Source organism: Simochromis diagramma, unplaced genomic scaffold (genome assembly GCF_900408965.1).
Source record: "Simochromis diagramma unplaced genomic scaffold, fSimDia1.1 OVJJ01000487.1, whole genome shotgun sequence".
NCBI lineage: Eukaryota > Metazoa > Chordata > Actinopteri > Cichliformes > Cichlidae > Simochromis > Simochromis diagramma.
The window spans coordinates 1486660-1544752 of record NW_024387305.1 but is presented as its reverse complement, the minus strand read 5'-3'; the positions used below and the strand labels follow the sequence as shown (position 1 = coordinate 1544752).

Below are 58093 nucleotides of genomic sequence, written 5' to 3'. Positions count from 1 at the left end.
TGTCATGACTGACATCTTTGGAGAAGCTTCTCGTGGCCAAACACAAGAGCCTCCCTTTTAATATGGAAGTCTACAGACTTACTTTTAGAAGCCAGCTTCAAGTGGCCACTCTAGGAACAGCAGTTATCTTCACTTCCAAGTCAGCTTCCTTTTTAAAGCCATGGAGGTTGCTGCTTTGTAAAACTGCACGCCCACATGTCTCCCCATCTTCCTGAAGATAAGGACAGTGGATATGCTATACTCATTTTGTCCATTTTTTTCCTTTACATTACAGTCCAAAATTAAGATAGCTAATCTCTGTTAAACCAAACTGAGCACAGTCTGATCTCTTTAACTTAAACCACCCTTTTTTGGGTATGGCCAGGTTGGCTCAGTCTGGTCCTCTCCCCCCTCTGTGCTTTGGCATTCCTCCCACCTTCCTATGTGACATATTGAGTGGCAAGGCTAGTGGGCCAGTGGTGAGTGGGCATTGGGGTGTTGAAGAGGAGGTGAGGTCAGGATCTCTAAAACCTTCTTGTTATAGGCAACCCCCCCCCCCCTCTGCTGTCTCTTTCAGTGGGGAACTGAAATGAACTCCATGGGAGGGCATGGAGCTCCATTGCGGGCGTCTGCTTGCACCACCCCACCCCAAAGCTGAGAAGGGCCAGCCATCTGCGCCTTTGTCTAAGAAGGGGGGATAGCTACCCATTTCTTCTCTGCACACCCCTTCACACACACGTATACAACCACAATTAGAACAGCCCGCAAAAGAGGGGCCGAATTAAAGATTTTCTTCAAGGTGGAGGCAATTCGACCCCTTTCTGTTTATCAGTCAATTCTACTCATCCTTTGCCATCTTACAGAAAGAAAGAAAGAAAGAAAGAAAGAAAGAAAGAAAGAAAGAAAGAAAGAAAGAAAGAAAGAAAGAATTAGAAACAGTCATTTCTTTTCCTCTGCAGCTGGCTCTGTTCAGCTCTGTCCCTCCTCTCAGTTACACAGTATGGCATATCAACTTTTCCCTCTTCTTTCTTCTCCGCAGTTTCTCCCATCACACTGGCACACAATGGCAGGCTGTGTTTGCCTGGGAGTTGCCGATTGACTTGCCGAAATTGTTCACATAGCTCATTGTCTCTGCCCAGACTTTTGAGAGAAAAAGACCAGACACCCCTCCTCAAAGATAATGTTTGAATTAATCAGTGGAGCAATAACTTTCCATTAAAGTCAATTTTCACCGAAAAGTGAATCAAGACTCACAAATTTAAACATCAAACGTAAAGGCAAAACGAAGAAAGTAAACTAAAACTTCCATATAGTGACAGCTGCACCTTAACCCATAATTCATTTTAATATCCAGCGAGAGGCAGAATGGGCAAAACAGAGGAAAAAACGTGACATCTGACATGTAATCAGCAATGGAAATGGGATACTAAAGGGCCCATTCAACTTTTTTTAAAACCTCTTTGGGAGTAAAATATCACAGAGCATGGTTCATGACCAGAGAGCTGAACAATACACATCAAATCACCATTCAGAAGCTATAAGAGTGGGAGAAGAATAGAGGCGAGCGGTTTGCTTTTGGTAAGGCGCAGATGTCCAATGGGGAGACATATTTAGACTGCTGAGGAGCCACAATGGGACTGCTAATCTATAAGGCCTCTTTCTGTCTGTGCTCTCTGTTTTGCTTATGTAGATGGGTTTGTCATTTAAAAATAAGCACAGCACATAAACACACACACCTTAAATATGCTTGCCTGGCACCAACAAGCTAAACATGGCCCTAAAGTTCTGACTCACTTCTCCCTCACCCCCACACGGCCCCATTGTCTGTGGACAACAACTCAGTGAATGGAAGACCTAGTTTTGGCTGTAGAGGTTGGAGGACCCCCTCCACTGCTCTTTCCCTTTGGCTCCTATTGTTTGGCTGGGCCTCTGCCTTGCTTGAGGCCCATCCTGGACCTACTTACCCAGAAACAACCAACTGCTAAGGTCACCCTATTTCCATTGCTGGTCAAAGGGAGAAAGGGGACTATTTTAGTGTCAGATTTCAGTTTTCCAATGAGTTATTGAGATAGTTCTGGGGGTTTACCCAAGTTTTGTGAAGAACTTGGCGAGATCATAGAAGTTCAATGCTAGTACAGAAGCTTTAACATTAGCAGACTTAAAAAACAATGTGTGATTTGCCAAACTAGAATGTGGAAGAACATATGTCATAGGCAGCACGAAGGATGGCTGAAGGTACTGATTTGTCTTGGGAAGTGAGGTCTCAAGATGAGTATTTTCACAGTCTCTTCTCTGTAGATCTGATTTGTAAACCGTTGGCTGATGACTTGGAAATCACAAGTAGCCAATGAGCATATTGGCTCATAATAATTTCCTCCTTTTTATATAATATAATCCTCCCTTTTCACATGTAGACCAAAATTGTATAAATGGACTTAATGTTTTGCACGGTATTGATACCACGAACTCAGTAGCAAAGTGTTTACACAGGACACAGGAAAGAGGAAGCTTTCCCATAGACTTCTGTAGGACAGAAAGTCTTTCTGCAACCACACCTATTGCACCCCGATGGCCTTGTTGACACTCTATTTCGCAAACATATGCATTTGAGAACCACAATGCTCAATACTGAGTCATTAGCAGCAGCACAGAAAAGTGAAGTTTTGCTTAGTGGGTGTAGTTGGAACAAACCTGCAACCTAAGAATGACGTATCTCCTCATGGCGCACTTGCCAAAATACACTGCTTAATTTACACCTGGCATTAAAATGCAATCTGTATCTGCATATGTTATCTGCTTAAGGAAAAACCTTGTTCGTGTCATGTGGAAATTACGCTGGGAATGTGAAAAAGCGATCACCTCAGAATGATCATGTTTAGAGGTGCTTTGCATTTTGGCTGAATCTCAGTCAGGTGTGAATATAATACAGTCTGGCACTGCAGGACAAATGTGAAAATGTGAATTAGCCTTTAACTTCTCAGTTCAACCAATCAGTACAATCAAACATGTAAAGCAGTGCCGAGTACTGCAAAAAAAATGTAAACAGACAACAGCATGTAAGTTGGCATTTGTCCTTAATGTAGCTTTCCCTGCTAATTTGAAGGCCTATCAGTATACAGGTACCTATGAGATAACAAAACATCTGTTGCTACCAAGTGAAAAAGCAAAGACTAAATAGATGTTGTCACCCAGCTAAAAGTTTTCAAACATTTTTTCTGAGACATTAAACCAAAACAGGGACCAAAAAGACTCTAAAATACACTCTAAACATGAGTGGTTCCAACTTTTTGAAGGCAAGGTTTTTTTGTTTGGTTTTTTTGTTTTAATCAAATTTAGCCGTTTTTCTAAAGTGATACTCAGACTGAGGAGCAAGCAATGATACATAGGACACTTTCATTTCTGAGTTTCAATTCTAAGTATAAAATTAAAATGTGTTAGTATATTAATCAAATGATTTGGAACATCTATAAAAGCTTTTTGATGTCAGGTCTTGCTGGGCAAAATTAAGTATCAGTTAAACACATTACCTAACCCTACGGGAATGAAAAAAAAAACCTCATGAGGATTGATGACTGTGGTTAGTAGTGACACTTGATCCCAATCTCTATGGTTACCAAAAACACAACAAAAAGCATGTTGCAGTCTTATGTCCAACTGCATTACTCCTCTTTCATCAGCTTGTTTTCAAGTCCATGCAATCGTAGGTTTTCTAAGGCTGGAGTAGCACAGCAATAATGGTAAATACATCTCTGATAACCTGCGTGATCCAGGTTTCGTTTAACACCAAATTTATGGCAAGAAGGTCATGTATTTTACTTAGAGTGACACTGAAATGTTAGACTTATTTTAGAATTTGGAAGCTGGAGTCATTCGTTCAAGGGTCTGTTTGTGCCAAAGGCCATTACAACTGATCTAACCAAGACTTGCAACATTTTATCTAGCTGTAAAGTCCCAGTGATCCTGTTTTGAGATTAGTGCATTGTGTGACCAGATTTTGTAAGATTATACAAACTACTTGAAGAATAATTCGTTTTTTTTGCACATCAAGCTAAAAAACTGTAAGAGCCACAGACTGTAATCAGTTGTTTCTAGACGCCTGGTAACAACTGTTAAATAATCCCAATAGGATTTGTGAAGTCAGCGTTTTAATTTACAATGTAGTAAGAAATCTTATGCATCAGCAGATCCAACTCACCACACCCCTTTGAAACCTGTGCAGTACTATGGAGTACAGTTATTCATTTCTACATTAAGTAGACTTTACAGTTAGGTTCATAAGTATTTGGACACCAAGTTTTTGTAACTGCTGTGAAACCCCAAAGTTTCTTACGGCAAAGAAATGGGTCCATGGTCAAGTCAGTCATCCTATTTCAACCCAGTAGAGCATGTCTTCACTTAGAAAAGACAAAATAATGCAGAAAGAGCCGTAAACTTGCAACAATGGGACGTGACTGCAGTAAAGGCCAGGCAGAGCATGGGCATGTAAAAATGGCTGTCTACTGTGGTAATGTTCTGTGAAAAAAACTGCAAATCTTGTGTCATTGTCCAAATGTTTGCAGACCTAGCTGTATGTTATTCAAACATGCACACTGTTTCTGAAACTAATTGGACAATAAGGCACATGATCAACTGGATTTCTACCATTAATTATATTTATAAACTAGAAATTAATAATCAAAGCAATAGAATAAAGCGGTTTCAGTCCAGATACAGTGCTACTGTATATAATATGGATTGATCATTATCAGAGGCCTTTTACTGATGTAGCAAGTTAACTGCAGCCATTGAGCCCTAAAAAATAATCGTTGTAGAAGTGGAGTAGTACTGGAGAGTTTTGGGGGACTCCTCCTGACTGTAGGCATCTGAGACATGGCAGGAAAATCATAGCCCTCACCTTTTGGTGTTACTCCAGGTGAAAGTTCACTGTGTTCATTGCGTTAGCCTTACACTTGGTCACATGTATTCAGACCATTCCTTAAGCCATATAAGTATGTGTGTTGTTTTCTGTCATCTTATGGTTCTTAAGGGCCTCATTTAGACTTAGAGATAGAGATGGAAGCACCGCTTCTTACAGAGATTGTAGCCAAGTGTCTGCAGTTTTCACAGAAGTATTAAAAACACTGAGCTACACCTCAGCTACTGTGCCAGCCAGGAGTAATTCAGTCATCCGCTAAAGAAAAAGCAAAACAAAAAGCTTTGCACTGAAGAGAAAACTCTGATTAGTGTTTCTTTAGGCATCATATTGAACAGACTGAGAGTTTTATCTAATCATTGGACTAAAACCCCTGTTGTCCCCCTCCAGTTCATGCCCAGATGATTGATGGATTTGTAAAACAAGTCTGAAATATGAACGGCTTAGTAAAAAGGCAAGGGAACAAAAGAGATGGCTGAACATTTCAGCAGTATTTTGCTTCCTTGTTCTTCCATTCCATTTAAATGCACAATAATAGTAGGAAGTGCAATCTATAGGATTCCAGTAACACATTTTTTGAATGTGCAAGTCTGTGTATCTCTGTGATTTACATAAGAATGCAGCGTGACAAAATCACTGGAGTTGTACGAGCTCTCACTCTCACTTGGTACCTTTATGTGTCATCTTTCAAAATCAAATACTGGATTTTATTGAGAGATGTTCCAGCAACTAAAATGTTTTGGCTCTGTATCCCTGTATCGGACTTCTGCATAGAATTGTTTCACAGATTTGTTTACATACAAATAAGTCACGTGCAGAGAAAACACAAAATTAAATCTGATGAATTTATGTATGTCGCACGTATATTAGGGCACAAAAAAGGCATAGTGAACAGACTGAAAAAAATATAATAAATAAATGAAATTTAAAAACTATATATATAATTAGCTATTACCATGAAATGACAGAACATAGAATGATGATTAAGAGCTTGATATAGTATATGCAGATATATATAAATATAGGTGTATTTTTATGATTATTTCATGTGAACAGAATTCAATGATAGCATCATCCCAACAGAGGGCTTTGCTTACAGGCTGACTTGTGGTTCTTTTAGAGTGTGTAAAAGCGGAGTAGGAGGCAGAGCCTTTGTCTATCAGGTCCCTCTCCTGTCTGGATATAGACCAATAAGGAAAAAGGTCCCAGCAATTTTTTTTTCTGTCAGCTGGTACTGCATATAAAACACTGGCACAGGATGACATGGTAATTAATACGTAATAAACCAGAAAAGCATAAATGTCATCACAGGTTACATTATAGGCTCTACGAAGATCTACAAAGAATTCTAAATCAGGCCTCAGTTTACACTGCAATAGACTAATAAGCACTTCTTTTCCACTCACCTCTTCATTCCCCAGCTCAGGCGTTTATACAGCATTACTGCAATTCAGTGAATTGCATCTTTTCTTAACTATAGCCTGTACTTTGTCCTATCTCCCTTTGCTCTCCTTTTTTCTCTTTTCTTTCTCCGCGCAGCAGATGGTTCTGGTGGAATTTTCTTCCTGTTAATGGGGAGTTTCTCCTTCCCACTGTCACCAAGTGCTTGGTCATAGCAAATCATCTGGTTGCTCTCTGATATTATAGGATTTTTACCTTACAATATAAAGCACCTTGAGGCAACTGTTGCTTTTAATTAATTCATATAGAACTGCATAGCAAATTCATGCAAACTGTCTGCATCACTTTTATAGTTCCAGCCTTACTTGGCCAGTTCAGTTTGAAAACATCATTTAACTGTTTGTGAGCTGACAGTATAACAAAATGACAGTAAATATAGTGATGCTCATTTATGTCAACTCACTGAAAATTGCCTGCTAACTTTGGGCTTCACCATGCCTGACTGAACTCAGTAATTCAAATCCTAAGTTATTACATATTTGTGTAGCTAATTTGAAAGAATAACAAAAGCAGTTTATCTTTTATACGAAGCAACTGAACTGACAAATTTCAAAACTAAAACATTTACCATTTTAAACCCCTGGCAATTTGGCTAAATACAGCCATGCTTAAGTGCTGTGTTTTATCCTGTGGGACACGCACAACACACACACACACAGACTGACACCCCCAGGCAGCGTGCCCTCTCCTGCTGGGCTCCGTCTTATCCTAATGGGATTGCCATGGTGGAAGTCTCCCAATAATGAAAATAATGAAATCAGCAAAGACCCAAAGTAAGGTTACTGCTCCTCTCGCAGGCAGCACACCCAGCCAGACTGCACCCCCTCCCCACCCTCCAACAGCCTCAAAAAACAGACGAGAGGGGAGGGAGTGGAGGAGATTCACAGACAGACCCCGGGGGGAGGAAGGTGGAGAAGTACGAAGAAAAGAAAGGAAAACACAAAAAATGAAAAATAAGGGTAAGTATGTGAAGAGAAGATATGCTGTGCTGATGCTATCAGACCAGTCACTTGTTCAAGCATGGACAGCTCATCTGATCAGTAAACGTGAGATGGATTTTATAAACAGAAAGGTCAGATTTAGCATACACATGTAATAATCAATGTCAACCCTTTCCCCTTTTTCTTTTCACCCCTACATTGGATATGCTTATATCTCTTCAGCTTCCCTGTTGGAAATGTGCTCAATAAATGAAGCTGGCTCGTCTGACACAGAACCTGAGAATGCCAGATATGAATTTAGACGAAACTACCACAGGTATTAAACCCAAAAGAAAGATGCATTTAGCAGACCAGGCAGGGAAATAAACACAACCGAAGATGAGAATTGTGGGTGTGCAAGAAGAGGAATCGAGGATTTCCTCTGGGACAGGACACAAGAGCTGTGACAACAGGAAATCAGTGTGAAAATGACAGAAAGAGGATTCCCACAGCATGCCTTCCCCTGCCTCCTTCACTGTTTTCTTCTCTCCTCTGGCTCCTTTTCTCACCTCTCCTTTAGCATCTTTGAGTGCGCGCCATCGTCTGGTTTCTCCAGGGATGTGAGGTCACTCATCTACAGCTGCAGGAAAGATGAGAGCAATGGTGTTAACTGCTCCTCCCGTTTTGGAGGAATTAGACAATGCGTGTGGCGTTCGTAGTGTTTTAATATATAAACTAATGACTTAAAACAACAACCGGGATAAAGGTTTCTGCTTGACATAATCTGCAGGCAACATTTTAGATAATCAACGATGCTAGAACGTTTTTCGTGGATGATAATTTACTTGCCATATGCAACAAAAACGCTTTTTCAATTACACATTGATAAAGAAACCGTAACAAAAAACACGTCATAATAAATGACCCAATTAAAGATCAGGGAGCGTTGAGTAAAACATCCCCCCTGAGCCAACAGGTGGATCTCAGAAGGAGACATAAGAACATTTTGGAGCTTAAATAAATCGCCAAAGTTGGAGGATCACTGGAAAGGAAAATTCTGTATTTAAAGGATAATGTGGGTGAGAAGTCACTGGTTACCACTGTGACAAAGAATCTGTAATCAACCTACTGTTTGAGTAACACGTAAAGAAACTAATAAACCAATACACAAAGAGTGGGCTTTGCATCGTCAGTAAAAGTATAATTATCAATTTAAACACTGTTAGGTTCATTTCTGGAATAAACTGAAATTTTTATGATTGTTTAAATTTGAACAAAAGTGGAAGAAAAAAATCTTTTTTTCTGTGTTAACTTTATATAACACAAAAGAAACAGAATGTAGTTGGCAGTCCCTAGAAACCCACGGATGTTTTCTAGGAAGTGACCAGGAGGGCGTCATCACTACTAAGATTCCAGTAGCACCTGCTGGAGAGCACAAATGAATGCTATTTTGCCATTTACTAGTATAATCAGGCTAAACAAGGAACATAGGATGAGGTCATGTCTCTTCCTGTTTCTCGTCCTGTTTTTCCATCGACTTGTTTTGCTCGAGTCCCATTATGTCCCCCCTCCTATGCAAGTCATTAGCTCTTTGATTCCGCAGTCTCTTTCTCATTCTCTCTCTGTCCCGCGCATACCCTCTTTTTCTGATCTTCCTTAGCTGTCTCTACTCTCTAATTTGCAGAGGAGACACACTGCTCCAAGGTCCCCCTGGATAATTTGGCAACATCCCACATCAGAGAAGCACTGTAAAGGCGGGTGGCTATAGGGAAGGTTGTTTTAATATCTTCAGGGGCGTATGATGCTGCACCTCCAGTGGAGTCGCAGAGACAGCAGTCTGAGGCCCCTGTGGATAAATGACAGCTTAGCATGTGAAGTATTTTCTCACTGGTCTTCATTCCTGTTCTCACTGACAGCAGAGAATGAACATGTTGGAAGTGTGTCTTTCCCCCCTCTCTGCCTCTTTGTCTATCTTTCTACTTAACTGGGTAAAAAGATCTGTGAGCATGTGTATGTACTCTCTGTGCAGGTTTTATGTGATTCCCTTAAACTCTTAATGAGCATTTACCATCAGACTTCTCTCTGCTATACTTTATAGGGCGTTGCACGGGACGGTTTGTAACAGTGTCTATGCCATTCTGTGTACCTCACCCCTCCCATCGCTTGAATTCATGTCTGTGCAGTGTTTTTCGTTGCTTCCTCATCTTTGCGTGTTTTTGCACACAACTCCGATTTTGCCCTTTGTTTCAGTTCTTCGTGCAGCCGAGTTTGTTTGTTTCACTCTCTTGTTATGCTGCCTGTAAAATGTGCAACAATGCATCTTTGGATGTATGCGTAAACTTGTTTTCTTGTATGCATTTTCTCATGTGGGCACTTGCTTTCCACTTTCCTGACTTTCCTGCTGTGGCTATTGTCACCGGTTGTCAGTGCCTGGGAACGGAGGCGAACAATGGTCATCAGGAGGTAAAGGGCAACTGCCCCTGGGAGGGGAGACACTAGTCTGTCGTCTTTTAGGTTTACGTTCCAGTTGTCAGTTCATCAGCATATTTGTGAGGGAATAGGTGCTGTTAATGCTGCAGGTGTGTTCTGGGAGTGGCATTTTAAGATGTGGTGAAAATGTGCCCAGGGAAGAGTGTTGAGACAGGAAGTGAGAATTGAGACTGAGAGGTGTAGTAGTAGCTGCATCAGCATTGCTGATTTGAGGAAGAGGTTAGGGTGGGGCTGTATAATGTGTTGTTTTGATACTGTATCACAAGGAAAAGCTGAAAATATCCTGAAATGGAGATTATACCCAGGAAGCTTTCCCCCAGTGGCTGTATGGTTTGAGCAAAACAAAGGAAAGGCCTGACTGCAATCTTGATGGAAGACTATAGTATCTTGGCTAGAAATCCCTGACAAAGCAGAGAACCCCGCGGCTTGTGGCCCTTTGGTAAATAAGCTCGCTGACAGTAGCATAGCCTGCAGTGTCAACATGAGGTCAGTAGAAGAAGCTCCTGAGAAAAAAAAATGCTTTGTCACCCACACCCAATCATTTTCCTTGAACAAGCACTTGCTCTATCTGATGGACCATGTTTTGTGCAGGCAGCAATTATAAACGGGCACCTGTGCTAGCTGGCTTTCTGTTTGCACAGTGAGTTTTGTAAATAGATGTAACTGAAGCACAGAGATAGCTATTTGTTATGTAACTACGACAATTCAGCCCGGGATTTGCTGACTTGTGTGTGCGCGCGCGTTATTGTAAAGATCCACCATAGCTGTTTCACGTGGAGCCCATAAATTACAGTAATTGATCTCTGAAGGGGGAAAAGACAGCAAGGCACGACATGTATTTAGTGTTTGTGTGATCAGGCTTGGCCTCCCATGGAGAACAAACATGGGTGATGAGGAGGAGACACAAAGGTTAAGAATGAGGGGCTCTGTCAGAGGTCTTGTTAACCACAGCAACAGGCCAAAACGACAGAAAAAAGACTGATTTAGATTAGTGTTACACTTCCGCTCACACTCACGTTGTCGCCTACCACTCTCAGAAAATACCATGTTTTTTTATTGTTAGTATTTCATATGTACCTTTACATTAGACATTCCTACAGCACTCTGCATTTTAGCCATGCACGAGTACTGTGTGTCTTCTGAGAACCTTCACAGACACGTCTTCTAAAGCAGTTTTCTTTTGCTTTACACTTTTACTCGTGTGGAAACAGCATAGGTTGAGGTCAAATGGCTTCCCTTTGGTGAATGGGAAGCAAAAGGGTGCTTCTGGTGTTTGGGAAAACTAACCAGACAAGAACACAAAGCTGTAAAAAGGTCAGCAGTATGAATAGCCACTCTTTAAATCTCTCAGCCCCAACGCTAGAACAAAAGTGTCACTCAGGAGGGCCGTGCATGTTCATTGTGAGGAGCTTCGTTTATATTCTCTCCACTCTCACATTGTCATTTTAACAATTTTCTTCCTCCTTATATTACTCTATGTTGGTTTTTTTCCCTCTTCTCCACCAACTCTTCCCTCCTGAGTGCGGAGGTGCACATAGTGGATGTTGTATAATTACCCATGAACACCACTAGCAGAAGTGGTCCTCCGAGAATGATGTAAATTGGTGACATTTATGAAAATGTCAGTGAGTTTTCATGGGAGCAATAAGGGGTGAGAGAGACCATTATGGTGCATCTTTATTGTGGCAATCCATTTAGCTTCCTTGTGTTGTGCGCTTGAAAGATTTGAGAGTTTCATTCGGTCGTGTTCTAATATCACTTCAGTCCACCGAGACTCGGCGGATGACGTTGATTCGGAGATGATGCATAATGACTGCTGCAAAATCAAACTCTGAAATTTGCCCCAAGGCGAAACAGGATTACGTCAGTGTTCAATATGCCTCAAAGTGTTTTCACATCCTTTGAAAACGTAGTTACTTGTCATAAATTTTAATCATGGATTGTCATCATTGCCTTTACTTTATCATCATCATCATATCACTGTAGCTCCTCTACATTTAAATTCAGAATGCTAGTCCTGAATCATTCAACTAACTAAAGTCAGCAGTTCACACTTCTTCATAAGTAATTTCTCAGGTAAAACTTAGCTAGCAGCTCCTTGAGGCTCACAGTGGCACTTTAAGCTTTTAATGCTAACGTCAGCATGCTAACATGCTCCCTGAATTTGCCATCTTAAGGCCTTTTAAGACCTCGAATGTGTAATATTGCTGGCTTCATCAATCTGTTAAAGTGATAGCTTTCTGTCATTGAAGCAAAGGTCGGGATACCGCACTATCTCATGCTGCTGTCTCATCAGTGTATGGCGATGGTGGGATAGGGAAAGAAAAAACCAAAGGAGACACTGAAGAAGTTGTTTTGATCCTTGGGCACATTGCCAGAATGCTCTCTTCCTGTCTCAGCCTTTTAAAATGTGTTATTTTGTCATTCTGTGAAAGATGAAAAAAAAAAAAAAGAATAATTGTTCCAGTATTGAGTTGTCTAACTTAGTATATTTCAGTCAATTTGCATTCCTACACTAGCAGAAGTTTCAAACTAGGCGATGGAGCAGAGCTATCTTCTAAAGGTTACAGATTTAACAGCATTTTCGCACCTGGTAAACAAGCTGTGCACCGTAGAGTCATTTCAGAGCACTTTCCTGTTCTGAGGAGGAAGATACTATTGAATGTCTCGTACTGAAAGACGTTCTTGTACACCGACATGCCCACCCACCTGCTCTGGCCGGTCGCAGGCCACGGCAGACTCATGTTGCTTGGAGAAATGCACTCTTGACTGGCAGAGGCAGTTCACATTCAAGTGGAAAGCAACAAAATGAGTATTTTATTCAATAAGCCTTTTACCATGCAGAATATAATGGCATCTTATCATTTTGTAATCACTAACATTTTGACAATTCTGTTTTTTCCATTTAACTTTGTTTATATATATGTAGCTATATATATATATATATCTTTATCTTGTAAGATAACGACCCTAAAATAGGAGAAAGAAAATACCAATGATGAGATAATGCCCTATCTTTAAATGCTTTCTCGGGGGGGTTCTATGTAACTAAGTAACTGTAATTTCATTACATATTTTTTCTTAGTAACTTTATCTCCATTATATGAAACTAGTAACTTCCTATCACAGTCCCTTGCCTCTCCTAATGCCCCTAATTTATGAGCTGTGGTTTGTTCCTTAGGCTCATAAAAATGAACGTGTCTCCTTGAAAATGTCTGACCTCTGTTCCTGTCTCTTCTCTTGATGTTTATAGTTCACTACGTCTTGTTTGGTCATAGGTTTTACCTTTAAAGTAAAGATCACGGGGTAGCCTTTAATCAGAATAATAGCCAGAAGATGAGTGGTTTGAGTGTCTGTGTGTGGGGAGCTTCAAACAGTATGTCACAGGACATACGTACCCCTAAGCAATAGTCTCTTTCAGTCTGTACCTTCTCACTGTTACCAGTGTTTCCTGCTGGGACACATGACTCCCTTCTGCTTTGCAGCTCTTATCCCTCCCTAGTGCACGTGACCTGAATGGCCCAAACCTTCCAGAGGAGGAAAATATTATTATTGCGTCTAGAGCTTTTCATGCTATACTTTTCATGTCTATTGCTATATAAACACTTTGCTCACTGACAAAAAAGTTGCCCTGGAGCTATGCACTTCAGGAAGCAAAGACAGCATGAAAAGCAGAGCCTACAAAAGTAGGCCCAGTAACCCATAATGTTCAACTCTGTCCTGAAATCCCAAAGAGGTTTTGCCAAGCCCTTTTGAAAATCCACGCATTTTGTCATGTGCTGGCGCTGGCACCTTTCAAAGTCCAATCGGGATCCCTCTCAAATGGCTTTCCTTCGTCCATAGCTACCCCTCACAGAGGGTAAAGAGGTGGTGGGGCAGGGGAAGGAGGGACCTTCAGAGATTCCCCCTTGTGTCAGACTTTAAAGTTTCTGCTTCTGTGAACTTTACATCAAACGATCACGGGCTGCTGCTGGCTCTTTGAAGTGGCAAAGTGAGGGGGTGTATCAGGGCTTCATACAGGCTTCTGCCTCGACATGTTCTGGTTCAAAATGGACTCTGCGGCAGTATAAAAACATCTTAACTAAAGGTCTACTGAAAATGGCACAAGATCAAGGCTAAGAACTTATCTCTCAGTTACCCTTTCTGTCATTTCAGTGGGATCAGTGTTATACTAACACAGTTCTTCAAGCTCCTCTTTCTCACCTCTCTTTAAAGCTCAGATTTGGGAATTTGTGTGTGTTTTTATAGTAAATTCATCTTAGGCTTGTCTTCTTGCAGGCCTACAATGCTGCAAACATATGCAGTGAGGGACCCAAATGCAAACTTTAGAAGCAAACTTGTAAGAACAAAGGGCACAGAACACTACAGATTTCAGGAATGACTACAATAGCCACACAGCGAATATGCTAAGGAAACTGAGCAAGTAAACAGTATGATGCAACAAAGAACTGAGTCAAACTGAAGCCTTAAATACACATGAGGTAATCAAGAAACGTGGACATGTGAGGGTGTGGGGACACAGCTGAAGCTAATTAAAACAAGACCAGAAAGTAAAACTAAATATAAAAGCTATTTTACTGTCTAAGTAAAACAGGAAGTGAGTTACTGAAAAGAATATAGAAAACTTGATATAAAAGGGAAAACAAGAGCTTATAGAAAACAAACTGTAATCAAGACTCAAAACCTAATGGGAACAGAAGAGGCAAAATACAAGAAAATACTGAAACAATTGACACCTAGAGCTAAGATACCATAGAGACTAATGAATAAGAGGAAATTAAACCTGGAGATACAACTAAATTAACTAAACTCAACTACAAAAAGCAACTGCAGCTAAACAACACGATTGATTATAAAAGAAACAAGCATGCAAAGGAATAAATAATAACATATTTAATAAAAAGTCTGAGTTCTGAAATTCTAGGCCATTGACCCAGGAACATGACTAGACATGTTTGTAGCCCAGTAATCTCCAGTACTGATCTTTGTTTGGATTTACAGATGGTAACTTTCAGTGGGAGGTTCAGTTTGGAGTATACTATGGCATAAAGATCTGGAAAAAATGCTGGTGAGAAAACAGTATAGGCATGATAAACATGCACAGAGCCTCGTTTATTTTATTTTTTTTAACCTTTTTATTTGCTCAAATAGCGTGGTCAGCGAAGAAAATAATAATTTCCTACTTCTTTGTAACAAATTAAAACAACAAAAACTATTTTTACCTTCAAATCAAGTTTTAAATGCCTTTCTCATAGCTTGACTTCTGTAAACAGCAGTAGAATACAATAAAAGCTGTTAGTCCCACACCTGCCACTGCTGTTTAAACTCAAGTTATGCTTCTTTTTGTTTAATGTGATGCCATGTAAAACAGAATTATGAAACTCTTATGCAATGTTAACATGTAAATATGATTCATTGGTATAGTGTCCATGCATGCACGATTCTGTATTCTCTTCAAGGGCGGGCACAGGGACCATGCGGAATCCTTAGACTCTAAGGGGCCGGGCTCCCTGTTTTCCCATGCACCATCATCTACTGACATTGGCCACTGCTCCACATTAAACACCCTGCATTCATAAAAAAAAGAAAAGAAAGAAAGAAAAGAGACACCATCTGACAAGAGCAGCGTCCCCCAGAAGCTGCCTCACTGCGAATTGCGCTCAGCCCGTCGCCAGAAAGCTCGGAAACTAAGAGGGGGGGAAATGGCCAAAAGTGAGAGGCAAAGAAGAAGTTTGAAGAGTGAGGAGTTCTTTTTTGATTCCGATGCGTCTCTCTTGGATCAGCAAGATTTCGAGATGTCTAGTTGTCCTTTCAATGACGTCTTCAACTCCAAAGACTCCCACATGGAGCAGATCAACACTTTTCTGAAAAATGTACAAGTTTTGCTGGAGGCTGCTAGGTTTCTTGAGAGCGCCGAGAGGAAGGACGGAAGTGAGTTTTATTTGTGTGCTGCGTTTGATCTTTTTTCCCCTTTGCATCTGAATTTCAGGAAGGAAAAAAAGACTTCACTGTCAACAGATTCAGACAACAAAGGGTTGAGTTCATTCAACTAAGCACCGCTGCCTGCAGTAAACACAGAATATGAAAGAGCACCAGACTGATTTAGGTGACCTTACTTATTGCAGTTACGGGAGGGGAGAAAAATATAAGCTTTCGTAATTTTCCGGACTATTTTTACCTGCATTATCCGCATTATCTTCGTGTAGAGCTATGTCACTCTCCACAACTCCCAACACAGGGATCTATAATTTTTGTACCTCCCTGCTGCATAGACAAAGCAATATGACATAATGATTAGGTGTGTGGGTGTGAATGTTGGCTACGATTCCGTTATAATAAATCTGACCACATTGCAGCGCCCTCCAACTCAGTTTAGGATGATGTCATTGTGCCCCCGCAGACTCGATCGGTGAAACAAACTGAAACTTTATAGATAAACGCCACGGCTATAGCTCGCGGCGTTGACTCGACCTTTTAGAAAATATCCGACCTTGCATGATTTGCTTGTTTATCACGTTATAAGAAATGATGTAATTATAGATAAGTTGGCTGATTGCAGAAAGCACGATCATTCAGATGGATATTGGATTGGCACGTATCCAATGTAATGACATGTTATCTGGGCAATGCACTACTAAAAACGACTCTTTATGATCATTTTCATGGCTTCGCTTTCATCTAACTCGTGACTTTAAAAGACCGAAAAGACGAATTTATATATGCATTTTTCGTGCAGAAAGGTCGGTCACGTTGGATGAAACGCGCTGCGAAAGCCTTTGAAGTGATATCGACTATAATAATGCAACGTGGGAAATTTTCTACAGAAAGCAGTCCTCTCGATTGTTTGCTTCCTGCTATTTTGGGGGGCGTGTCGCACTGGCTTCCACATGGCGCAAGGTTCCTGCGGTTGGCTAGAAGCGAGCTCAACCCTCGCCGCCTGTCAAAGCCTTTCGCCAATCGAAGTTACGCTCGATAGCAACGTCACGTGTTGCTGGGCCTGGCTACAGCCGACCAAGACACGCCTACTGTCCCAGTGAAGGATGGGATTTGTAGGGCTTTTCTATAGGACGCGTAGTCTGGCAAGAATATGGAATTACATGGATATTTAGTAATTGAAATATGAAAAGCAGCCCTAATTAATGATTTATTATTTTTTGTCATACATTTATGACGTTGTCATGAAAAGAAGCAACAACGTTCCTAAACTTTGCAAGAACAATAGTAAACACACCATTTTTAAAATAATTTCTGCTGATCTGTGCACTGGAACTTTGCCAGATGTATGTATTAATTTACACTGACCTGTTGTAGTTGCAGTTGTAACATTATTACAATCGTGAATGATTTTCCAATCGATATATATCTCAGCAAAGGTGGGCTAAAGTGTGAACTTAATGGAATGTTTACGTTTGAGGTAAAATGGACCATATTCACCAAAATACTCGATTTCCCAGAATGCATTGCACTTAGGCCGGCCTCTCCCGCCGCTGGATCCCCGCCTCTCAGCTGAGCAGCTAAGTAAACAAACAGGAAAGGAGAGGAAACGAGCTGCAGCACGCGCATTGCTGGTTCAGGGTTCCCTCGGGGACGTTTTATATTGTTTTTATCCAGTTTTTGTAAAAAATTTGATATCGTGTTTCGTAGAAACTTTTAAATATTTTGATACGCTTTCTTTTTCTAACAGTGAATTCTGGCGAGGATTTGCTGTAGCTTGCTAGCTTGCGAACACTGGATTTTTTTTTCTTTCCTTCCCTTTTGGCGAAGGCTGCTCATGAGCCAGCAAAGGCACGGAACAAGGATATAACACGTCAGTTTTAATAATAACCAATGCACTGTCTTCCCTGTAATTAAAAAAGCGGTCGTTGCTGCTGCTTGCAAAGCTAGATTGCAACGTCCAACACAGCCAGCCTCAGGAAAGAATGACGGCTGTTCAGCTAATAAATATCCAGCGGTTACTGGAAGCAGCAGAATACATAGAAAGGAGAGAAAGAGGTAATAACATTTCCAAATGTCTCAGTTGGCAGTGACAACCCTGCACTGGTTGTCGGCTCAAAAAGGGTGATTTTCGAAGTAGAAAGTGTCCCCCAAAATAAAAAAGTGGCTAGTCAGTTAACCACCAGTTTTTTTTTTTCCAACAGAGTGTGAACATGGATATGCCTCGACGTTTCCATCAAATCAGAACACAAACTACCAGAGGCAAAGGAAATTCCGAAATAAGAAGTTCAGCAGTAACCACAATAGGTAAGACACTATTCTCAGTCATTTTTGTGATTGCTGGGGAAAAGTGTCTGTTTTCTTCTTTGTCTTGCTATTTATATGCCAGTAATGAAAGTGAAGTTCTGGGATGGATGACACTGCTGCAGATAGCATGTGATCCTAAACTGCTGCCAGCTGGTTATTGCAGCGTTTACGCTTTTCAGATAAAGGGGCTTTCTATGTAAAGAGACACTGACATTTGAATAACAAAAGATCGATCCTCGAACTTGTAGAGACATCTATAGTAGCTACGTGCACGTTTGACCGTCAACACCGCTGGTTCGGTGGATTTGACGGGGGGGTGGCAGCAACAGGGGCTCTGCTGGCTTTTCATCAGCTGATTGTCAAACGGACTGCAGTGGTCAAGGTTAGGGATCATGGTGAAAGTAAAGACTTTAAAACGAAAAATGTTGCTTAAGAAAAAAAATGTTGCAGCGACATCTTCTACTTCTTCTATTTATTGGCTAAACAATGCAGAAACATTTTCCCGTGATTTTTAAATTTAGTAATTTCTTTTTTTGTGGTTGACTTTCTGTATTTCCCCCTAGTATGCATTCTCCACTTCACTGTGGGAGAAAGGGACATTTAGTCTTATCCCCTAAAGAGGAAACGCTGCTATTTATGGCATGTTTTGTTTGCAGACACCAAAAGACGAATATGTGGAGCCATTTATAGGACTTATGTTTTGTATAATCACTGACTTGCTGTTTCATCTTTACCTTCATATTCTATAAAAAAAAAAACATGGGTTCACAGTTTGCATAATTACAAAGCTACTGGTGATTGTTATGGAACATATGCTTAGTAACACTCGCTGATAATGACTGCCACATAGATTAAGGCCCTTGTCAAACACATTACTTTCACTGATGGCAGACACTTGTATTTAGTAACAGGAGTTGGGAGGATCTCCTAAGTTAAGACCCACTGGATTTGTGTGGGTTTTTTTGTTTGTTTGTTTTTTTTAAGTTAGGCTGCTTACATTAATCTTTCCATCGACAGTCATACATCAAACACAAAGCCCACTCGTACTCTTGAAGAGCTTTTTAATATTAATGTAAGAGAAGGCCACCAAACAGGAACTGCGCATTACTCATCATGAGCTGCCTAGTTCTGCATGGCAACAGTCACGATCAGATATATTGTTAGTCTGACACCGTATTCATAACTCTTCATAACATTTAGTCTTGTGAGAATATCCATAAGGACACATTAATGATGCTTAATGTAAAGTTAAATGCTAGAAAAGCTGTCAGCTTTCACAATGCATGCTTTTTCTGAAATCTGCTTCTAAAGTGGGACAACTTTGAGAGTCTGTAATCAAACTGTTTACGTATGCAGGAGAGAAAATGGAAGCAAGTGGCAAAGAGAAAAGATTTGGTTTTTAAATGCTTCGAGATGTGAAGAAGCACTACCAATAAAACTGTGCAGTGATAATGCTTGTTGTTTCTATTCATAGAGCTATGTTTACAACTCGCCTATTGCGTTAACACATTTTGTATTAAACACCCATTCACAGCTTCATATTGTGATGTGGTTTCGTTTACTCCCATGGGGAGATGGGCATCTGGCAAACTAAAAAAATAAGATCATTCGATGGGCCTTTTTCATTCAGAGATCCTGTGTATGACAGAAGCCGAGTGAGCAAATTAAAGGCATGGTGCATTAGCCACAGAGATCTACAACGCAGCCATCTTCTGTGTCTGCATTTTTAATAACAAAAAGAACATCATATATACCTAAGCTTCAGTCTCAAACATGTTCTTGTTTATTCCTTACTTATAAACACTCCAAGGACCCTTTTAAAATTAATGTTAAGCTGACATCTTAGAGAATATGCTAATTTATTCATTATAATATTTACATTAATATTACATTTTATTTTAACACACTCTTAGTTGCTTGCTCCAGTTATATCTGCCTTCTCGGTAGCGTGTTGAGGCTTAAAGTGATGGGCTTATCTGAATCTGTCCTCTCTTGCCTACCGTTTATAGCAGGGCAGCTTTATCTCGCTGACCCACTCCCTGCATGCATATACATGCACACACATACGCGTACACATACATGCATGCCTGCCTGCAGAAGGAAGCATGCTGCTGTTCTGTGTGGCCTTGCTGTCACTGTCCAGACATGCAGATATGGGTTTCAGGAGGCAGGGAAAAACGATTGTGATGATAAAACCCACGTAAGTTGACTTAGGCCAAATGAAAGGCCATGCTGAGATACAGTGTGACTGTGTGTGCTTGTATCAGGGCTGACCTGAAGCTTACCTCATTTTTCAGTATAGTGAAATAGAGCAGCTGAAGAGATTTCCCAAATGTAAAAAAAGAAGTTTGGTTTCACACAAGTTCCTTGGAATCTTGAATTTTAACATTGTTCCCTAAATGCGCTTTTAAAGGGAACCAAATGAAGGTTCACATTTTGGTAAAACATTCAGAGTTTGGAAAGGTTACAAAGCAGGATGTTGGTTACCAAGCAACACAGACTCAGTGAAACCACTGTGACAGCAGATGACGCAAATTATGCACTCCAAAGTATTGATCTGACTTTACAGATCAGACAGTTACAGAAATAAGCGGAGTTGGAGACAATGAAAATAATTACATGTGTGCAAAGAAGTCAGCGTTCAACACAAGACTGTGGCTATTCATTTTCCCAATAAAGAACTAATTGTGTGGCTGTTAGCTTCTTTTTTATGACATTTATGGAGATCACCATTAAACAAAAAGAGATTATGCTGTTTTAAATGCACCATTCATATGATTTTAGTTTGTGTGGCTGGCCTGGTGAAGAGCACAGCCATGCATGATTTCAGTGCTTATATACCGTAGTGTATATAAAAGATGAAGGCATGCACGTGAGCATGTAGGCTCCTTCAGGTTTTAAGCAAATGGCCTGCAGTGTCTGAAACGTGGGTTTTGTGGCCTGGGTTTTGTTGTAATAGTAGCTACTCAGCCTGGTCATAGACCTTGTCATGTCAAATCAAATATACTGCCACAGTTGACTTACCATACTGTCTAGCATATCCAACTAAATAAACAGTAATCTATTCATTAAAAAAATGAATTCCTCTGAGTCTGGGCCAATTTTTACAGATGGAACCGCAGCATTCCCTCTGTTCTGTTCTTACCTCTTGCTTCATCCATATTTCCTGCATGCTTATTACCAAGATGGCAAGAAAAAAAGCATACTGCAGTATTGATAACCCACGCTATAGAAAAGTGCTTGACCAGGTTGCATCCAGCAGCACTCCCCTACCCCCATTTTGCCCCCTGGGAGGAGGTAGAGTGCAGTTTGTGTGAAAGGGAACTTGGCCATTTAAAAAATCTGGGGGAGGCCTTGTCTCCTTTCAGTATGTTTCCACACACAGACACTCTTAGGGACGAGCTGATTCACTTTAGATTATTAACAGAGCACTGAATCCTGGCTGCTTTTGTGTATTTGTGTGCGCACGTTCCTACTTTACCAGTCGCACACACATGCACAGTGTGAATGGAAGTGTCTGCAGTGTCACATCGTCCCTTGCATTATTGAGGAAGAGGCACTGTGCCACAGTGCATTCCTGGATGTCACGTTGACATTTGTTTGTGTAAAGGCTTCAGTGCACTGAGCCTAGAATTGGTCTAGTTTGAGATTAATTAATAAATCTGTTAATCAAATTTGACACTCCAATTCACCATTCACGTCTCAGCCCGTGGTTTTCTAGCTCATACATACTTAGTATTCTAATACTACCCATGTAAAGTACATTGTTTTTTTTCTGATAAAGACGCCCTGTACCTTTATTTTGCTTGCTCATTAAGGCAAAATTGTACATTTGTTCTCTTTTCTTTTCTTTTTTTTTAACAGCTTCTGCTTTTTGTTTTTTGTTTGCAGGTCGACACATAACGAGCTGGAAAAGAATAGGTGAGTTGGCAGTGCATCTTTAAAACACATTTCGGATTTAATCAGACCACAGACCACAGACTGCAGGCTCATACATGCCCTACCCACATATATCAAGTCTGTTATGACCTACTTCTTCATTTCCCCTACAAGGTTATGGCCTTTTAAGTAAACGCTTATTTTTCAACAGGTCTTTAAAGATAAAAGTACTTGGGTGGCCCAGTTGGGTTCATGAATTCCTCCTTTTCGTTTCACCTTACCCATTTCCACCTCTAATATGCATAATCCTTCCACCTTTTTGTGTAACAGTGAATCATACGCAGTTTCCTTCTCCACGTTTTTGCATATAACTCTGTGGGTATGTGTGACATAAACTTCTGTCTGAGCTCGTAGTTGATATTCAGTAATGGTTGACCAGTCTAGCAGTCAGAAAAGGGTTAAAATCTAATGAATGAAGTTGCCGTATAACGATATTGGGCATGTTTGAGCCACATTCTTTTGTGGTAAGTTACATCTTACTGAGGTTGTAACATAAGCATTTGTTAGTACTGGCAGGCTTTTTTTCCTTGCACGTTTATGTCTACACCCTCGTCCCGATTGTGGATACGTACTGCTCCGTTCAAGTGATTATATGCCATTTTACTCTGGCACAGCATAGATCCATTCATTTTCCAGATCAAAGTATAGCAGAACTGCACTGGTTAGCAGGGTTATGATTTTACTTTCCAACTTGTTTGTTACTAACAGAGAGGCGTGATTTTTGAAGCTGCATCTCTGGCTAGGCTTAGATCTTTGGACTATCATGTTAATTATTTTAAGCCTATTTTGTTCAGTCAAATAAAATACGGGTGCTTTTCTGTTTGCAGTCCAATGGTTGTGTCCAGTTTGTGTACACGCCTGCAATTTTAGTGTGTAGCAGACATACGTTTGTCCTAGGGTATGATTTAAAAACTTAAAGTGAAATGACATTAAATCAATGTAGTATGTAGAAGCAGCATAAATTTCAGCACTGTATCTGCATCTAAAGTTCCTTATGTTTCTGTACTGAATTACATGTCTGCATTCAAGTTGGTATCTGCAGTGTAGGAAGTGGTGCATTTAACCAGACTTTGGTTTGGGATGGTTTTATTGCTAAGAGCAACAGGACCTTGGAAGCCCTTATCAGACTGAGTTCACTACTAGGGTACTTGCTGGTGTTTATGCTCTTTATTCCATGCAGAGTCAAGCACTAGAGCCTTTTCTTTGACACCATAAATAAGAATGGCCCGACTTGCAGGATTTATGGTAAATATATGAAAAAACGCATGCCTTCCATTTCATTATCTCTGAGCGTGTGGGTACAATGAAAGGATGCGAGAGGCTGGATCCATTCAGTGTAATTACATATCACCTCAGCCTGTTTTTTCTCGCCATTCTCCCTGGCAGCCTTTTCTGAAAGGATGGGAACATTGGAAGGAGAGCCGTCCAGTGATCTAAATATAGACAAGAGTTGATGTCTCATCTTGGTGCTCATATACAAAGCCACACAAGGCCGGCTGGTCGACTAAATGGCCTCAGCAGATTGCAGCACCCATGCGGAGTTGCATTTTTTTCTTTTCTTTCAGCGTTCCACCCCAACAAATACATTTCAAAGGGGAAAAAAAATGTGCCAACTCAGTTGTTTGTTCCTAAAACACAGTGTGAAGGATGGATTTGTTCATTCTTTGGGCTGATCTTGTAGTAAGGCTTGTTTTTATGGCCATGGTCATTCAGAGTAGATTTGTATAAAGCCTATATGTGGGAATCACTGCTAACTATAACAGGAGATGCAGAATAGGTGTACTTTCCTATCCTTTTTGCTCTAATGCTTTTTTTTAAAAGTTTGAATTAGATTTGGTGATCTATTTCTGTGTGAGTTTTGTTTGTCCATTTGCTCCGATGTTTTATACTCCATGCTATCTTCTGTTTGCATCATATATTACTCCTCCAAAAAATGATTACTTCATAAAGTAAGCATCCTAATTGTGTCACAATAATGCTTAGTTTGTATGAACAGGAATCTTCTGACTGTGCTGTTTTTGCTTCCTTTAATTAAATTGCACAGTCTGTAGAATCCCCTGAAAAACAGCCTACTTTCTGCAAAGCACTAAATCACTAGAGATGGTTTGAAGAAGTGCAGAAATAAGCTAACTTGTTTAAATGTTAAAAACGACCGACCATTCATTTGTGCATTAGTTTAGCGTCAGTGTGTTTTCATTCGCAATACGTGCATAATGTCCAGTGAAACTTTCTATCCCATCCCTCCTCTTTTTCCTGGCTGCACTTTGCAGTCTTAGAGAGACATGCAGCAGCAGAGCAGGCCAGGAATAAGCTGTCCTGTACCAAGTCTGGATACTGACACCACTCTTCTCTTCACTCTTGTCTTTGTTTTCAGCTTGACACAGTTAGCTTGGTGTTGCAGCTTAGTAGCAGGCGAATAAGAGACTAATTCACATTTCCATTTGCAAAGAAAGAGAGTAAAAATTGAAATGGTAATCAATCCTTTTAGAGCACACTCAAAGTCAGAATCATTTATAATCCCTCTTTTTGCCAGAAGCTAATCCAATTCCCTTTAAGCACATGCCCCAATGTAAGTCATATGTTTCGAGCATAGTTGTTCATCCAAGTGTGTCAGGCTTATACCATGATCGTGCAACAGAAGCAGCTTTCGTTCCATGTCAGCAGACTTCCAAGTCCTGTAAATTGGAAGCAGCTCCTTTCTGGTCCAGCCTGGGTGGAGCTTTTTCCAACACTTATCAAACTTGTGTATCTACTGCAGGCAAGATGATTTGCATTGCATGGCTACCGCAGCTCTTGATAACCTCTGAGGCTTGTAGACTCAGTGTGACAGCAGAGACGTTAGGACACGGATAAAAGGCACCGAAAGGGGGGGAAAAAATCCCCACACACATTCCAGATGCTTACCGTGGGACCAGATAACGTAGTCATCTGCCGCTTTGATCATGTACCTTCTAACAGCCTTATTTCACCTCCACATGTCACTGCTAAATTACACTCCCTTAGTAGGATTTAACAGTAAAAGGCTTGTATGACTGCATGTTGTGGTTCGACTGCTTTGATCTCACGGCCTTATGGTTATTAGTCATTTTCTTTAAAACGTGTTGATTATAAAGTCAGAGTGCTCAGGTTAGTTGGTGATTTATTGTTGTGCGTTGTGTAAAGCATGTGCATAACATTAAACAATTAAGATGTTTTTTTATGGCTCGGAGTTGAATCTGTAGGGGCTCGAGCAGTTGTGGATTTATTATAGCTAGTAAAAGCTTGTTTTATTGATTAATAATAAAGCCATCAATCAAAAGGTAACAAAACAAGAACCATTGCTTATCATCTGAGTTCCTCCTGAACTGCCACTCATCCATTTTTAATATAGTTCGTTGAGGCCAGGTCTGTAATGCAGTCAGAAAATTTTCCCAGGTAGTAAAACCAATGTTAGCTTTTCTTTTTGATTTGACACGGAGGAGCTGCCTAAGTCCGTTTTTATGCTCGCCATGTGGCTCGTGTCGCGGGTCTCTGGTGACAAGTTTCACATCACATCCTGTGTTGCAAGACACAATCTTTGTGGAACAGTCTTGCACTAATCATGTCGGTTTTTACGGCCATTATAATGGTAATCCTGCACAGAAGCTCGGACACATGCAAATACAAATGTTGGAGTAATTTGAAAAACTTGAGTTTTTGGAAAGAACTTTGCAAAAAAACACTTGCCAACTCTTGGCTTCCGGTTTTGACATCTCCTCCTCCTTATCAGTGTGTATGACGTGATATTGTCTGAGTGGAGAAACCTATCGTTTTGGAGAATACTGCAACGGCTTCTTACAACTTAATTGCAGTTATAAATGGCTCCATCTGTGCAATGATGGCACAGCGGTGAGCAAAGCGACCACTGCACAGGGTATTTTAGCACCTCAAAGAATGAGCTAAACACCTCTGAGAGTGATTCTGTGGATATGTTTATCAGAAACACCCTTAGCCATTAGAGGTTGGCCTGCCTGGCATGTAAGGAGTGTTTGTGAAGTCCTGATTTTTTTTTTTTTTTTTTTTTTTTTTTTGTCTAAACATGTAATGCCTCATTTGCAGTCACCTTTTGTTTGTGTATGTGTGAAGTGTATGAACTTGACATGAACTTGGTCGGATTTACCTTTAGCTGTTATATAAACAACACCTATTATGACAATTTTCAGGCCAATATATAGTCTCCAGCTGATTGGGATCACATATTTCAGAGTTCAAAGAAGGTTTTTATTAATGCAGTTACCTAGTTTAGTCCCTGCTTTTAAAGCCCACTTTCTTTTCAGAATATGCAGACAGTTACTGGCCAACAAAAAAAACTGCTTGATCGATGACAGTCATGTGAAAAAACACCTTTGCTATCTCTGCTGTAAATTTTATCAGGAGGACACCACTGACATTGAAGGTCTTAAAGCAAACTGCAAACATACCAAATCATATTCATCTGCTCATGTCTGGGCATAAATCCAGTCCAAAATGTAAAAAGTGGATAACACGCAATAACACGCATGCATGCGTGACACAAAATTAACTGTGATTCAGCTAGTCACAACAACCCATACAGCAATATTTTTCTTTATGTGTTCAAACTTTTGAAAGCTTTTCTTAATTTTCCAGTAAGTCTAAGCTAAATATCACTATAGAAGGGTGGCACATTTTTTTTTAAATGGCACATTACTTTGTTGCCACTGACTGCCCTCATTCATTTCTGCTCTTTTTAACCAGTGGGCTTAAAACACTGCACTGCTGTTCCAGCCTTTGGGTTGAATGAGCAGTCGAACATGAATAAGCCTGGGTTACTCTGACTGTGTTGATGTTTCTTGAAGAAAGCAATACTGCTTCTCGAGTCCAGGGAGTGCTGCCCATTCTCAGGCCCTGCTGCAGGGTCTAAGACTGGGACCATTTGTTCTGACCAACGTGACGACTTGTAAGCTTTTCTTGGCTCAGAAAAGCAGCTTAAGAGACTTGATCTTTGGTCTGGTGAGCCCAGCTAGAGCATGCACATGTGCTGAGGCATGTCACCTACCCTCTCTCTGAAACCACTCAGACCCAGTTCTGAATAGTCGAGCTAAGCTTTGATTTAGCCAACGATGGTATCTCAGTACAAGGAAGTTATTGAGATGCTGATGGGATGAGTAGAGAGATTGGTCAAACACACCTAATTAAGGGAGCCTTAAGAAGCACGCAAGCCTTATATAAACTCCCAGTGTGTGTACAATGAGCATTTCTGCCCTGTCAGTAGGACATAAGCCTGTACTCAGTTGGCAAACAGTCAATTTGTAGCTCTGGCTAGAAGTCTACCTGCTCTACCGACTAGTGTGGAGGGTTCCCAGCTGCAATGAAGACGTTATTTTCTCTTTTTAAAATTATAGTTCACTCATAACATGGTGAAAGAATCTTCACACTTAAATCGTGCGTTCTGGAATGTGTGTATTGTTTTCAGCCAACTATAAGACAGGCTGAGACGTTTGCATTTCACTTGTGCCACATTGGTAGCATAAGTGAACTATTCTGAGTCAAGTGGAGGGAGACTGGATTAGCCTTTTCTGATTTGCATATCAATCGCACCTGCTGCTGGGTTTCTGAGGGTTCTGACAGTAACGCCTTTTTGTAGTTTGGCGTTCTTAGCAGGCCAGTCACATACATCTTTTCGGGGAGCACTTACCTTTTAACATCAAAAATGTGAAAAATCCACATAAGCCTCCAGATTGTGTTTTTGTTTTTTTTAAATAGACAAATAGAACCTTTTTACTGAGAAGGAAACAACAATGGAACAAAGTACTGTTAAAATCTGAAAAAAAGTTTGCAAACGTTTTTTATCACTGGCGTGCTGCCAATGTAAGCTCAATAACTGTTGTAACTGCTTCTTTAAAAGACTTCCTGGTCAAATGAATGATCAGTTTGAATCATCTTATTACATGGGGTGCTATAATTATCTCACACCTTTATTACTATCTGTAATTTCAGTATCAAATACTGCTTGATTGAAAACAGGTCTGTAAGGTGTCATGGACATAGCATGTTCTGGCAATCCTCACTGGTTTGCCGTCAGATAAGACCGTAGATCTTTGTTTCGTCCCGACACAAATGTTCTGTAGACAGGTGTAAAGAAGACCCATACAGAGGATTAATATGTAGGCACTTGAAGGCTTCCTCATCACTCACATCTTGTCTCGGCTCTTCTGACCCTTAACCCCTTGTCTGGGCTTCTTCTTGTTGTGCCTTTATCCTGCAAGAGTACATCTACACAGCACTCTGTGGAAGGATGGTGTGACCAAAAGGAATAAAGCTGAATGGATATAGAAGCTTAGTCAGCAGGTTTAAGCCATCAAACAGTCCCCTCTCTGACTCAAAACCTGGTTTAATTTTCACTGATTAAAATAGAAACATTTTCTTTTTATTAGTTTGTAGGTGTTCGGTCTTGTTAGAGTACAGGCTGTTCACACAGTCTGTACCATAATACTCTGCAAAATGTTCCTCCTACACATTGGGTTTTTTGACCTGTGCCATTAACAAAACTGTGTGGGGCTGCTTGATTAGGCCACTTTGGAGAAAATGGGTGAAGCTGGGGTTACATAATGTTCCAGGAAGAAATGTTCCTGCGTCCCTTCCTTTTTCCTGAAGAAGCTTGTTAAATGATCTGTCTGGTGACTTAGGATAGAAAGAGGTAAAAGGGGATGCTAGCTGAAAGTGCAAGACACTCAGTTAGGCTAAATCTGACTATTGCTTCTATTTTTAGCCTCACAGCTGGGGAAAAAGGGGGAAAACACCGCTGTCTTCTGACCAATCACAGAGGTTAATTTTTCACCAATGAGAGCAGTGTGATGGAGATGCGTAGGGGAAAAAAAAGTCTCCACCCTTTACTGCCTCGTGTACTTTCTCATCATCAAACCTGCACTGAAAGTCATATGAGATGCACATGTTTAAAACTAATGCATAACTTCTGTAGAATTGCATGCCACTAGCTGGATTGAGTGACTTTAAGTAAATTTAGAGAGAGAATCGTGTACATTTTGCGCATTAAAGGTCGATGTAGAGCATTTGGCTGACATGCCTTCCCCCACTCTCTATTGGATGTATTAAAGCACATGAACAACTAAGGGGGTTGTTGTTTGACAGGACCCAACCTGCCCCCAGAGCCAACATCTGGTTGGATGTCCCTGACTTTACACTAGGCCCATTTTTGGAGAAAAGCCATACTGGAGTTTTAATCCAAAGCTTTTGCCCTCACCCCTTCACTGACAGAAGGCTGAAGGGAAACTGAGGGTTGCCGATGGGTCAGTGACCGTGTGTGCCATTGTGTCCGCAAGCTGAAGAGCAGACAAATGGAAAAAGAGGTTGCTCCCTAAAAGAAGAAATGAATGTGTTTTGAGTAGTGTAGGTATACAGTCACATGATCTGATCTGTGGGATTTAGGCCATTTGCCAAAGACACATGTATTGGTAGTATTTTAGATCAGGTGGTATCACTCTTTTAAAGTGCCCTGCCCTCCATCTCTCGTCACCTCCGACCCGTCAATTACAACCCCCATTCCTCCTTTGCCCTCCAACTCTGGCTCTGTTTCTGTGGCCATCTTTTTTTGTTCAGGCCATCTATTTGTCAGTTTCCTTCTTTCTGTTTCTCTCTCTCTCGTCCAACCTTTGTCAGTGGACCAGATTAAAAGGCAGTGTGCACGTGTGAACTAATCCGTGCGTTAGTGATGGGTTTCAGCCCCAGAGTCTCTTGGCCCAGCCACACAAAGAGCGCATCGCCCTCTCTCTATTCCAGCACGCTCTGCACGTGTGTGTATTTGTGCGTGAGCACGTGTTTATGTCTGTGGTTGCTGCTCGAAAAGGGTAAATTGACGCATTTTTGCTTTCATCCCAGTTCTCTCAAAGTGATTTGTTTTGTATCATCTGTTTTCATTCGTTTCAGCCTGTCCTCCATCTCTCCTTTGCCATGTGTCATGAATGTGTTTCAGCAAGTTTAGCATGACACCAGCTGTGGCCTGGTCAACTGGGTTCTATTTTATTTACCAGTTGTGTCCTTTAGATTTGTGGCAGGGATTCTGCAGGTCTACAGTGATTTCTTTCTTTATTTTATTTTTTTTAAACTTCCATTTGCATTTTATTGCCCTCGGTTTCCAGTCTCGTTTTAGCTCCGAATTCATATCCATATATACATTTTTATTGTGAGCTTACTGCCATTGGAAAAAATGGTCTCTCTTTTCCACACACTGAATCTCTTTTTTGGGATTGAGGTCAAAACTGCCTGAATGCTCAGTAGTTTCATTCCCACCCACCCACATGTGGCAATGCATTTTCACACCCTTTGCATTTTTTATTTTTTATTTTTTTGTTTTGTTGTGTTCCCTGTCATCTAACCAGACTGTCCTCATTTGGCATAGTTTGTGTAGCGTACCAATACTTTTTAATTATTATTTAACTCCTTAGCCAAGAAGGATCCTGCTGTATGTGGAAATGTGACGCAATCCCTTTCTGTTTATCAAATGCAGTAAAAATCTGTGAAAAATCACATTTGCGCGTAAGGCACTGACCATGTAAGAAACTTTTCTAGTTAGATATATATCAGTACACTCAAAATTCTGTTCCTTGTGGCAGCTGTGCTTTTTTTATATATTCCCTGTCTTGTGAAAAAGAAACTCCTCCAGATTTTCCTGCTATTAAAACTTAAAGTGACTTTATGAGCCCTCACCTACTGTCACTGTCCAACTGGGCAAACAAACTTTTCTAATACTAACGGGCTAAGATCAGTTAGAGTTACTTCATATTTTTCTAATGATTTTGGCTGTCATAATGCGTCAGAGATTATTGGCATGCTGTGATTTATTTATTTATTTTTGTCTACATTTACATAACAATAATGATCACCCAGAGAGAAAGTTGGAAGCAACATAGACGGTGTGCACCCTCCTGGATAACAGACCACAAGAACAACATAGCTCCTTTCCCAACAGCTTATTCGCTGGTTAACAGAAAAATAACTTACAAATCCAAATATTAATTCAGTTAACTAATATTCAGGTTCAGCTCTTGATGCCACATGTGCATGCAATATGTATGTTCATGATGAATTTTGGGCTAAGGATGTGGTTTTTTTTTTTTTTTTTTTTTTTTTTTAAAGAACTTCTGCCATCACTAAGCGCAGTTGAATTCCACGTAGACCGCCGCTCGTTTGTGCCCATGGCCAGTTTCTGGGCAGATTACACAGGCAGAACCCTCCCCTTCCCCCCTCACTCTTTATATCCCTCACCCTTGCTATCTCACTCTGACTCTCTACATTCATCCCATCTGTCCATGTTTCATAGAGGAGATGAGGAAGGCATCAGGCTTTCAGAAAGAAAGAAAGGAGAAAAAAAGCCTACAGTTGCTTCAGAGCAAGGATTGCTCTAATCTTGTGCGTGCCATGTTCGTGTAGAAATGTGGCGAACAAGCGCACGCATCAGCGATGGATAAAATATAACTTTCACGGATCTTAATTTGTCAGTTGTGCAGCTTTTTAGCTTTGTTATAATCTCACAATCATATAGCTTTCAAAAATTAGTGGCACCCGTGCATTGTCAGTAGCTGTTAATGACTTCGTAGCACGTCATGGACGAGCCATGGGCAAATGTTTGAACCATCTGTAAAATCATGAATCAACACAAGTTTTTTATTTTAGTTGTTTTACATTTAAGTAAAACCTTAAATGTAAGCTCATCTCCATCTGCACTTCTCATTTCCTTAACTTGCCATTTATAGCTCAGATAATAAACCTGTAATTGGCTAAAGCACATACAGCAGGCTCCAGTTTTGCAGCCAGGCTGGTGCCTCTTTGATTACTGTTCCAGTAGTTAAACTAGTAAATACTGGTATTTCGTAAGGTGCCCTGTTCTGTAGGGTCAGACATCTGACCTTGGCTTCAGCTTGACAGCAGCCATGTGAGAGGGACAGATGATCCCACCTGAACAAACAAAAAAAAGAGAGAAAGCCATAGATGGCATAATAGACAGAGAGTACTAGAAGAGGTAACTTTAGCAGAAAACACAACCGTGGCCTTTGTAGTAAAACCCAACAAAGAAAGGTGGTGAACAAACACGGAGAACAGCAGAGAACTGTTGTTCCCTTTCTGTTTTGTGTGTATCTGTTTGTATAACATTAGAAATGCTCGTGCTGTTGAGCTACGCAGGACACAGTTATTAATGTACTTGTTAATGTGATATATTGTTTATATCTATTCATTTTTAAGGTAAACTCCAATATATCAGTAACATATACAGGTGACCGTAGTGTCAATAATCGACCTAACTGACTGCTCCAGTGGTGGTGATGACATTTACCACTGTTTGGACACCTTGTTCCTCTGCTGTGTAACATCAGTTAAGCACTGGGCAAATGTTCAAAACTAGTAAAATGAAGGGCTAAAAGACAGTTAATTATTGATAATGAAAAGTTATTTGTTTCTTTTACACAAAGAAAGGAATAAATTACAAAAAACCTAAATGAACAGACAGGAAAATGATCTGTACCTGCATCAGGCTTTGGCTAAAGTGTTACAATCTTTGCATTAGTTGTTTAAAACTGTTCAGGTCTTATAGTTACACCAAAAGTATCATGGGACAAATGTAGGTACTTCCATTTGATTAGCGCCCTGTTCATTTATATTACATGTCACCATCTGTGGTGTGGACCACGGTGCCACATGTGGTTTCACTCTGTATCCTCTGTGAGAAGGAGCCTTGCGTGTGATTTGCCGTAGTGGCTGGGCTGGGTGGCTTAAGCAGTAAGCATCTCACATTTGCTATTTTTAACCACGAAGTAATGGATTTGGAATGTTCTGGAAAATAATGTCCAAAGCACAGGAAGGAAAAAAAAACATCTATGGCTACATTTTTTTTTGTTTGTTTGTTTCGATTTAATTGCACTCCCCCTCAAAATAGATCATTTACTGTTGAAGTTGATGTAGCTCCTCAATGAACATGGCTTAGTCTACTTTAAATGAGGCTTTGCATTATAAAATACTGTAATCACTTCAGTAATCGTTGACATCATGTGAATCACGATTTGCTTTAAATGAGTCTTGACACCGCAGATGGAGGAAGGAACAAAAGAATTGCCTCTAAGTCATATTCTTCCCCCTCCCTAATAGGGTGTTTAATGATGTCTTAATTTCCTTTCTTATGTCACGTTAAAAGATTTGCCACTGAGACAGTCAGTGGTGACGTGTAATTAGTGTAATAACTGAGCGAAGGGTCACATCCTCTCCCTCCACATGCACTAGAACTAGGTCAGATTTTGTGTGTGTGTCTGTCTCTGTATGTGTGTTAAATGGGTTTCAGAGAGTGGGGAATTTGCAAAAGAGAAGTGCATTGACTGGTATCTGGGCTGGAAATCTGAGACTTCCTTTAAAAGCATGTACAATAATTATGTCAGACAACGTAGATGGCCCGAGAAGTGATCCATTATTTACGTATTCACAAGTTTAGAATCTAGGGCAGCTACATTTTCCCCTCCATAAGTCACACTTTGAGTAACTGTGTTGGTTCCAGAGGACTTTAAATGAGAAATAATCAAAACCAAAAGTGTGCCTTTGAGATGTCATATTATAACTCTTTGCATTCAGGTGTTCAGTCCTTGAAGATCCTAGTTAAAGATGTGAACATTTAAGGTTTCATTAAAGATTCCTGTGTTTATTGAGGAATCCATGTGGTTAATACAAAGCCTGTTATTTAATTCACATGCCAGTCTCTGCTGGAACTGAGGATGTGTTTAAATGAGAATTTTTACTTGCAGATCATAGTCATAATATCTTCACACTTCTCTCATACATTGTTGAAGACACTGCAGTTCTGATTTCCTCACATTTCACTTGTCGTGTTAATCGTGTGGGAATAACAGCAACATGTCAGAATACGTAGGAAAGCATGGATGCGCTGCAGTGTTTGTGCCCTTCATTGCTGTTCCAAAGGCAAGCCTTTTCTGCACGTGTGTTCCTGCATGGATGATACAAGAAAAAGGGAGGCGAGTGCTGAGCTGCTGTACATAGGATGTGCGTAGGTTCTGTCAGAGTAATGGTGGGCAGCTCTTCCATACCAACGGGGAGCGCTTCAAAGTGGTTCTTTAAAAAGAACTCTGCTTCAGTCACATTGGAGGCAGTTTGACGCATTTTGACAACATGCGAAACAGCTAGAGGCATATAAGGAGAGCAGTGCAGAATTTTAAAGTATAAATTCTCATCTTATCAATCATGAATTTAATTGTTCATTTGCAACGATGAGAAGCATTTAAATTACACTCGGAAGTGTTGTTAGCCCTTATACATAAAAGGGAAGTCTGTATTAAACTGAACTAAAGAAAGTACCAAAAAAAGAAATGTGATTATTAGAATAAAAAGGCAATGTTGTGCACGTGACTCACAGAGAACAGATTTTGAGGGGTGCATATGAAAGAAAGGTGCAGTGCAGTGACCCAGGGCTGCCGGGCGGCTCGGTCACATGCCAAAGCCAAAAGGCAGAGCTCGTGCTTGCCTGCTTACCCATCTGGGGTCCTTCAGGAACACAAGACACAGTTCATACACCCAGACTTCCAAGCATGACAAACTTGCATGCATACATTCCATGGAAGTGCATCAGTGTCTCCTGAGGAAAAGGAAAGGCTGGCTTTCTAAGTGTTTAACCTGTAAGCTTTGTCTTTTAGGATTCATCATGGGAGTGCATTCATATAAATGTGCATATGCATTAGAGGATATATATTTCTTGTTGTTGTTGATGATTTTTATGAGAGAGTGTGGGGGGGAAAACTCACTACCTAACTGTCAGTTCTCAGAAATTTCCCTCTACTGAACAGAACTAGGCTGTTTTGCTTACTGTCACTGAGTGATCTGTCCTCTGCGTGACAGTTGGTAGCACAGGTCCTGGTAGCCACGGGTAGCCATCTAATCCGCCACAGATGGAGAACTCTTCATTCAACCTACATCGCCATGCCATTCATTAAACTCTGGAAGTGCAAAGTAGGGAATTATTTTCTTCACTGGTTTTAGTCTACTTAGACATTTTGTCACTTAACAGATATCTGGAAAGATTCCCAGTCACACAGTAGATCTTGTTAGTCATTGTTCATCTGTTGTTTGATGAATGAGATGATTATTTTTTGTTCAATTGGATTTATTAATATCATAGCTTGATTAGTCCATGTAACAAAAACAAGCACTCACTCAGTCTTCTGTACAGATATGGAAGCCTTGACTTTATGTTCATCTCACCTTAACATTATAAAATCTTCTTTAAAAATATTACTCACACATACAAAAAAATGAACTCAACAAGTGGTCATTCCTCTCAGGAGAGCTATTTAAACCCCATGATCTTTGACCAGTGATTGCATATTAATGATCAAGTAACTGACCTCACAGCCAATTATAAGGTTGGGGAAACCTGCAGTCAGCTGAGACTGAAGAAGTCACTTGGATGAGTGACGAAACATTTCTCTCACAGAAAACGCTACGTCCAGATGAACAGAATCAACTTCTTGTTATTTAACTCCACTGAAATTGACTCCACATCAGTCACCACTGAATCAGCCTGTGATCCTGTGATGTCATATCCTTTAACCAAATACGGTATGTTTAAGCAGTCCTTAGCATTAGCAGCAGAGGACATGAAGTTATGGGGCTACACAGTAAATCCATAGCTGTTTATGTAACTGGCACTGGCCTTTTCTAAGAACTCTGGAAACAGAAGGCTCTATTGCTGGTTACATAGCTACAACAGGGTGGAGGTGATACTGCCTGCAGCAAGCAGGTATTTATGGTCACAAGCCTGCACTCATATTGTAAGCTGTAAATGGCCTAAGCTCTTTGGCTGCTGGTCTACATGATAAACAAGCCTTTTTTAGGGATTAGAGACCTGCTCTGTTAGGCATCAACAGTAGCCAGGAACTTATGACCTTTTAGCCTCTAAGTAAGACAGTTATACTTTATCTAGATTGACACAGTGATGTAGAGGTCTTTCTGTGTGGCTCAAGCCACATTATTGTACCCTTCTTCAAGACCAGCCTCTTCAACAGGGCTGGTCATTGCAATCAGGATTGGAAATAAGTTGATGACACTGACATTCAAAGGTCATTTAGCTGCGAATTGAACACCTTGTGCAGGGACTGCACCATATGTACATCTGCTGCCTGGTGTTCGAGTTAATGCTGGTGACTAACATGGTGAATGTGTCTGACATTATCTTTGCTTGCCTGTAGCTTTAGGGACATACTGCACAATCATTTTTGACACACTGCCCTGTTGAGGATAACACCTCCAGTTTGGCTTCCTATTACCAGCCTGTCCAATGTGATAGTGAAGAATTACACAATAATAACCCTTCTCAGTTTTGATTTTCACAGTTACATACTGCTCTTCTGACGCTCCTTGTTATGCTTTTTGGACTTCTTTGCCATTTATAGTTATCGGAGTGCTACACAGTAAAGCATGTCATCCACCCAGAGATAAGAACGCATGCCACACAGGCGTTTCACATGCCTGTCTATCAAGAAGAGGCACAGAGAGGGTTTTGAACGCTACTAGCGATTACTGTAGCTCGTGTTGAGTACATTACCAAAGGTGGTTATAAAAAGGTCAGAAGCAGGAAAGGACAGTGATAAAATAGGTGACAAACTGTTTATCATCATCATAATCTCTTCCTTTGGTGTTTGAGGTTTTATGCTGTTTAAGAAAAAAATTGATTTAGCAGCCAGACCAGTGACAAACTGGTTTACATGCCGAGAAGCACAAGTTCAGTAATATCCAGTGATAGAAATGTGGTGATAGTGGTCAACAGAACAGTTCATGGTTTGTTTTGGTTTTTTGTTTTTTTTGGGGGGGGGTCCATGTCAGTGGGTCAGGATGAGAGAAGGATGGAAGGAGTAGAGGAGTGGTTTTAAGTGGAGGGTTATCTGGGGTTGTCTGCTAAGATATTTACATTTATCTCTCTGGGACTGGAGGAGAAAGCTGTGGTGTCCGATGTCTGGAGTTTGTTAACTAAATGCCTAACAAGCCAGACAGACAGACCCACACATCAGCACTGTGTCCCACTCTGCCCTCACCGCTTCTTTACCAGACAGCCGATGGCCATCTGTGGAAAAAAATGCTTGCATATAGACTAGGAAAAAGCAGTGAATGAGACGTCCTTACAAGTGGAAAAAGAGATAAGGTTTTAGAATGAGACTTGTGTGTACATGCATGAGGTTGGTGTAACGCAAATTAATATTTGTGCCAGCTCTTCAGCAACAGCTCCCTGATAAATAATATATTGGCATATCAGCAGAGCTGAAAACACACTACGTGCATAGCTCAGTTGATTTCAAAATGGTTGGACTGCAAACATGGCAAATTACGCTTAATGCCTTATTTCCACATAATCCAGTAATAATCCTGATTATAGCTTTTAACAAAATACACTGAACTCTAATCACTCTCAGAAATATTCGGCCATGTTGTGCTTTGTTGTACGTCCTCGACGTCTCCCTGGTGCAGCTGCGTGTATCGCTCAAGGCTGCTGTAAACGAGTAGCATGTGAATAAGTGACAACTGATGTATGTGCAGACGAGGGTTTGAGATGAGACACGCAGATATACATTACGCAGATAAAGAGAAAAGGGGGGGGCTCTGCTTTGTCCTGTGAATAGAACTGATTAAATGGACAGATGTCCTGATAGTCATCATGCAAACTCCCAGAATAAAAGGCTGTGTGTGTCTGTGTGTTGTGACTTCCTAACTTTTACTCACGCAGCCTGAATCAGGGCTCCTCCTAGTTCCCTCCCCAAACATGCAGTGTTTGTTGAAGCACACACTCACGCACACATTACTGGCATAATGGCTGTAATGGCTTGCTCTTATGTTCTTATCAACACCATCCACACTGACCCCCACCCCTACACATATCCACACAGACAGATATACTCTATGCAGCACTTACATGTATCCAACAGTCTTAAAGAGCATAGCAGAGAGCTGTCTAGCCCATCTTGCAACTTGGTGCAGTGAAGCCCTGCTCTGGTCCCTTGAGTTTGCCTCCTGTAAGCGTCCCAAGAGATCGTTTCTGAGTCTTGGTTGCTCCACTACGTCTACTGCCTCCTAATGTCTCTCCACCTTTCCCTCCAGGCTAGCTGAAAGACAGCCCCTGCTAATGGAGCAGTGATTGTGTTATAGCCACAATTATCTCTTTTTACCTCTCAACTCGGGTCCATTAGCAGGATAGATAGTACCTGGGGCTTGTCTTCAGTCACAGAATAAGGTACTGTCAGGATGATGGACTACATGAGCTGAGAGAGGTCCTGGAAATGCCATTATACCACCACCATGCCTTTTATCGCCAGATGAAACTTATTGTAATGTAGACGAGACAAGTATCCATACCTAGATATATTAAATACATGCAGATGATAAACCTCCTCGTTGTTGACCCATAATTTTGAGATGATCAAGACTCAAGCCAAATCTGTCACGGGTGGAGGCCAGCACCCCAAAGACAACAGAATACTGCCTACATCTAGCTACTGAAGCAAGGGTGTTACAGACGAAATAATAATTTAAATCGAATAATTTAAATAGCTTGACATCACAAGTAAAGAGAGATGCCATATTTTATTTGTTAGGGTGCACTGCTCCTCTAAGAGCCTTTAGACCTTTGATACATAGTTACAATGGACTACACATTCAATGCTTTGTTTAAAGAACTCTCCCAATCTGCATGAACTTGCCTGAGGCTATTGAACAAGACAAACAACTACCACACTGTATTTCATGTTTTGCTGTACACACAGCCGCCCTGCCCTATTGTTCCTTTTTTATTTATCTAATTATGCTTTTGTTTCCTCTTTGTTACTTTTTCCTTTGTAGACGAGCTCACCTGCGGCTGTGTCTGGAGCGATTGAAGGCCCTCATACCCCTAGGACCTGACTGCAGCCGTCACACTACCTTGGGCCTGCTCAACAAAGCCAAAGCACACATAAAGGTACATATGATTACCCAGCTCTTAGCTAAAGCTGGTCCTGTTTTTTTTTTTGTTTTTTTTTTTTTTGTTTTTTTTTGTTTTTTTGATAAACACAACAAAGAAACTGCAAGCTTTAATGATAATGATATTAATGAAGATGCCTTTCTGAAGGTTTTTAAACTGAGTGGTTACCAGCTGACTATGAAAACCTTATTATTCATTTGGTCAGAAAAAAAATGAGGAAAAGAAAGGGTGCAAATTACCAAAGACTCACAAGTTGGTGCCTCATGATTGGGTTAAAAATATGCAAAGAGAGATTTTTCAAAGGTTAATGAGCATCAGTGCTCATGCAGAGCCAGTCCTGTTGGTGTCCTCTGAGAACCAGCCCCCATTTAGACAGATTTCTGAATGAGATGTTAGATAGTGTTGTGTGGCAAAGGATTTCAGTTGAACTTGCCTGAGAACGGTCAGTCCGTTAAGTATTTGGCCCCAGTAATTTGATGTTGTCTTGGGTTCAACATCAGGCTTCTTGTGGTGTAACTGGTTCTAGACTGGGCACTCAATTACGGATCAGTGGGAAAAAGGTATTCAAAGCAGGTGCCAGAAAGGACCTTTTTCCATTTGGAGATGCACTTAAAATTAAGCCTGAAACCCACTGCTATTTTCTGGGACATATTTTCTTTAAGCATTGGCTCAGAAAGACGTCTGCTGTTTGAAGAATGCCACGATCATGAAGGAAAATACACCATCACACACTTTCACCTGCAAAGGGCCTCAGAAAATGACCGAATATTCACCTGATGCAAAATTCTGTTCAGAACTTGTGGACTGGAGAACTTCTCCCCCCCCAAAGAAAACAAGGCTTTGTGCCAGTTATTCAAATGAAGGGTTGTTAGATAGATCACTGAATAATTTGAAAGGTGAAAGTATTAGGACATGGTGTGTCATGTCATTCGTCACACATGAAAAAATATTTTGCTTGGAAAGACCAAACTCGTGTTTACCTTTATGATAAAATGAATCCACAGTAATTGTGCAGGCAGTGTAACACTTCACACTTTGTTATCCACTTTAAAAGCAGGCATGTGACTGCCTGAGAGTGAGCAGTCTGTAAGGGGAAAGCGAGGCATAGCATGCACTCACGTAACAGACAGGACATGTACAAAGGCGATATTGTTGTTGAGGTGGGCCTCCGCCAGCTCTGCCGCTCGCACTTCTGCTGCTGCTGTCAACTTGAGTCTCTTCATCGCTTATTGATGGCCTATTGTTTTGGTCTGTCGCTGGGAGTCACGCTCATTAATGTTGGCACCCATGACATAAGGCTGCAAGGTTACATCACAATGTGGCTGTATCGGGCCCTGCCACGGCCTTCATTTGTATCATAATGGTGCAAGGCGTAAACAAGCCGACACGGTGTAAACAAGACAGGTGAGGAAAATCATTTAGGGGTGTCGTCGCTGACAGCAGGAAAATCCGAGGGGACAAACTTGTTTAATTTGCTGAATACTAAAGAGCTTCTGGGGCATTGTCCATGTGTTTGTAGTTTCACACCCTTTTATGGAGGCTCGATGGCTGTGAATTCTCTGGACAATTACCTTTTCTGTTCTCACATGGGCTCAATCTGACACCAGAGTTTGTGGGGAGCTGGCGGAGTAAAGCCCGTTTAATCTGAGCCCATTGATTCAGACATTTGTGTTCTCACATGAATGTATGAAAAAGGCCTGTTTCTTTGCTGGCTATTCATTTGTCTAACCTCTTTTCTCAGCATTATTTTTATGAGGCTTTCCTCTTGCTTACACACTTAACCCCCCTGTGCGTTCTCCAGGATACTGGCAAGCCTTGAAAAGCAATGAATTCATTTACAAGCTAGTAAGACTTCAGAAAGTATTAACAAGGATCGAGTTTCTTTTGCAAAGCAGCTGAATGTCTTTCTTCCTCCCCGTCATAGACAGTAAAGTTTTTTTATAACTAATGATCCCTACAAGTCATGAATATGATTATTTAGCACAACACAATGTCTATAATGTCTTTTGGTGAAGACTCCTCTCCTCTTCTCTTTCACCTGACCAGAAACTTGAAGAGGCAGACAGGAAGAGCCAGTACCAGCTGGAGTCTCTGGAGCGCGAGCAGAGGCACCTTCAGCGTCAGCTGGAGTTGCTGAGTGGAGGCAGTGGTGCTGCAGCCCAGAACAGCCCAGGGGAGGGAGAGAGGATACGCATGGACAGTGTGGGCTCCACCCTCTGCTCCGACCGCTCTGACTCTGATCAAGGTATGTAAGGTGGCATGCATGATTTTTAATTAAGCATCTACACGGCCATCAAAACATGTTTTCACACATGGACTTGGTACAATCTCAGGAGAATTTATTTTTTCTTTACATGTAGCACGCAGCAGAACCTACTCTGTGGTTTAAGCAAAGGAGCCTGGATAAAATGTGCACCATGCGTGACGCCCGTTTGTTAGGGATAAATTCACAAGGGTATTAGCTGCGCTCCGCTATCTGCCATCACAAGGACTTTACAATAGGGGGCCAGCAGGTTAAAAAACAGCTCATTTCTAGTATGAGTACACTGGACATTTGTGCTCTCACATGCACCTCTGTCATGACTGCAGTGCATGTGTGAAAACAGCTAGAGCCTCCAGCTGCTGTCGGTCTAATTTTATAGCACTGAGGTTGGGTTGGTCAGAGCTCCTCTGAGACTGCATGTCGAGGTGCTGATGAAGGACATCAGATTTAAAATGCAAAATGTTTCCTGAACTGAAGCAAAACCAACATGGTGTCTGTTTGTTTGTAATGATGTCAAGTATGAGGGACATGTTTTCCTTTGTATTTTATGTTAAAATGACTCTAACCTAACAGAGAAGCATTAAAGCCATCATTAGTGTATACTGTGTCATCCTGGTTGTGAGATGACAATTTTAACCACTGAAAATGAAACTGACTACAATCTCCTTTCTTTTCATATTCCGTATTTTTGTTTTCATAAAGTGCTGTGGCACAAGCCAGATACTGTGTAAGATACTGTGTCATCATACAGTACAGCATGTTGCTGTATAAGTAAGGCTTTTCTCTAAGATATTGTATCTTTAAAAAACCCCAAAACAAACAAATTTCTGGCACCGCTTTTATCCAAAGGAGAAAACAACATAGCAAACAATATAAAATGTAGGAAGTTTCTTAAAATATCCAGAAATAAAGTATCAGCAGAGAATAGTTTTCTTAATAATCCTCAATAAAAGTGGAAATATGTTAAATTGATCTGTTCTTCTCCCCTTTCATCATTTTTCCATCCTACAGAGGAGATTGAGGTGGACGTGGAAAGCACGGAGTTCTCCCATGGAGAGCTGGACAGTGTGAGCACAGCCAGCACCAGCGACCTGGACGACCACAGCAGCCTCCAGAGCATGGCCAGTGATGAGGGCTACTCCTCCTGCAGCGTCAAACTTGCCTTCTCCTCCTAGAGCCCCGCCCCACCGACGTGACCATCACATTCCTGCCAAACTCGCCTGCCCTCCCATCTGTTATATCCATCCAGCCATGCCTATGAAACACACACATCCAGTCTCATCTCCGATGACTGGCACGCACCCAGCTAATAGTGTTCCCCCTTTGCTCCCAGCCTTTTTTTTTTTTTTTTTTTTTTTGCCCCACGCTTCCCCTCCACGCTGCTCAACCCACTTTCGGAGGCGTTCCAGTGAGAGCTCTTTCTCGCCTCTGAACTTTGAACCGCTCCGACCAACACTGACACCAGGGACCCAGACACAGACTGCCAATTGGTTCAAATCTTATTTTAAAAGGAGGAGCAGAGACGTAGACATCATCTTGAAGTTTGAAGCCACAACATAAAATTAACTGTTGATTTTTATCTGCTATTTCCACATACCTTTAAAATCCCCAAATGTTTCAAATTACGCAGCCCCAAATATGACTAAAATGCTCTTTAATTAATATAATTGTCTGTTTGGTTCTGTCTAATGTGGGTGTTTGCCTATATTTTATTATTCTGGTGTTGGGTCTGGCTAAATCTGGACTGGATTGAGGCTGAACTTCGCCATATCTACACAGCTCGTCCCCGCACCCCTTAATTTCTTCCTCGTCTTATCGAGGTTTTTCTTTTCTTTTCATATTACCTGTGCTCTACACCACAGAAGCTCTGACCCTTGAATTGGTGCTATTGTGAAATAAACCCACCAACCAACCAATGGGGGAAGCAGATCAGATCCACCACTAAGCTTTTAAAGCGAACAAAGCGCATCTGTCGTGATTGTTTCCGACCACACACGGAGGAAAACAAGCCACAAAAATGGAGGGAAAAAAATAAGAAAACATTCCTGTCGGATGTGGGTGCTCAGTGCATTTTCAAAGAGTGGAAATTGTAACTTTATGTGTGTATGTGTGTGCGTGTGTTTTGTTTTGGTTTCTTTCCCCTCGACAAGCAGCTACTACAAGCTATCCTGCACTTATCTACTTTAGAGCTGTCCATAGAAATGGCACAAACCAAGAAGGAAGAAACACACACACACAAAAACAACAGCAACAAGGGAAAAAAAATCCAAACTACAAGCTTTGGAACAGATGTCCAACTTCTCTCCAGCAGTAACAAGCAATAACTCGTGTAGTTTTTTGTTTCGTCAGTTTCAACTCCTTCCCGTTTTTTGTTTGTTTTTTTCTCCCTCAAGACTCATGTGACCGTCCACATGTTTTTTTTTTTTTTTTTTTTGTACATACAGATAGCTTAATAAATAAAACTTTAAAAATGAGTTCAAAAAAAGTAGTGCTTACAGATAGAACTATTGCCTCTGTTGCTGTTTGACCTGTGTTTATTGTGCATTTTTAAATTGAAAGTTTAGAACAATTTTTATCCTCCGATAAAATTTGCTGATGGAAACGTTCAAACGCTACCCTCTCTATCCCCGCTCCCCGCCCCGAGGAGGTAAAAGGAACGATATCCTCGATAGAAACAGTAGAACCACTTTCCATCCAGTTGTAAACAGCGATCTAAAATGGCATTTGTTGGAAAATGCAGACTTTGTTTGTCACTGTTTTGTTTTGTTTTTGTTTTTTTTTTAATCAATTAGACAGTTTTTATTCTCTTGTTTGTGAATGGCGGTTTAAGTAAAAAGAAAAAAAAAATATTATATGGCATTCCAATGGTGGTCAGGTGATCTGTGGAGGGGAAGTTTGAAGTGTTGGAAAAAGAAAACGGGTTGCATGATGTCAATGTACTCCATCCCTACTCCACCGGCATTAAGAATTGCACTTCGGCTGCAGTTCGCTTTGTTTTTCTTTACCACTGTCGTGTTGCGCTGCCAACCATTATTTTGTGTGTGAGAGAAAAAAAACTCAGAATATGATGAATATTTATTCTGCAATCCCTCAAAGAACACGCAATGGGGAGAAGGTTAACTTATTTTGTTTCTGTCTTATTTTACTCTTCTCTTTGATGTTTATTCCTCACTCCTTATTTTAAAAAAAATGTATATTTTATGGATTATTGTTAAGGTTTTTTTTTTTCTTTCTATTTTTTGCCGGGTGGGTGGGAGAGGGGTTAAGAAAATGTAGCCATTTTTTTTTTTTTTTTGTTTTCATTTTTTTGCTGTTTTATTCAATGGACACTTGAAATGTAATTGGCCCTAAGCTGCTCCTAGTGCTGAGCCTCGCCTGTTTAGAGTCACCAGCCTTGTTCAGGGCTGACTCCCCAGCCACACACCAGGCCTGTGAGGAGCATCACAGACCTGAAACAGCAGCACAGGCTGAACCTTTATACCCATTCTGCTGTCGCAAGGTGAAATGCTCTCGACTTTGTTTCCGGGTCTGTGCTGAGGGGAGCTAATTCTGCACAAGACTCACCCATAGCCAAGACTTTACTGGCAAATATTGAGCCGGCTGCTATGAAATAAAAGGGGTCTAAAACTCCGCTTTCCTCTATTAGGAGGATTGTAGTCTCTATTAGACTTGTTTTAGTTGACAAAATGTGTCTTACATTTACAACTCCTCCGACTGAGGATTTAAAGAAATAAAAACACAAAAGAACAAAACCTTCGGTTTCTCTGATGGACATCGTTACGGTGTAGAGTTCGACATGTACGCTCTTTGCGGAGCTCTGTTGAGGTTGTTGGACTTGGCACTAAATCAGAAAGTCACCACTTTTGGTGCTCAGATATTTAAAAAAAAAAAAAAAAGCCAAAACCACCTCAGAACACCTCAGTGTCCTCTCTCTTTATCTCTTTCTCTCTCTCTGTGGAGGACAGTTTACATTTATTCTGCCCCGTTTTAAGTTATTACCTTTATCTGATCTTTGTTTCTGCTTTCTTCTTATGTTGGTTTTATGAAACTGCACTGCTGACACGACAAAGGTCTCAGTGTTCTGCGACAAATGAATTTCTCTTCTTGTTCAGACCTCGATCAGTTCTTTGCAGTGTTTTAACCTGCTCACACAGTACACAATGTTGTGTTTTACTATGATGGGACAAACTGAGTGTTTATCACAAAATGTGTGTCATTTTGTCCCACGTTGTAAAATGCTGAGATGCGAGATGATTCCAGGACGGGTTAAAAACAAAAACAACACTAAAAGAACTGGTTTTACTGAGGCCAGGTCTGTCCTCACTCATGTGAGTCTACTATGTGTGTGTGCATGGGTGTATGTATGTGTGTGATCTCTGTGTTCTTACTAAAGCTGAGCTTTAGAAAGGCACCTAGTCCATGACTAGTCTGCACAGATGTCAGAGGCCTGTTTGCCACTTTGATACTCAGTAAATATCACACTTCTGAAGGCTGTTTGTCATTTTAAAAAAAAGACAAGCTCTCCAGCGTAAGATGCAAAAACAAAAGATGTTCAGTCCAGTGCAGAATAGTCCTGGATCAGCTGATTGAGAGGTCTGACAAAACATTTCTGGCCATGCTGCAAAATTCATTAGCATATCCTCATCACAAAGTTGTATTTTTACCTCTGTGTTTAAGGTTTCAGTGGTGGTTAGGGGACAGCTTGGCCAGAAGTGCACCAGCCCCGTGAAGTGGAAGTTGCAGTGTCCTTTGTAAAACCCCACTCCACTCTGGTGTCAGTCTCTCTCAGGGGGTTGATTTGAGCAAACGGGTCCACGAAGTCAAGTTAGCCCAACCAAACAAGCAGTCCCAAGTGCAGTAGGGAGCCCTCCTGTTGTTCTGAACCTGTGGCCATCCTTTGTAAAACATGCACTCTGATGACGATTCTAGCTGTGTAAGTTGATGATGCAATACTTAAAATAAAAACACCAAGATTTTCAAACCTGAAGGACTGAACCGAGCTTTTAATACCGTGAAGTGTGTCACTGCTGAATGTATTGTAAAGCAAATGGCTTACGCCAAGTTAAATACAAGTTAAATACAAGTCACCTGTTAATCACATGATTCCCATTTACCAAATGTGCACAAATCTTGACAAAGCAGCAATTTTTTTTTCCACAAGTGATGTGTCATTTTCATAATGAAAGAGTGTCTCTTAGATGTGACTAAGAACATAAATGTCTGAAGCCCTTTATTGGGTGGCTCGATGAATCACAGGAGTCAGAAGATAATTGTAGCAGCTCATAAAAACGAAAAGGTCTTCTACTAAAAAGCATTTCTTTTAGATTTCTCTAATTTTTATCTCTCTTCCATTAATTTAAATATTAATCAAACATCATAAGAAGCAATGATAACTCGGCTCGAACTGTTTATAGCTGACAGGCAAACAGGAATCCTTTGGGAAAAGGTTGCAAGAAGATTAGTCTACAGTTTAATGAGTCACAAGCCGAAACTGACACAGCTCATTCATCTGCTTTGAGACCAGCTGAACCCTGAGTACTTCTGTTAAGCCGAACTAGATTATGTTGTCTCATAATCATCCAAATCAAAATCAAAGGCCTCCCACCCCCCACCTGAAATTTCCCACCTTCAGGTTGATTATTTTCCTTGATAAATAGTCTAATTTGTAACTTGACTGCTTCTGTTTATACACATCCTTCATAAAGCCTTTTATAAACCACGTCAAACTGGATGTCTTGAAATGTGCGACAATATTAATATGAACTCTCATCATGCAAAGTGATTTTTAACAATAACTGTCAGAAAGTGATCCAGTTCAGTGATGCTGCTCAGCATCTCTTTTAGGGGCCGTGTTTTTCTAAACTGTAGAGCCAGCAGCGTACATGTGTTATAAATCTGTGACGCGATGTCCATGGTTTCACAGGACTCTGGCAGGGAGAAATAGATTATGCCCCCCATCTGTAACACACTGCACTAACATCTGCTGCATGTATTATTATTCTTAGGAGATTAGAGCCTGTAAGAAACTATTCCGAAGCACGACTTCCCAAGATGTACAAAAGCACTGTGTAAGTGTGATAAGAAGATGTTCTCATGAGAAAGTCTCTGTAGCTACAGATAATCTGGGTTTTGATTAGAACTCCACATCAGCGTTTACTCCCATCGGCAGCGATGACTGTGTTATAAACTATAAAAGATATTTTAAAGTCAAACAACAACCTGGAAACTGTTGATGATGAAAGGACAAGCTTGTCTTTATATGTATTTGACAAAGTAGTAAAATACAAACTCTTCGCTTGCAGGTTTACTCTCATTTTTTTTAAATGGCTTTTGTGAATGCATGTTGAAAATATAATGAATATAATGCCTTTCAGCTGGTCTTGCATCGCAGTAAATCTCACAGTTATCGGGCACAGCGTGTGTCACAAGAATGAAATTGCAAAAAAAAGAGAAGACTCGTGTTTCTGCCCACCTTTTGAAAGACAGAACGTCCTTTCTGTCCTCCTTTTGAACTAATCTGGAACATTATGATAAAGCCATTTTGTTGTCAGTGTGTTATCTAATAGGGAGCTCTTATCAGTTTCATACTGTGCAAAATGCTGCCACCTAGAGGATAAAAGCTCAAAAATAAAGAAAATTTCAAGTTCAGCTTTCTGATCCTTTCATTACACGCACCGATTGAATATATAATTTTGTGAGACAGCGCCAGTGCTACATATTTATATGACATTACATATCAGCACGTACACTAAAAACATACAACATCCAATGAACAGTATTATCTACTAACCAAGACTTTTTTTTTACATTTAAACTTCTTTTCTTTTTTAAATAATTAGACGTGCGTACACAGTGGATTTGAAACCACACAGTCAAGATGTGACTGAAGTGAAGACTTTCAGCTTTCATTCAGGGTGTTTTGCTTTAAATGTTTACAACATATTAAAGAAAAATAGGCTGATAATGCCCGACAGACACTATGGGCAAATCAGGTAAAAAAATAAACAAAAAACACCCCCACAATTCTCTAAATCTAAGCATTTATCTCATGTACGCATTACAGAGGTTACAGTGATAAATGAAGTCAGCCTAGAGATCACAGTGAGACATAATCTTGGGCTATACAGACTCTTCAGGCACTATTTTCTAATCTTGGATATTTATGATGCTGTTTAAACTCCGTGTTTGTGAGGGGCAGCCAATCAGAAGAAAGAAGACCCAGATGTTGTTTATTATATTATGGTCAAATAGAAGCATGGAAAAAAAACAGCGATTTTGAATTCAGTGAAGTCTAGCATAGCACCAACCACCTGGTGGCACAAGAGGCTTGAAAATAAGCAAAAACATGGAAGGGGTGAAATTGCAGCACTGTAACCTGTGGTTGCAGAGTTGATTTAATATGTGTGCTAATAAATGTGCATTGGCCCTTCTTTTAACAAATAAATGTATCAAAGAAAGAAATATTTTATATCCTGTTACGCTACTTTCTGGCTTTTGTTATTTCTCTGGACCCTGATATGGCCTGAATCTGCCTCTGCTGCTCTCTGTTTGATTTCCTGCCTGTGACTTCAATGAAATAAACCTTGGTTCTTTTTTTGCACCACCGTGCATTTACCCTTGCTTTTAGGTTAATAAAATAGCCAATTTTTAATAACCTTTAGCTACTAAGTCATTAGCTGTCATTATTAGAATATTAGTGAGGCTTTTGCAAGTCTTCTGGTATAAATGTTCTTAACTTTCCCAGCTTCTTAAACACCATCCACTAAGGTTAAAGGTCACCTTTACTTAACTATTGTCTCTTGTGCTCTTATTGTCCTTTTATTTTTATTGTTGTACTTTTTTTTAATATACATTGTTTCTGTTTCAATGGCATTTATTTTCTTATTGTTAAGCACTTTGTGCAGCATGGTCTGTCTGGAAATGTGCTATATGAATACATTTGACCTTGACCTTGACCTGCCTATAACAGTGATGTTTGTAATGTCATTTAATCCTTGTGTATCTAAAGGCAACGTTCATACTTCTTACAAATTCAGCATTTCAGGCTTTACAGTTTAACTTTCTTTTGAATCTAAACTAAAAACAGGACACAGAGAGAGCCTGCAGTGAGCCTATAGTACTGAATCAACACCCTGATTTTCCTCTTTTGAACCACTGGGCTGCACTCAAGTATTAGATATTTCACGAATAAACACTTTGAGCCACTACGTGAGACGAGGGCTACAAAGATGTTCTTTTACTGTGTATGATAGGGCAGTGTGTTGTGTTTTCCGGTCTGATCTGCAGTAAAAATCACAGATTAGAGCATTTCTGAATTGAACTTCTTCCTCAGAAAACCAGAAAATCAGTCTACTTCATAATAAAACTGAAACAATTTCATCCTACACAATTTTCACAATAATTTTTGTTCATCAAAAGCAAAGTGACACCTTTGCGAACGATAACACGGTCCTATTAACAGTCATATTTTTTAGGTTTAGTGGCTGCTTGTAAAAAACACTTTAAAATCAGTTCAGTCCTCTAAGCTGACAATCAAAAACCTAAACTTTACTTAAAAAGACAAAAAAACTTGTGAATCAAGAATTAGAACTCAGTAGTTCTCAGCCCGCCGTTGAACGAATATCAAAAAGCTGACTTTCCACTAAGATGAGGGTTCAGCAGTGATGAAGGATATCACGACTTAGTCATTATGTGCTGCACTTGAATCTAGATGGTGCATCAGATTTAACGGATTTCATCATCTGACGTAGTAGCGCTGGATGGTTAGCCAGAGACTGATTATACCTGAGTCACCACGTAAAAGAGCCGCTGGTGCCGACAGTTTTCTGTCGTTCTGGAGCTGAAACTGAGTTTAAAGAGTCTGTCGAAATGAAGCAAATATCCCAGAGACAGATGCTGGAATCTTATTTTCAGCCATTAACGCCAGTTTGTCTAACGTGTGAACCATACGCTTGTGAATTAAAAAAATAAATAAAAGTGTGACTTTTGGAAGCCGTGATTTTATTTCCAAGTGGCTTGCACTTCAGTCAAGGTCACATCTTACTCCCGTAACACCAGAGGTCCTTAAATTTTGTGGCAAGACATAAGAGAGAAGGGTTGTAGTGAGGAATATCAAAGGAGGGGCTCTGCTCTACTTTCACTCCCCTCATGACTCATACTCTGGACCTCATCTCCATATTGTAGTTGTTCTTCACCCCCCCACCCCCTCTTCCATTGCTGAGAAGCAAACCCAGGCAACCAATTACTGCACTGAGAGAGCACCAGTGGGAGTCCATGGGGGATTATGAGGAGGTAAAAGCAAGAAGGCCATCGGGGCTGAGTGTGTGGAGATATGTTGGGGGTGGGGTTGCGGAGGGGTTCCTCCGGTGATGAGCATGAGTCATCATCCCCACAGCGCTTGGGCTTCTGACATCACAGCAGCCTTATCAGAGGAGGAACGCAATTCCCCACAAATGTCTTTCACAGCTGATGGATGAGGCAGCAGGGGGCTGATAGCAAAACAAATTATGCATCATATCTCTGAGGCATGCAGTCAAGACCTGAGGTGCGCTATAATAAGGAGACAGATGTGTGTGTGTGTGCAGAAGAGTGTCTGTGACATCCGTTTGACAGACAGCGAGGGAAATTGTAGTTGCAGGGAGAAGGACTGGTTTCGAGGCAGGTCGACGTCATGCCCCGACCAGGCTTCAGGGCACCCAATCACGACAAGCCCCTTTCTCTCTCGCTCTCTCTGTGTCTCTGCTGTGGGTTTATTCATGCCATCAGGATTAGGAGACCCAGCAGGCACGTAGGTCCTTCCCTCAGCTCACGTAGTCCAGTCTTTTCGGTCCTCAGCCAAAGTACTGTGAAAAGCCTGAATGGAAAATTTGTGCGTTGTGACCTGTGAGTCAGCCAGACAAATGAAATCTTCAAAAGGTGTCACGGAGAATCTCGCTAAGAGCTTGTTGATCAGGTAGATGAATCTGTGGGATGAAAAGAAGCTTTGACACACTGAGTGGGAGAGTGGATAGATTTCTGAACCGTGGCTGAACAGGAGTCAAGAAAGGCTGTGAATCCTGTGAACCAAGCTAAATTTTCTGCGCCGTTTATCTCCTGCAATTTTTTAAAATGCCACATGTCAACACAGATCTGGATCAGCTCTTAAAAAAGAATCACTCGTCTGCTTGGAAGCTAGGCTAATTGCTAGCTCTGGTAAAGAAAACGATGAAAACCCATAACTTATGAACTTTTTTGTTTGCTAACAACCAGACAAACCAAACGGATCACATAGCCTCATGGAGTAGAGGTAATAAATGTGAAAAAAAAAGTTTCAGAGCAGGGGTGGAGCAACTAAATAACTCAGAGACTTAAAGATAAATAAACTTTATGCTTAACAGATGGAAATGCCTGAGAAGATGTGAACTGTCTGTAAGGCAGTTTCTTCTCGAAGGAAATTTACTTCCATTTAAGGTTTATTTGCACCTTCAGTGAAGAAACTGCAAATGGGAATTCTCTTTTATTGCAAACCCCAGAAGGGCTTTGTTACCTCTAACCTGATTCTGTCTCACTAACAGCCAAACATGAGAAACACTGCACTGAAGCTTCTTCTTCTTTTTTTTTTTAGCAATTCAGCAGGTACTTCAGAAACCATCGGGCCTTGCCAACAGAAATCAAAACGAGAAGCGACAGCTGCTTCCGTCTCACCAGTGAAAACCTCGTTAAAGTGGGATCGTGGCTGGTGGACGTAATCAGATCAGTCATCGATTTAATAACACAGAAGAAATGATCATGCATCACTTTCTGCCATAAAGTCTCTTTTATTACCAGCCAGACTTGTATGTGAATGCTTCTATGGCTCTTTGTGTCTGCTGAAATTTTAATTGAGAATGGCCTTCGCTTGAATTTCAGCACAGGAAGCAGAAGATGCCTCGCATGCTTTCAGATGTGCGAGACGGTGTTTTATTTCTGGTTGCTGTCTTCGTTTTCATAGAGCAGTTTAGAGGAAAAAAAGTGGATGGAAAGGACGTTTCGGGGAATTTTCCTGTCAGCACTTTCAAACCTGCTGTGCTGTAAAAAACAGAAGGCAATGGAGAAATGTAAATATGCACCTATCACTCGCTGCATCACAAAGTAGAAGTCCAAAACTGATTTGTTCAGTTTCCTGTGGAACAAAGCAAAAGTGTGTTCATGTTAAGAACTGTTGAAATATAAATCTGTTTTATGATATGATGCGCACACTTTGTTCCAGAATTAAATATTCATATTATCTCTCTGTCTCTCTGCTGCGCTATTTGTCTATTATTATTGTTTTTGGTGTGCATTGCCAGCCTGTTCTCGCTCTCAATGCAATTATTGCTGCTTTGTGTGAGTGACAGAGCAGCCTCATTTAAACAAAAGGCAGCTTTTAATGCACCTGTAACATTAGTGAGACGGGGCTCTCACTCCTGACTTGTGATTTTTTCAGTGTGTGTGGTTAGTTTCGTGGTGTCTTCTCCTGAGCCTAACCATGTCCTGCTTTTGCCTAATCTAAAGCAGGGAAGAAGCAAAGGTATGAATGGATTCAATGAAAACTAAAGAAATGAAAAGTGGAAGAAAAAAAACCTCAAAAAACAGAAAGGTTATCACAAGATGCAAACCTACAGTGGCTAAATAGCAATCTAAGCTACCATTATCAATCTGACCTCCTAACTGGGACTTTGTAGATCTCTAAAACACCCCAGGAGTTGCATAATTTTGAAGATGCTGGGCAAAGAAATGTCTGCATCATCTTCTTTAAGTTCAATAAATGTAAAGAAGTCCAGATGCTTTTCTTTCCAAACTCCTTAGTAGACTACGATGACCTGGATGACTGAGAACCTTCACATCTTAAATGTAATGAAACCAAATGACACCTGCCTTGTGGTGCTCAAAACTCCCAAAAAATAAAAATTGAAAAACAGAAACAAAATGAAACGTCTCTTTCCAGAAATCATGTTATGAGCAGTTTCATACACAAGCTATTTTCTTCTACCAACACCTGCCAACAAAAATGAAAAAAAAAGCATTAAAGATAGATGAAATGTCAATTATCACAGGGAACATAATGGACACATTATTTGGTGGAGTGGACACGAGGTGAAAAATAGCAATTTGCAGCTTTAAAAGAAGATCCTGGTTCAGTATTTGCCTTATGAGCATTTGTCCTCAGTGCAGTGTTGCTTCTATTCACGTCAGCTATCCGCCATCTTTGTCAGTGTTTGTTTCTGTAAGACTTGTGTCTAGTCTGGACTACTAATGCAGAGAAATGTAAATGAGCAGCAGAGGCTTGTGCATTATATGTACAACAGCTGCCACTCAGTACCTTTATTTGTGTCTCACAGCGTGGTAGATGGACAGCAATGACAAAGCTCCTCCTGTTGTGGGTCAGTAGGAAAGTCTTTGTCTGCTGGTCCCCGTCCTCCTCTTAACTCTCCTCTACCGTCTCTGTTTTGCTGAGCATCATCTCTTTAATGGTGATTGTTGCAAAGTAGCACTTTGCTGATGGAGTGATGTGTCATTTCCACTGCTGTGCCCCACACACAGGCACACAATTCCACATCGCTAACTACCACTGACACATGTGGGTGACACGCACACACACACTGCGCTGACTCCTTCACAATGTCACACAGACAGGCTGCCCTTGTTGAACACTCGAGGTTAGGTGGGAGTATTTTTGTCAAGCTGTCGTTACAATTGTGTAACTTCTTTTTGCACCTCACTATATATTTCTTTTGTAATCACCTCGTTCTTTTCCCCCCATCACGATATGTTCCTCATGATTTGTTCCTCTTGCTCTTTCACGTCTTTGTCTCTGTGTCATGTGGTGTGACATGTCGCAGTTTGGAGCCTCTGGTGAGGTGACGGCTTTTGGAGGAAGACTGCAGGGATCCAAACTCCCTGCCTGACTTATCCTTGACTGTGTCTCCTCGCCTCTCATTGCTACATTGCTCCTAATCCACCCTAAATGATTTGGTGACAGTGAAGCCCAGCAGTAAGTTGGGGCGGCTGCATAACACTTAAATGGGAAGGTTAGTCTTCCGTTTATGTGTATGTATGTTAGCTTAGCCAGTGCCTGAAGATTAATAAATATATTGATGAGGTTGCATGGCTACATGAATAACGGTGATGTGCAGAGCTATAGAAGCTACAGAGGGATAAAGCTGATGAGTAACAGTAACAGTATTTCTTCATGCCAAGAAAGAGCAGTGAGGTGTGTGGTTGGAGTGATAGATGGGGTCAAAGTGGGAGTGGATTACATCAGGGATCTGCTCTGAGTCACTTCCTGTTTGTGATGGTGATGGACAGGTTGACTGATGAAGTCTCTGTGGACTGTGATTTTTGCAACATTGTGATCTGGAGTAGGGAGTAAGTGAAAGGGAGCCTGGAGAGGTGAAGGTGTCGTCTGGAGAGAAGAGGAATGAAAGTCAGTTGAAAGGAATAAAAAGGGAGCTAGTTGGAAAGGTGAACATACATGAGTTTAAATACCTGGAGTCAAACATCCAAAGTAACAGACAATGCACAAGAGAGGAGATTACAGGCAGGAATGTGTGGAGATGAATATCAGGGGTGATTTGTGAGAGAAGGATAGCAGCAAGAGTGAAAAGGAAGGTTTACAAGATAGCAGTGAGACCTGCTGTGATGCATGGTTGAGAGACGGTGACACTGACAAAAAGACAGGAAGTCGATGGAGCTTCCAGAGCTGAACATGCTAATATTTTCATTGGGAGTGACCAGAATGGACAAGATTAAAAATGAGTACATCAGGGAGACAGTTCAAGTTTAATGGTTTGAAGGCACAATTAAAGAGGAAAGGCGGAGATGTTTTGGATATGTGCAGAGGAGGGATAGTGGATATACTGGACAAACGATGTTGAATATAGAGCTGCCAGGAAGCAGGAACAAAGGAAGACCACAGAGAAGACTTGTGGATGTGGGAATACAGTGAGATTTGGCAATCCCTAATGGGGTGAAATAGTAGTAGTAGAAGAAGAAGAAGAGGAGAAGACAACATAGCTGGCAACTTACGGTGTTAATCATACATGAGCTCAGTTTGGGTGCTTTAGTTTCAAGGTTTTGCCCTCTTGCCTGCTCACAATCAAGCTGCCGTGGCTGTCTGCAACACTGATACAAAAAAAACAGGATTTACCCACCTTGGCAAGTTAAAATAATATAATACAGTTTAGACATCTGCCAAAAGGGAAATTTTTCATTGGGGAACTTTACAAAAACTGTTTAAAAAAATACAGATAACCATGACTAGTTGTAGTTCCCCTTAACTGTCAAGGGACCTGTTTAGCTCACACAACAGTCACATGATGCTGGCATCAAGCCGGTAAACAAAGCAGAGTACTTCATAATGCACTGTATATGAAAGATGGACTTAGCTACTGGCATGTCACTTGTAGGCTTGTGAACAGAGATGGGCAGTAACGCGTTACTGTAATCCGATTACTTTTTTCAAGTAACGAGTAAAGTAAGGGATTACTATTGCAAAAACGGTAATTAGATTACCGTTACTTTCCCGTAGGAACGCTGCGTTACTGTGTTACTAAAACTGTGGGGTTTTTTGCGAGAATGTCTCATGACAGTGACGTAAGCAAGTGCGAAGTTCGTGGCAACAGCTGTGTGCAGATCAACAATGGATAATATATCGAGTGCGGGAGAGAGTATGAGCATGCAGCGTTTAAAGTGTGGAAGTACTGACCTTATTTTGAGTTTGATTCCATAAAAAGTGACAAAAACATTAGTGTCTGTTGTGCGTGGGAAGAAAACTTCTTTTTACAGCGAAAAAAACCCCTAAACTTCCAAGCAAGCACCGAGTGCGCTACGACGTAATGGGAAACTCACAGAGAAACTCGCGGATTCTTCCACTGACCGCTGCGGCACACCTGCACCAGGGTAAACCTCCGCCTACGCCACTCCTGCTTTACAGGTGAAAATAGAGCAACAGGACCGCTAGTCTTTGACTTTATTTATTTTATGCTGTGTTTTACTTGCATCTATTTGAAAGACTGAGTGCAAACACACACAAAAAAATATTTTATGTGCTGGAATGTGCAGAAAATAGGTTTAAATAAACTAATTTATTCAAGTCAGAGAATGTTGCATATAATTAAATTTTTGCTTGATGCATAAAGTTAAAAGATTAAAACTAATAAAACAAGTTAAAAAAAGAGACTTTTCCATTTGATTACATTTTGTATGATGGATTATGCAGAAAAAGTAGAATTGGGCTGAAAGATCTATCACTTTATCACCTCTTCAGGTTGTAAATCGTGTTTTAAAAAGTAACTAAGTAACTAAGTAATTATTTACTTTTGAAAATAAGTAATCAGTAAAGTAACGGGATTACTTTTTTGGGGAAGTAATCAGTAATTAGTTACTGATTACTTTTTTCAAGTAACTTGACCAACACTGCTTGTGAACACCTTTAGCATTATGGCCTTCATCATTTTTTTTACTGGAGCCTGATGTGGCCACATTTGAATGAGAGCCCAGGATGCTAACTTAACTTGCTAACACACATACACATACTATGTTCATATGTAAATTGGCGTCAGCAAATAATTGTGGAATTAATTAATTAATTAAAAACCTGGAGCATAGTTATGGTTTTATTTGCTTTGGAAAGCATCGATATCACAAACATGGTCAAGAGATCCAGGTAAGCAGTCATCACTCACCTGTAAATAAAAGCAGGCAAACCCTTAGTAATGACTTATTTATACACTACTACATTTCTAAACAAGGAAATTTTTATATTGATGGTATTGTTTTATTTTGTATTATTTTATTTGATCAGTTTTCTGCTGTTTGTCTGGGTCTGGAGCCCAGACTTCCCTCTCCCCAGCCACCTCCTCCACCTCCATGGGGACACCATGGTCTGAGATATCATCACCGGGGATCCTTCCCAGTTGGACATCCCTAGAACACCTCATCTCTGAGTATATGTATTTATATATTTATTGTTTTATTTTATTTTATTTTGTTGCTACTGGGATGTAAATGTGTTTTTTTCTGCTATGGAATTGGGCATGTTTACATGAGTGACTATAGAGACGGAGCCAACCTTGAGTGGACATTTGAAGATCTGCAGTTTCTGGCACTTTCAAACTGACTGTTTTTTAGCCCCTTGAGATTTCTGCTTAATGAAGATTAAAAACAGAAGTGAAAGAAAAGTGGGAAATATTTGCCTTGCATAAAAAAAAATTTATGTGAATGCTAAAGTCACTCCCTGTTTCGGTGTAAATGCACAGTATGGACAAAAGTACTGGGACACCTACCTACCTGCTCGGCACTTGCCATGAAGCTCCCAATGCACAGTTTTTGTGCTGATCTTAATGCCAGAAGAGGTTTATAGCTCTGCAGTTAGTCAGTCAGCAGAGCATTGGTGATTTTTATGGTAACTTCATATGGTCTGCCACTTCCTGACTAAACACTTCCACTTTGCAAAACTGTGACAGCTGATCGCTGAGAATCTAGGAGGGATAACATTTCACAAACTTGACGTCTGAATTTAATGAGCTCTTGGAACGATCCATTCTTTCACAAATGTTTGCAACTTTTTTTTTAATTTAACACGAGAAACAAAATATAAAAAGGTACAGCCAGTCTCCTGGTCTGTGTGCTTTCATCTTCTTTTTGTGCGACACAAACAATCAGTGTGTGTGTGGTGTGTCTGAGTGTGTGGTGGTTTCACTGTGTAGGAGTGGGATAGCTCAAATGGACAAAAGTCTTATAGTCTTAAAGGGCAAGGCAGGCAGAGAGCAGCTGCCCTGGAGATGTCTCAGATGATAATCATCCACTCTAGTGTTGTTGACTCAGACTTTTGGGGCTTGGCAGGAAAATTGTGCAACCACAAGCCAGTTTGGAGAACTAACAGTGCATCATATCACCCA

The 58093-nt window shown here is 40.7% G+C and overlaps 1 protein-coding gene across 2 annotated transcripts; it reads left to right on the top strand.

Annotated features, from left to right (window-relative positions):
• Positions 1 to 15303: 15303 nt before the first annotated feature.
• Positions 15304 to 46182, top strand: mxi1 (max interactor 1, dimerization protein). 2 transcript variants are annotated; one of them, XM_040004486.1, is made up of 6 exons: positions 15304 to 15693; positions 17901 to 18003; positions 21895 to 21924; positions 38815 to 38929; positions 40979 to 41177; positions 42207 to 46182. In XM_040004486.1, exons 1-6 carry the CDS (start codon positions 15465 to 15467, stop codon positions 42368 to 42370), a joined length of 840 nt encoding a protein of 279 aa, XP_039860420.1. In that variant the 5' UTR covers positions 15304 to 15464; the 3' UTR covers positions 42371 to 46182. The 2 variants fall into 2 exon arrangements, with proteins under 2 accessions (XP_039860420.1, XP_039860421.1); XM_040004487.1 differs by lacking the exon at positions 15304 to 15693 and adding an exon at positions 15700 to 17754.
• The last annotated feature ends 11911 nt before the right edge of the window (positions 46183 to 58093 follow it).

What these genes read in the sequence shown, in the direction of transcription:
- mxi1 (XM_040004486.1), top strand. Translation starts at nt 15,465, where the DNA reads ATGGCCAAAAGTGAGAGGCAAAGAAGAAGTTTGAAGAGTGAGGAGTTC. An exon ending in CGCCGAGAGGAAGGACGGAA is followed by an intron (nt 15,694 to 17,900) that starts GTGAGTTTTATT and finishes TTTTTCCAACAG; the next exon opens with AGTGTGAACATGGATATGCC. An exon ending in CCGCTCTGACTCTGATCAAG is followed by an intron (nt 41,178 to 42,206) that starts GTATGTAAGGTG and finishes TCCATCCTACAG; the next exon opens with AGGAGATTGAGGTGGACGTG.